At 38.0% G+C, this 72,089-nt stretch overlaps 6 protein-coding genes, 1 long non-coding RNA gene and 1 pseudogene across 8 annotated transcripts; 5 read left to right on the top strand and 3 right to left on the bottom strand.

Moving 5' to 3' along the window:
- The first annotated feature begins 19,816 nt into the window (after positions 1 to 19,816).
- LOC144648330 (uncharacterized) lies at positions 19,817 to 22,143 on the top strand. The gene is made up of 3 exons (XM_078507925.1): positions 19,817 to 20,024; positions 20,115 to 20,178; positions 21,053 to 22,143. The coding sequence occupies exons 1-3, from the start codon at positions 19,817 to 19,819 to the stop codon at positions 21,810 to 21,812; spliced, it is 1,032 nt and encodes a 343-aa protein (XP_078364051.1). The 3' UTR covers positions 21,813 to 22,143.
- Positions 22,144 to 22,145: 2 nt separating this feature from the next.
- On the bottom strand, positions 22,146 to 33,594 carry LOC144652286 (uncharacterized). The gene is made up of 3 exons (XM_078512325.1): positions 33,067 to 33,594; positions 25,219 to 25,541; positions 22,146 to 24,735 (listed from the first exon to the last, which is right to left on the bottom strand). The coding sequence occupies exons 1-3, from the start codon at positions 33,405 to 33,407 to the stop codon at positions 24,323 to 24,325; spliced, it is 1,077 nt and encodes a 358-aa protein (XP_078368451.1). The 5' UTR covers positions 33,408 to 33,594; the 3' UTR covers positions 22,146 to 24,322.
- On the bottom strand, positions 26,001 to 29,676 carry LOC144652241 (uncharacterized). Its single transcript, XM_078512261.1, has one exon. It carries the CDS (start codon positions 29,660 to 29,662, stop codon positions 26,156 to 26,158), a length of 3,507 nt encoding a protein of 1,168 aa, XP_078368387.1. The 5' UTR covers positions 29,663 to 29,676; the 3' UTR covers positions 26,001 to 26,155.
- Positions 33,595 to 50,106: 16,512 nt separating the features above from the next.
- LOC144648331 (uncharacterized) lies at positions 50,107 to 51,063 on the top strand. The gene has a single exon (XM_078507926.1). It carries the CDS (start codon positions 50,107 to 50,109, stop codon positions 51,061 to 51,063), a length of 957 nt encoding a protein of 318 aa, XP_078364052.1.
- Positions 51,064 to 52,482: 1,419 nt separating this feature from the next.
- On the bottom strand, positions 52,483 to 55,134 carry LOC144652355 (uncharacterized). Its single transcript, XR_013570499.1, has 3 exons — positions 55,030 to 55,134; positions 54,494 to 54,665; positions 52,483 to 53,949 (listed from the first exon to the last, which is right to left on the bottom strand). It is a non-coding gene; the product is annotated as an uncharacterized LOC144652355 (long non-coding RNA).
- A 6,150-nt stretch (positions 55,135 to 61,284) lies between these two features.
- On the top strand, positions 61,285 to 61,800 carry LOC144651395 (uncharacterized). The gene has a single exon (XM_078511324.1). It carries the CDS (start codon positions 61,285 to 61,287, stop codon positions 61,798 to 61,800), a length of 516 nt encoding a protein of 171 aa, XP_078367450.1.
- A 1,144-nt stretch (positions 61,801 to 62,944) lies between these two features.
- Positions 62,945 to 64,424, top strand: LOC144648332 (uncharacterized; annotated as a pseudogene). Its single transcript, XR_013569680.1, has 5 exons — positions 62,945 to 63,020; positions 63,193 to 63,356; positions 63,468 to 63,547; positions 63,802 to 64,012; positions 64,149 to 64,424. The product of XR_013569680.1 is annotated as an uncharacterized LOC144648332 (transcript).
- Positions 64,425 to 65,576: 1,152 nt separating this feature from the next.
- On the top strand, positions 65,577 to 66,778 carry LOC144652167 (uncharacterized). The gene has a single exon (XM_078512181.1). It carries the CDS (start codon positions 65,717 to 65,719, stop codon positions 66,776 to 66,778), a length of 1,062 nt encoding a protein of 353 aa, XP_078368307.1. The 5' UTR covers positions 65,577 to 65,716.
- Positions 66,779 to 72,089: the final 5,311 nt, after the last annotated feature.

Raw genomic sequence — 72,089 nt, forward strand, 5'->3', positions numbered from 1 at the left:
AATAAATGATATACTGTTTCTGACTCATTTTTACAAAATGTACAAGTATCATTTGGAACATAACCGATTTTTGCTAACCACGTATTAGTGAATGTAATATCATTTAACAGTTTAAATTGAAAACTTCTAACAAAGGTTTCCGATAAAATAGACTTTAAATTAAGAAAAGCCTTTGACACAGTTGTATCATCTAATCCAAAATCTTCTTTAAGTTTATTAAAACCCCTCGATACCGTTGCCCTTTTTGAGAGTAGCAGTTCATAGAATTGCTTACTTTTACAAGTTACTGGGTCAAGTAGCTTTTCATTAAAATGAAATGTTAGTGAATCTATTTCACTTTCATTTCCATCTAAGGCTTTTAAGTGGGTGGGAATTGCACACCGAATCCCTGACCACGTTAAAAAATTTGTGTGTCTCAACCCTTCATTTTTTGCCCTATTATATGATTCCACGTTATCCTTATTAAATTGCATCTGATTGGTTAGAATGATTCCAGCTTTAACGTAATTGTCAAAATATATACTCTTACCATCTATTTTAATTAGCTTATTGTTCCAGATTATACGTTCAGATATAAGAGGCCTGGTAGAGGAATCATTTCTAAAGTCAGCCCACCATTGGAGAAATTCGCTATAGAAAGGGCATTGAAAGTTGTAATCGTTAACATCATAATTACATCTCAATAGAAAAGTGCCACCGTAACTGTCAAGAATTTGATTAATATAAGCTTTCCATGGTGCAGAGCCCTCAGAAAATATTCTACCAAGCCAGGCTAATCTTAAAGATTTAATTGAAGTTTCTACATCTATCAGCCTTAGCCCTCCAAATTTAATGTCATTAATTGTTGCTGCTCGTGCTATTTTGTCAGGCCCATTCCATAGGAAGTTATATATAATAGTGTTAATCTGCTTGATGAAATCTTGTGGAGTTGGGAGAACTGAGAATACATATATCATCTTCGAAAGCAAAAAGGATTTAATTATTGTAACTTTTCCAAGCAGTGAGAGACCTCTGCAACGCCATAACCGCGTGTGCAACTTAATATCTTTTAGTTTTTCATAAAAGTTTTTCTGCAATTGTTCAGTTTCGTTATATGTAAAAACTATTCCAAGTGCCTTCACTGTATTTACCCATTTAAGTCCCAAAGGTGCCGCTGTATTATTTCGACAGGAGCCAATCCACATAGCTTCAGTTTTGGTATAATTGACCTTTAAACCCGAACAAGTTTCAAATTGATCTAGCAAATGAAAGGTACGTTGTACACAATCGAGATTTGGCACAAACACAGTGAGGTCGTCAGCATATTGTACGAATTTAAATTCCTCTCGCCCTATTTTAAGTCCTTGAATTTCTGTTTTACTTCGAATCGCAGTAGCTAAAATTTCAGCTGCAATAATAAAGAGATATGGTGATAATGGGTCGCCCTGCCTGACTCCTCTCTGTACATCGAAGTAAGATGTGCACATCCCATTATTTATCACACAGCTAGATATATTTTTATAAAATGTTTCTACCCATCCTTTAAAACTAGGTCCAAAACCAAACACGTCTAAGCACTTTAACATGAATTCCCAATCGATGCTATCAAATGCCTTTTCGAAGTCAATAAAAAGTAATATACCTGGTATATTTTGCTTCTTTGTATAGTCCATAATATCTATAATTGATCTTGCTGCTTCGCCAATGAACCTACCCTTTACATAACCGGTCTGATTACAGTGAATTATTTCCGGTAGGACTTTAATAACTCTAGCTGCAATTACTTTAGATGCAATTTTCGCGTCTACATTAGTCAATGATATTGGTCTCCAGTTTTCAAGATAGTTTCTTTCTTTTCCTTTCTTTTCAATAAGTGTTATAACAGCTTGTTTCTGTGAGTGAGACATTTCCTTTTTGTAAAAAGCCTCATTAAATGAATCAACCATAAATTTGCCTAATAAAGGCCAGAATGCTTTATAAAATTCTATTGGAATCCCATCGTTTCCGGGCGTTTTACCCGTGTGAAAAGAGCCTAATATATTTTCGCATTCCTGAAGAGTTATTTCTCCCTCACAATTTGTGCTTAATTCCTCGGAGAGTCTTTTTAAATTTGGATTTTGAAAGAAGAAATTAGCTTCATCACCGTTTAGATTAACTTTTTGTTTACTATAGAGCTTTCTATAAAAGCATTTTTCAGCGTTGAGTATTTTGAAAGGATCAGTTGAGATGGACCCACTGACAAACAGTTTACGTATATGCTTCTTAATATTATTATGCTTTTCTAAATTTAAGAAATATTTAGTATTTTTCTCACCATGTTCGTGCCACCTTGCTCTGGAGCGAATGATAATTCCCTCTACTTTTTCGTCATATAATGCTTCTAACTCACTTTTAAGTTTTTCAGTTTCTAGTCTAGTTGTTTCGCAAGGGTTTTCCTGAAATTTTCTTAGCATGTCTTGATGCCTGGCGTTAAGTTCTTCCTCCCTTCTCTGTCGGTCTTTTGACAGCTGCTTTGAATAAATAATTGAGCTAGTTTTGATTTTAAATTTAAGCCAGTCCCATTTTGCACGCTTGTCTGACAGATCTCTTGCATCTTCCAGCCAATTGGGTAATTCTTTACTTATCATCTAAACATAATCAGGCCTGGCCAGCAGGGAAGTGTTTAGTTTCCAGAAACCTGGTCCCCGTTGACTATCTTTAATATCTTCTAGTTCTAATATTATGGACGAGTGGTCAGTTTTTATTGAAGCTTGAATATCAACATGCGTAACTAAGTCATTTAACTTGTCTGAAATTAACCAGTAGTCAAGTCTGCAAAAGATGAAAGGGTGGCTTTTGCTCCATGTGAAGCTACGAGTGTTCGGATTTTTAATACGCCATATATCATGAAGACTAAATTCATTTTGAATGTTTTCTATTGAATTGATCACATGTTGGCGTGGAATTAGTATTCCACCCTTTTTGTCTAAGGTTGGATTTAAAGGACAGTTGAAATCTCCACCTATGATGATATTGTCATCACTGTCAGGATCCATTTCTCGCAATGTTGCCGACAGATTTTGATAAAATCGAACTGCCTCTGCATCTTTATTTGGACCATAAAGATTTACTAATAAATAATTTTTGTCTTTTATTCTCACCTTAAGTACTATCGACCTGCCATTGGACTTTAGAAACTCATGTTGAATTACAATGTCCAGACCGCTCTTAATTAATACAGCAACACCTCTGGCGTTCGAGCTCCCGTGGGAGAAAATGATTTCAGAGCCCCATTCTTTTTTTCCATTTACACTCATCATTTTCTGTTGAATGCGTTTCTTGAAGAAAGATAAGATCTGCTTTTTGTTTTCTACACCAGGTGAAAATAGCCCTACGTTTTCGAAAGTTGCTGAGGCCCCTCACATTAAGAGATAGCAGTTTCAGACTATCGGGTTTGATCTTAGAATTTGCCATTTGTCATTTGCCTAGGAAATGTTTTTCCCCTGAGAGATGTCATTGTTAAAGTTTTCAAAAAATTAGCATGTCTGAGCAATTGATAAGTTCGCAATTGGCAAAATATGTGGACTTTTGCAGACACGAAACAAAAACAGTACAACAAACACACACACAAACATGAAAACGAAAGCGTACTCACCGCAGCTCTGCCTGCCAGGTATCCGGTACACTTTCGCCGAGATCTCTAGCCAATTTCGCCGATAGTTTAAGTTAAGCTAAGTTAACTAAAGGTTAAAGAAATTTTGAATAAATAATTGTCATCACGGTCTTGTAATAGAGTAATGTCTTGACAATGTCTTCTACACTTTCGGTAAATAGAATGACTTTAAGTTTCCTGTACTTTCTTCCTTGTACAAGATTTTGGCGGGAACACTCCAAGGTATAAATGCGAACTGTACTCCAGGCTTTGCTTTGATGTTTGGAAGAAAGTCTTTCCTCAACTTCGATCGTTCGTCGCGTACAGTTTTCGAGACATCATCCGATATGAAAATTCCTGCTTCTTTATACTTATTATCCTTTAACTTGCTTGCCGCTTGCTTGAGAAGAAATACCTTGTCGGTGTACCTGAGAAGGTACACTTGTATCGGTCTTGGCTTCGGCGTGTCGTTCTAATAATAATAATAATAATAATAATCATTTCTATAGCGCTATTTAGCTAGTCTTTCATAGCGCTTTACAATCACTATGCTAAAATATAAAAATAAAATATAAAAATACCTAACTAAATTAATCTATTGAGCTAAAATATCTATACATGCAGAGAGTGAAGTTTTAAAAGTTAAAAATTTAAAAACTAAAAATATCATGATTATTTAACTGGACTTAAAGTAAACGTGTATAAGAAATAAAAATTAAATGTCATAAGCTTCTTTAAAAAGATAAGTTTTTAGGTTCTTCTTAAAAATGTCTTCTGATGCTGATTTTCGGATGCTCAGTGGCAGGTTGTTCCACAGCCTTGGCGCAGCAGTGCTGAACGCCCGGTCTCCGTAGGTCTTGAGTTTAGCCATGAGCTCAGTTAGCAGTTCTTGGCCACTGGAACGTAGTGACCGAGAGAACGTTCTAAAACTTAGCATACTAGAAACATAGGATGGTGTTTTGTCGTTGAGTGCTTTGTAGACTATTAACAGTAGTTAATAGAAGGATTTTGTTTAATGCTGGTTCTGTGCGCCCTCATCACTTCAATTCTCCTTTCAAAATTCATGTGGTTTTGAAAGAGTTCAACCTCAATAAATTCTTCCATCGAGGTATAATCTTTCTCACTGCCTTCTTGAATGCCCCAGATGACCACGTTGTTTCTTTTGGAGCGGTTTTCTAGGTCGTCAATCTTCTCCTTCAGAACTTCAACCTCCGTCTTATCCGCTTTCAGCAGTAAATTAGACTTAGACTCCTGGATTTGCAGGTCTGTTTCCTGAAAGCTTTTTTTCAAGTCTTCCACGTCCTTGTTAATTGTGCTTTGCGCCTTCTCCAGCTTGTCAAGCTTGTTTAACATTTCGGTCTTTGCTGTAATAAGCACGTCCATCTTTGCAAGAATGTCGTCCAGTTTGACAGAGTCCGCCGTCATTTCCAATTTTCGCGTTCTAGACCTTGTTTTGTATACTCATAAATAGATTAATATAAAAAAAAGCTGCAACATCTGCGATTAATTGCGGGAAAATAACGAAAATGGCAGAGAGCTCGGAGGAAACGTCCTATCCACGTGGAGTCATGCGCACTCCTCTACTCTATTTGGGTTAATCCCACCACAGATCTCTTAGAAATCTTTGATTGTCGTATTTGGAGGCAATCCATTCTCCAACAGTTATTGCAACAGTTATTATGGCGAATTTCGTCCATTTACAGCTCTAAAAACTCTCATTGTGCATGTTGATCGACGATTTATGAACAGACTTGTTTCTTTCCTTTCCATCACTTTCACAGAATAAACGTGAAAGTGTACAGATGAACAAAGTGATGCATTCTCGGTAACGGTCTAATGTAAAAAAAAAAAACTCTTTTGTCGAGCCAGGCAAGAACATGGCCTCCTTATAATCTTCTAACAGGAGAACGTAATCTTCACTACTCTCATTACTCTCGCTTAGTTTCACGATGGAAGGTTCACTCTTAAGTAATCGCTCGTAAATATGTCTCTCCAAATATTCACTCGTAAATTTTCGCTCATTAACTGGTGCATCCCAAAGGTTGGGGAACTGTCGTTCCTCAAAAGGCTATAATCTTTATCCTGACTGTCCTCAATGCCTGGTGCTTTTCAAAATGGCGGATAAGATTTCAATGAGCCAGCGAGCACTCCCAGAAGTAATGAGCCAGTGATATATCTCAAGTCAAGTCAGCGATATATCCCTAACAATGTAACGTTGAACGACGACACAAACTGCATTTTATGACCGGTGGCGCTAGCCTCCAGCCTTTGGCTGGGCTGGGCCTCGGTAGATAGCACATAGGCCACTAAATTGTCCAGCATCAAGCCGCAACTGATCTTGAGAAATCGGCACACTCCATAAGTTGTAGTATATCTTAAAGCGTTTTGTACTGCATCAGGCATTTTTTCTTCCTGCGCATGCGGTGTCTTATCTTGCTCTTTAATTCTCTTCACCCTTTCGTTCATCTCTCGAACAGCTGAAAACAGCTTCATTTGTATTTCTGTATCTTTTTCTAGTATCTCTTTTTCCACTTTGGCTTTCAACTGCATCCTTTCAATATCTGCCTTTGCTTTCTCACATTTCTTCAACATTGTCCAAGCCATCAAAGTACTTGTCAACTCCTTTCTTGTTTTTCTACCCTGCAACGAGAGAATCTATTGCATACACCTATGCAGAGGTGCCGGCAATCTTCATATCCTGTGCCAACTGGTCAAAATTCTTTCCAATTTTTAATCCTTGTACCACTAGATGCTTTTTAATGTATGGCAGGTTCTTCCCATACATCTCCTGCAGCTCGTTTTTCTATGCCAGAAAAGGTTTTTAGCAATTAGTTGAGAGAAAAATTCAAAGGGTTTAGTGTATCAATTTGTCTACCATAATCGAATGCTACTTACACAGGTATCAGACTTAAGGCACTTGGTTCCTGATCCTTCATTTCCGCTTTTGGTCCCACCTTATTCGCTCGATTTTTTCCTGTAATGAAATAGACATATGGTTATTACATTCTTATATCGAAATCTAATACTTATGAAAGTTATTGTAAAGTGAGTTTCAGCAGCTTGCCTTTTATCCATTTCGTGCATCCAACAGCTTTTAAAACGAACAGTACAACAGTTCATTAGTCTTTGATCGCTTTGAAATGAACAGTGACAAAAGCAACCGGCCAGAAACTCTACATACAATCCTTCCATCATGAGGTGACAATGTTTTGTGCACATCACAATTAGACCACTGATTTCAATCACATTCGCAGTGAGACCACATTGTAATTTGTAATCAACGAACTCAAGGAGTGGGCTGAAGGTGATTGAAAACGAGCAATTGTGAGAATGCTGAACTGCCCGTCGTAAGACACATTGATGTTTCTCGAAGATTGGAAGTACCCTTTCGCTTTGAATATCCCTTGCTCCGATATTCCCTCACAGCTTTCGATATTTAACGTACCGAGATGTCTTGCCACACTAACAAATTTGAGGAAATCGTTGGAGGAGATAGCAGTCCTATTCAAGTTTATCCACATTATTTGGAGGAAGAATCGCAGCAGCACTTTGCATTTCTTTCTACATGCCTTACCTCTTTAAATCATTACCAAACAGCACTGGGAAGGTAACAAGGAACACCCTTCCAATTTTCTTTGAGCTTTGATGTTTATAGAAACCAATTTCTTTCAAGTGTCCGACTTTTGTCAATTCATCAAATTTACCTTTTTGTGGCACACTGCTCATTCGTTTTGGCAAAAAGATTAATAGGTCGTTTAAATATAAACTTTTTGTTTAAATCTTTTTGGCCCCGTTCAGGTACGTCAATTGAATCACCTTCCTGGCCAGCATGGGACATTAGTCTCGTTTGTGAAATGAACAGGACCACTCTTTAGACACACACGGCGATGTTGACCATTTCTTAACTTCCCTAGTAAAGTTTCACTGTCATTGTAAACCAGAGTCACACATGTACAAGAAGACTTTGACGTGAAATGTTTTTCTACTGCCTCCCTTGTTTGTGTTTACTAAGGTGTAATTGAAAAAAATGAATGTTTAATTAATTTTGGGTAGAATTACTTGGTAAAGTGAAATAAAGTGTTGGTCATGACTTTGTATATTTGGTGGCTCCTAGAAGAGCCACTTTAGTTTATTACCCGTAGAGTGCAATGCCAAACTCATGGAGTTCGACCTACAGGATATTTCTGCTGCTGTGCAGTGCTGTTTTCACTCCATGGAAGGCCATTCAGGTATAGAAGTTTTTGTGATCCATATCGTAATAGAACCAGGAGTTGGATTTGGTGTCAGCGTTGTTTAAAATGAAGTCAATCTGTCAGGCCCTCTTCTCGGCGATAGCATTGCCGGCCCAAGACTGGGATAACATGATCCTATTTTTGAATAAATATGGCGAACAGTAGTCCCCCACAAAAAAAGCACTAGTTTAAATGTGTCAGTGTCACTGACTGGCTTTTTTCAAAACGCCAACCTCAAATCTTCGGGCCACCATTCTAATGGGAAAAACACATCCCCATTAATTGAACGGAACAGCTGTAGCCTCCGCTGAACAACCTCCAGTTTCGAAAGATAACGTAACGTACAGTAAAAACCCGCGTATAAGAACCTAACATTTAAGAACCTGTTAGGCTAAAATTTCATTTTTACGCACCCTTCACATAAGAACCATTTTAGGCTAAAATTCTAAAACAGGTTCTTATTTTCAAAAAAGTAAAAAAATAATGTTCTCAAAAATATAGAATTAAAAAATCTTCTCATAACACAGTCTGTACACATTATAGTTACAGCATAGTTACATAAAACTTGTCCTCCTTGAATATAATTATTATATTATTATTATTTCTTGAACAAAAGTTAAGAACCTAATTAAGAACCTAGTTAGCCTAATTTTACACTAAATACCATTTATATAAGAACCTGTTTAGGCTAACTTGAAAAAACCTAGGTTCTTATACGTGGGTTTTTACTGTACTGCTGTAGTCATCTTATGTTGCCATCTTGGTAGAAATACTTGAACACCGTGAAGCACAATCTTAAAATGTCAATGCGAATAGGTTGCTATGGATACAAATATTATAAACATTTCATCGCTATTTGATTGGCTATAACGAAAAAAACAATAAGACAATACCAATAGCCTTTAGTTATAAGTCGATCATTTTAATTTAAATAGGGCCAATTAAGTTCAAAATACCTGTAAGCAATGTACTCCCAATGAGTATAAACAGCATCTGCCATTTTTTCTCGATTTTCACCCTTTTCACTTGATCAGTGGACTGATCTATGGCTGATGTCAGTTTCTGACAGACTTCATAGAACGCAGTAAAGCTTTCACAGTTCTCAGGATGCTCCTACTGTCATGTTGCATAATTTAGGCACAATAGCTTGCAGGTGGAATGCATCTCAGCTGTCTTTGAAAACTGCCTCTTTAGGAAAGTTTGGTAACCTCGCAAGATCTTTCTGATACTACATTCCTTGCTTCAGATATCGATTGTTGCCTAACTTAAGACAGTTTGAGCTCAACTGAAAAAACAAGCTAAGGGTCTGGACTGAGGGAGAGTGGTAAAGAGGGTAGCATTTCCAAGATTCTTTCCAGCTTCTGCAATTATTTAGGTGACTCTGTCATCTTTTAAAACCAGAATGTTAAAGTTAAAGCTACGTTTGCTGTGGTTTAGAAAATGTGTATTTTTGCTCAACCTTAATTTTACACAAGTAATTTCGAAAGGAAATTTTCCACTCATAGTTTTTGGTAACTTAAATAAGGAAGCCACTCAAATTTTATATTTTTATCTATCCACAAGATATAATAATAATTAATTATTTAACATTTTTACAGGTACACTGTCAAAAACTTGATGAGTAATTTCTTAGATATTGATTTTGTTTTAATATCGATTTGTAACTTTTTTGTTATTGTCCAAGTCCGGGAGATGAGATTTTGCTACTGCAATCTGAATGCCTCCTTGTACTGGTGACATGGAATACAGCGAGTTTATCCGCTGATGCTAGAATGGAGGTTGCTTTGTGGCAAACACTGTCTTGTCAGGTTTAACCACTTGTCAGCTTTAACCACCATTTTCTAGCTCCCTCATTTGCTTTCGGACTGGAGGACCATCAGGTCTTATTCTTCAAGAAAATTTACTATATACTCTCTCAGGAGTATCATTTCCTTGATCTCTTCATTGGACACTTTGTTTTTCCAGTAAATCTCACTAAGAGAAGATGCCTTAAGAATGGCCGACTGAAAGGAGCAAGATCTTTCCGTCAGCGACCCGTTTGGCTAATCGCTCATATTTGGCCCAAAGATACCCTTTGGTAAGACATTTGTAAAAATCATATTTAAAAGTTCCAGCGATTTTTTTATTTTTCAAAAAATTACGAAAATTGGAAAACGGGGTCAAAGTGCGGTTTTTCTTTCAATCAAATGCCCAAAATAAGTTGCGAGAATGAAGTCCCGGCAAAGTCTCAAAAAAACTTCAATTGCCGTCACACTTCACAAAAAAGCGGAACAGACATTACTTTACATTCTTCAACTGTTAAAATTTAGAAATACATGATAATATGATTTTGCAAGCCATTTTATAAATCGATTGGCTGGGGTGACATCTAGACAGCTAACTATAGTCAGGACGACGTTAACTATAGTTAGCTATTTCGGTAATGTGAGCGCTTCTCTGTTCACCCTAACTATAGTTAGAAAATTGATCCAAAACAATACAGACTATCTATAGTAATACCCAAGCAGGGTTCATGGGTTAGTTTTAAGTTTACAAATGAAAAACCAATCAGAAAGCAACACTCCTTTTCACACGTGCAAGAAGAACATAAATATGCAAAACAAAGCGTGAAGAGAAGGAAAAAATGAAAAATATTTACGATTTTTTACATTGTCACATGTCAAAAATATTTTTCCGTACACAGCAAATGATCCTTTCGTAATCATGTATTTACCTTCACTGGATTACCCACAGGTCTGATACCTGTTTTCAACCAGTTTGCTAGTAAATCTCTGATGGCCTCCCAGTCCATTTCTTTCATTGGATCAAGATTTTGAAGGAAGCCAAAAGATGAACTTGATAGTGCCCTCCTACAACGTTGGTGTGAGTGCTCGGGAGGATCTACATCTCCCTGTTGATTATTTGCATTGCCATCCCGAACAGATCCTCCGGCAAAAGTGCTATTTTGAAATAGTTGTTAAGGACTGACGTTCCTCGTCGCTGAAATGGAAAATTCCAAAAATTAAGTTGTGATTGACCAAGTGAAAAGTCATAGACTAAAAATCAACTGAAAGGATAGAAAGCTTTCTACTATAAAGCTAAAGGATAAGCATATGTAGTCGGCTTCAACACTTGAATCAGTGCCAGTTTTACTGGATGTTAAACCCTTAAAAGCCTAATAAATTCTGTCTCATAGTGAAAATTTCTTGAATATCCACTAGACGATGAACCACAACGTAATCCTTTGCTAATATTGCACAGAGGAGTGTTTTGTACACAGAAATTCGACATGGATCGTGAACGCCATCTTGACTCCCCAGGCCTCTCACGATGCTGGGATAATGACACGTTGCTTTGCAGAAAAAGTGGCGCCATATTCAAATTACGAGACCCTTGAAATTCATTTTGACATTGCGTTTTTCGGTCGAGCGTGATCGCCATCGACCGTTAACTTTATACGACCATTTTAATTTTTCAAATTCCATATAAGGTTCATTAGTGATTATTTCATTTTTGTAATATAGGTTAGATCGAATCCAATCGCTTATCTCCTTGAAACTCAGCGAAGTAAAACCAAAATCACAAAGAACCTCTTAACAATGTAAAGAGGAAAACAATATATCCAAAAGAAAGAAAAAACTCGAGTTCGCACATTGGGAGAAGTCTAAATATACAGATAGCTTGAAGAAAGAAAGAGAATGGGAAATTCAAGACTTGTAAGGCGACTCATTTCTTTTCTTCGAAGTTTGGTCTCTGCAGAAGAACTACAGACTTAAAAGATGGGTAAATAAAAAAAATCAACGCAAAGACACCCTTAGAGCTTGGCTACACCGTAGTTCTTTTTTAAAGAAACCTTTCACTAAGTGTGGAATGTTACTTAAAAGTTTACTTTCCAAACTCTTTATTAGGATCGTCAGTGTCCAATTTTTAATAGATGGTTCTTCTTTCTTCGTAGCTTACTACTAGAAAGGCCGGTAAACCCGCAACGAATACTTTAGCGCCTGAAAAACACGATTTTTAGTCGGGCAAGAACAAAGTGGTTTTTTTTTTCGTTAAATCTTACTCTTTTCATTTGGATGCCATTAGGAGGGGCTGAAAGGTTAATGAACTACTTGCCTTAAACCGCAGCCTGAAAATGGAAGTCTTGAGCTAGCTCAATTGTTACCAAATATTTCAAAAATGTCTGACGAGCATCCAAAATGGCGGCGAAATATAGGCCATATTTCAACAGCATAAAAATACCCCTGGTACCTAATTTTTCGAAAATTTGAATTTACAGCCTCAAAGTATAATCATTAAACATTTACCATGCCAAGTTTCAAGGTCGAACTCGAAACGCTTCCTGCTGAGAAAATTAAAGATGTCAGGTGTATGTTCAGCTCAAATGACACAAGATTTACGGAGGTTGTCACTTTCAATTTGCCGATTAAATTCTAAACACCATCGATTTGTATTGTAGACCGTAAAAGAAATCTACTTGTATGTAAACAACATGTTTAGGGGTCTTAGAAGGCGGTACAAGTCATTTTAGCCGTAAATTTATAAATCTAGAGTCGTCATTTTGTAGTGGCTTAATGTTACTTTGGCAACAAACGCTGCATGTTGACATTACAAACGCAAGACTATCGAAGCGTTCAAATCTAGCACAATCTATAAAGCTTTTTTTAAACAGTTTGCAAATCATTTTGAGTGAAAATTTTTCTGAATCAACGGCACCTCTTGTAAGATTGAGTAGTCGACAAGACAGTTTGAACGAACTGGCATTACTTGCGACCACGGGTCATTACAACGCTTTTGTACATGGCATGTTTATAAATTGACCACTCATGATCAAGAGGTCAAAATGTCGAGGAGCTTGGCAATGTTCTACTTGAGAAGTGCTCAAGGAAGTGATCAAAATGGTATTTTTGTGGAGTAATGGCTAATTAACAAATTCCTTTTTAACTAATACATGTACATTGGAATGCAACAAGCGAAACAGTTCGACCCCAAATTATGCAATGTATTCATTTGGCGTTAAATATAGCATGATAAAAATAGTCACTAGTAACATACCATCTCTAAAAGCTGTACATCCACCTCACTGCCACACCACATTAGCCTTTTCGATCTCAAAGTTTCTGTTGTAAGCATCAAGGACAATGGTTGAATCATTTTCTGACAACATTCAGTTCGGTTCTCAATTCACCATGTTCACGTCAATGCAATAGTTTTGGTAAACTAAGGCTTTTCGTAAATTTGGTGTATTAATATTATTAAATATTCATCCCGCAAAAAGTAGACATTTATTTACAGTGACTTTGTCTTGAACGTGAGTCACAAATCGATAACACCACCTGGTTTCCCTGAGAAGCAGTGAGCACATTCTTCTTCCTTAGCCTTGCTTTTTGCATGCAGGATCGTAACCAGGTATCAGGTACCATCGCTGGTATATTCGTCTTTTTCTTGCTGGCATTCAACAAAAGCAGCCGGTCTTTTTGCAGCAAGCCGTGAACAAAAAACTTGCAACAACGTTTTTTTTACATAGAATGAGATCAACTTCATCATCAGAACAGGTAAATTTATACCCACAATTCCGGCCAAAAGGGTTGAGACACCGCTAATTTTCACTAATTTTGGTACAACAGCTCATGTTTGTCAATCTCCCCTTCCCTATTTCAATGTTGTCAATGTTGTCGTTTTATGAAAACTAAGCCTGGTGAATTGCAAACCCCATAAAACAACATTGAGTGGAGGGAGAGGGGGATAACATGTTTTTCACAAGCTTGCCAGGCAAGACATTCGCGAAAAATCTGTGAAATGCGTTTGTCTCAACTGGTTTCGTCCGGGATTGCAGACTGGTCATGTCCTTATCACATGACAGTAGTGGTTACAGTAGTGGAACGATTTCAGTGTCGCGCTTTCGTTCTTTAGTACCATAATCACAAGCTTCACCAAAAAGGGCCTTAAAAAAACAACAACCTTCCATTTCCAGTGAAAAAAACTTGACTTTTCACTCATGTCCTGCCTTAATGTATCAGTCAATTCCAAAACCACCCATGTCCCCCGGGCCATTGAAAATTTTTGGTCAAATTCCCTACTATATTATATTGACAGCTTACAGTGGCTAGGGCTTCAAAAAGGTTCAAATACCCCCACGTTTTCCAGTTTTTAAATAGGAAAGAAAGAAAATTCCCATGTTACTTTTGCTTCATGTTACTTGAAAACGCTTTTTCTAGCTTATCTATAACGGAAGCATAAGAATAAAATCTCCACACTTAGTTACATTTCAATAAAGGCAAAAGGCTATCAAAGCAAAAGCAGAGGTGGAATCGTGAAATGACAGGAGTTCTGTCAGGATTGAATAGATTATAAAACCAAAACGAAACCCTCTGGCAGGAGACCGCTAACTGATGTTTTTTCGATGGTCCAATGCTGGCAATTTTCAAAAATGTCTGATTCTTAGAGACCGGCATTCTTAAGTTCATCCCAAGCATGGCCTCTTAAAAATGGTAGTGTACCATATTTCTCGATTAAATGTGGGATCCCAATTAAACACCGGCCGCATTTACATGCACGTTAAAACTGCTAATATTTAAATAAACGCCGGGGACATTTGATCGAGGTTTCAGGGTTTGTTTGAGGTCCAGGTGTTGCCGTTTATGAACTTAAAACTTTATATCTGAAACATTTACTTGTTCCCATGTTGTTCATGTAGTGTTTTGGTTCTGTTTGTTACAAATCTTGATTGCAAAGTGCTGTACGCAATACTGTATCTCTTGGTAATAATCATCCTTGGCGACCCAGGGGCAGTTTGTTGAGGCGGGACAAAGGGAAAAATTGTTCCGCCTTGACAAACTGGTCCTAGGTATCGAAGGATGGGTAATAATAAATTGACTTGAAAAATGACAGAAAGTTTCACTTTGTTAATAAATGCCGGGACTTGGATAAACGCCGGTGTCACAGCCGATTTGGACCCCCCCCCCCCCCCGATTTGGACCCCCCGGTCCAAATCCACTAGCCGATATGGATCCCTCTTCGCCGATTTGGACCCCCTAAACAATTGTTATTTAAGCTTTGTCTACTTCTTACTCAGTAAATTTTTCCATTTGCAAGCATATTTTTCAACGTTCCCTCGAATGACAACACAAAATTTGTAATTAAGACAATGAAAACAAATGCATATCTTGTTATAATTCTGCCATTTTTATTATAGTAAATAAAATAACTTTATATAATAGCGATGCAATTTTGCGTTCTACGCAGGCCTGTACATTATTACGGAAAATTACTATAATTCATTGCAAAGCTTATTGTAAACTAAAGACCTGACTAAAGACAGTGTCTAACTACGGATCCTGTTATAATCTTACGGTATTACTAACTTAAAGTCTTAGAAAATCAAGAACTTCGTAATATTCTTATTTTTAAATTATGCCTTAATATAGACAAAATAATTGCAATCAGCAATAGTAGCAATTATAACCTAACAGTAACTCAAAGTCTAAGAAGCACGGCATCACCCTCTTTGAATTTCAGTGGCTGGTGCTTTGCATCGTACGACGTCTTTTGCCGCTCTTGTGCTTTGTTGATGTGCATTGCCTTAGCCTTCACTTGGTCGTGAACCTGCATCATAATGCGGACTTTCTCATCAAAGTCAGAGGGTGCATCTTCAGCGGGGCCAGAGGATGAGTCGCCATCAGTGCTGCTAGGCTTTGACTTAATTGCCATCTCGATTGGTAAGACAGGTGCACGGCCAAACATCAACTCGAACGGCGTGAATTTTGTGGAGTCGTTTTTGCTGGTTCGATAGGCGAACAGAATGGACTTGATGTGCACGTCCCAGTCATCTTGGTTTTCGTTTACGAACTTAACTAGGGCTCTCGTTAGCGTCTGGTTCATTCTTTCGTCAAGGCCATTTGACTGCGGGTGGTGGGCCGAGCTGATCCTATGGTCAGTGCCACACAACTTAAACAGCTCCTCGTTAACCCAGTTAACGAATTCCCGACCCTGATCAGACATCACAAATTTCTGCTACTCCGTATCTGGTTATCAGGTCGTACAGAAAATTCGCCACACCTACAGTGTACAGGGCCAATGAAATATTTCTTTTTAAAAATTAGCCTAAGAGCCCGACTCGTTTTCAATGAGGGATTATTATTTCTTCACTAAATTTTCTCCGATTTATTTTTGCGCTCTATGCGAACCTCTTTTTTAACCACTGTTTACATGCTTGCGCATGCAGTTACTGAATAGCCGACAAACTTGCTCTATCGGCACTGTTACAAAAAAAACTTTTTAAAGAAGTCGGAACCTCTTTTAAAAAAAGTTGTGAAATGTAAACAAAAAAGACAATGTAATTAAAGTCTTTGAGTGAGTTATTGTCCAGTAACTATTGATTACTCCATAATGATAATTCGTTCTCTAAGTGGAGTAAACTAGACAAAAAACGCGGTGTTAGCAACTTTATTTAACCTGTTTTGGGTGCCTTGGGTATTGTCAAACTATCAAGAACACAACAGTAAATGTGTTTTTACGCTTTCGGTATGATAATAATTATAATACCGCGAACAAGTATTTTCTCCTACTTTCACAACTAATTTAAACAGAAGTAATAAAACTTGCGTTCGCACTTTTTGTGAGAATCTTTCTATTTCAAGTTTACAACTTTTAACAAAGCTTATACTACAAAAAACACTTCTTACGCTGTTAAAGTCGAGAAAACTGCTCTTTCTTTTGTCGGCAAAGCGAAAAACTGTTTTAAAAGTCGGAAGCTATTTAGAAGAAATCTATTGTGTAAAGTAAAAACAAAAAGAAAACAATGTAATTAGAGTCCAGTAGTAATCTTATTGTCCTGTATCTTTTCAGGTTTTGGTAAATTCACTCAACTGAACATTTATTCTAACTAATAACAGTAAGGGACTAATTAGCCGAACATGTCTTATTATAAGTTCAGACGTAGACAACAAACTAACAACGTTGTCTATTTCCTCTTTTCAATGTCCATGAAATATTCGTATGGACATTTAATCATCTTTTCTTTTATTCGTTTACGACTGCAGGAGTACGAAAGTAAAGTATGATCACTTCTGAAGGGGGGTCCAAATTCCCTAGCCAATATGGACTCCCGGGTAGCAGATTTGGACCGGGGGGTCCAAATCCAGAGGGGTCAAAATCGGCTAGAACACCGGCTTCAAATAAATGCCGGGTGCACCAGGCCAATTTTTAAATGAGCACTGGGGGCATTTAATTGAGAAAATAAGGTAGGTCTGCTTAGGCCAGACGTTATTGCAATATTGGTAGCATGAAGTTACTTGAAGTTCTTGTTCCTTGCCTAACCTGGATGTCGGGATAATATATTGTAGTATTTCATTCTATTAAAACACTGTTTCTCAATGCATGTCTAGATAAATGAGTCACTTGAATGCAGTGCAAATCCCTGAACCACAGACCACCCTATGTGTTTGCAGTAGAATATTTGTTGAGTTACGAGATCCTCGAAAGAAAAAGAATACAATTCAACACATCCCGTTGTATTTGTGCGGATAAGAGTTTAGTCCTACCACTATTCTTAAAGAAATTAACCGATTCTGAAGTGTAAAATTAGCTGTCTCAACATGGTCTGTACTAAACTCGGCAACCAAAGAAATTTGAGACATACAGTTGTCAATTTTAAAAATTTGCTGACCCTACTTTCAAATAAAACCTACCCGCAAGCAAACCAGAGTATAACTAACTCAAATTAAACTGGAGGGTATAAAGTCTGTAACCACTGCATGGAATCGGGAGATTAGTAAGATGATGCGTTTTCTTCTTCTTTGAAGGAAAAAGTCACATTTCCCTACATAGTAAGTGTTCCTTGGAAGTAACGAAAGTCTACATACATACATATTTCTTACCATTTGTGAACCAAGTTGTTTTTGAGGAAAAGTGAACTTAAAAAGTGAACAATCAATGCAAATCGATGCGACATGCCATTTGTGATAAAATCCGCTGGATTCAAACACCTCAGATTAGTTGGCACTAACATGGTTTGTTTTGGTTACCGTAATCATTGTTAAGGAAGGTGAAATAATGTACCTTAGTCACCATTGCCAAAATATAGTGGTTTGATAGTAGCATGAGCAGGTTTTGTCTGTGGTAAAGCTATCATTAAAAAATTTTAAACGTCAATTACAAATTACTAAAAGGAAAAGAGATAATTCGGATGGCTAAAGTAGATTGAACAGTTTTTATCTGAAATGCCATGCCACTTGTTTGTGAACTTCTTTCGGATTTCTAAAGAAATTGGAAATTCCTATAAAGTTATGTTCCACATAATTAACTTGATAATAAACACAAAAAAAGATATCATACCAGTTGGAAGGGCTATGTTTATCCAGATAAAGACTGGCTCGATCCAGAAGCCAGTCACTTCCGTCGCAGCGTGACCCAGGCAGAATAAAATCAGGGATAAGAATCCTAACAGAACTGTTGTGTTAGTTTGCTTCATTCTGCGACCAAAGAAATGGCACATCTAAGATAAAAATGTTAAGTTAGGGTGCGTTTCTTTTTACACAGTCAGGGTCATTCTAATTTGTGTAGCAGTGAAGTTCTTTGAACAATTTACGACTTCCTATAAAATTTTGTGTACATTATATCATAAAATAGCACTGTAATCTTACCTTGATTGCTCGCCATGTCATCTACACGAAAACACAAGTTGGCGGGAATATGGTGGACTTTTCGCAAGAAAACCATTGGGCCAATGTATTTTTTTCGGATCCATGTCCCAAAGAAACGCACGGATCATGAATCCTAAAAATCCGGATTCAGATATGATCTGATGTATCCACTCGAAGTGTGGATTCTTCAGATCATTGATCCGAGATTAATCCATTTTCGGATACAGGTAAAGAAACGCAAAATCCGGATTTGGATTTTTCCCAAATAACGCACCCTTAGTTTGACATGGTTCTCGATTTAAAACAGTACTGTCGTAATTGCCCCGATGTTTTTCGGATAGAATCACTTAAAAAGGCTCTCGCTCTTGTAAGGGAAAGAGTTTGACTATAAGATTAAAAGACAACAAAGTTGCAACTTACTTCACAGAGTCTTGATGGCAATAATGACCAATCGAGGTCGTACTTATGACATTCCTTCAGATCGCTGTCAAGGACATCCATGCTGTTGGCCATGTTTCCAACTCAACAACCTGCATCAACTATTCAAATGATAGCACTAAGTAAAAGCTGTAGCAGTTTTAAAACAGACAAATTATGCAACAGCGTTTTCATAAAAATGGATGAATTTGAATGATAAGTTGATCGGGGATTCTAAAATGCGTTGTTTCCACGCAAAGTTTCAAACTCTAACATATAATCAGACGCAAGTTTACATGACTTGTTAAATGATAAGTTGATCAGGGGTACTAGCGAGTAGTTTTGACGTCAAAATACATGAAACATTGTCCTAGTGGACTAAGTGAAGTAGCAAAGAATACATGCTCAAGCAAACGAAATAAACTAGATTCCAAAGCAATATGAGTAATCTTGTAAAGCTTTGAATGGGAGCAGAATAACTGGTCTTTTCTTTTTGTTGTTGTGAACAATCATTAGAGACAGGTGATGATGTTGACTATTTCTTAACTTCCCTAGTAAAGTTTCACTGTCATTGTAAACCAGAGTCGCAGATATACAAGAAGACTTTGACATGAAATGTTTTCTACTACCTCGCTTGTTTGTGTTTACTAGGTGTAATTGAAAAAAAATGTTCAATTAATTTTGGGTAGAATTACTAGGTAAAGTGAAATAAAGTGTTGGTCATGACTTTGTATATTTGGTGGCTCCTAGAAGAGCCACTTAAGTTTATTACCTGTAGAGTGCAATGCCGAACTTATGGAGTTCGACCACCAGAATTTTTCCGCTGCTGTGCAGTGCTATTTTTACTCCATGGAAGACCGTTCAGGTATAGAAGTTTTTTGTGATTCATATCATAATAGAACCAGGAGTTGGATTTGGTGTCAACGTTGTTTAAAATGAAGTCAATCTGCCAGGCCCTCTTTTCGGCGGTGGCATTAGAGACCTTAAGCATCGAGAACGTTGGACGTCACGGACGTTCAGCGGAAGTGATTTTTCAGCTGTCGTCAGATGTTGCTATGGATACACCGTCCGTCCCCGATGATGCGTCACGTCGACAACGTGAAAACGCATGGTTTGCCGTCTTGGAGAAAACGCAGAAAAAAAGTGGGTTTGAGATCGAAACTGTATTGCTTTCAATATAATTTGAGGTGTTTCCTGCGAAAAAATTCATTACATTTTCCACTGGACTTGTAGTCATGTCAAGCTTGCAAGTTCCCGAAGGAGAAAACGCCGGTCAAAACAGGCCCTTGAGCATGAGGTTAGTTGTAATTTAGTTCGAGGAGATCAGAGTTAATACAAGTTAGGCCTGATGTAACTAAGCTTTTATTTTTAGAAAAAAAAGACATTATTAGCATTATGTTAAAGTTTACTATGCCGGAATAAACAAATAGCGATATTTGTACGTTGGTTTTCAACAACAAGCTGTCTGCGCTTTCTGTTTTGTTTACCTTTTTCGGCTGAGGTTACGTCCGGCACTAACTTTCATCCATACGAATGCACTCATTTTTTTTTTTTTTTAATAACCTTTTTTATAGGAATATCGAGACTGAGATTGGCGAAAGTTTAAGAATATGAGTAGAATATACCCAAACTGGTTTGCGTGTCCATAGGAAATAAAATTCAATGCAATAGAAGCACACAAAAGCAAATACATTTTATGTTTTTAATGAATTAACGTAGCTTTTCCGTGGTAAATATATATCCCATGCTATTTGTTTAACGACTGGTAATATCTATGTTATTTTACTGACATACTATCCCCTATAATCCAAATTTATTGAAAATATTTAAGCCTAAAATCGCCGGGCAGAAGAGGATATTCAGCCTAGGAATAAAAAAAAATAAACATTTTTACAAAAATAGAGTGTAGGCTCGAAACTGCAAACTTTGAAAACTACATTCATGAATGTAATGGAATTCAATCTGGTGGCTAAAAATAAAGTAAGTCAATGAACAAGTTTTCGTTATTTGCTTGGACTTATTTACATACAGTATAGAGAAGTTGGACGCTTCAAAATAAATTGATGAACTAGAGCTGTTATTGATGTAAGCCAGTAAGCTTACGAAATTTTTGTATGGGCTTCTTTTAATTTGCATAGGTTAACTGAAATTTCATGTGTTTTTTAAAACAGTGGCAAAATGGAATGGAATGAAGAAAAGGACATTACCCTCTGCCACGAAGTGCTACAGCTGGAGCCTTACAAGGCAAAGGAAAAGACTGTGGGCAGGGCACAGGCATGGGAGAAAATTGCCAACATCCTCAACAAAAGGGCAGGATTTAAAGTTAGCAAGAGGTCTGTAAGAGAACATTACGTGGTTCTCGTTGAAAAATTTAAAAAGAAAACTTCACAGGAGTTAAAAGCCAGTGGTATCAGTCCTGAACCAACTGAGTTAGACAGGCTACTTGAAGAAATTATAGAGAGAGCTGAGGCCTGTATGCAGTCAAGAGATGAGGAGGATGACAAGGCCAGAGAGAAAATAAGGAAAGAACAGGAGCAAGCTAAAGATATCAGGCTCAAAGCAATGGAGTCCCTAAGTGAAACAAAGAAACGGTTAGACGTGGATGGTGAAAATCAACCCAAGCAAAAAAAGAGGCGGTCGAATGGCACTGAAATGGTGTCCTACTTGAGAGAACGGGCTACTGAAGAGAACAAGCTAAAGGAGAAAGATATTGAATTAAAATCAGTGCAATTGGAGAAAGAGGCTGAGAGGCAGCAATTACTTGACAAGCAGCATAACAACCTGATGGAAGTGCTGTTACAACAGCAGCAGCAGCAACAACAGTTCCAGCAGCAACAACAGCAGCAGTTTCTGCAAATGCAAGCCTACATGGCTCAGCAACAGCAACAGCAGTACAAAATGTTAATGGCAATATTAGAAAAGAGAAATTGAAAAACCTAAAATATGAGCACTCTTTTATCAAACAAAATTTTTTGAAGTAGGCACCCCAGCCTCTCCCCTGACCTGGGCTGGATTTAAACACAACTACTTGCTCTACTTTGTGAACTTAAAATTTTGTGCCATGATTGCAGTGGGGCCCACAACAAAAGCAACAAGTAAGTTTTTATTGTTCCAAAGAATCACCATTTATTTCAGTTGGATTATGTTTAATGCTTCTTTAATTTAGCGTGATAAAATTGGCTTCCAACATATCCTTTTATTTGGGAACTTATTGAAAGTTGCATTTTATTTAAATGCATTTTTGTCATTAAATAACTTTATATAATATTTTGAAAACAAATTTATTCATACATACATTACAGTTACATATATCCTCAACAGGTACTATTAATAAGATATTAAAGCCATGTACTGTAAGTTATAATTTACATTACTTAATATAACAAGCCACAAAATTGTCTTATTTGAGCACATTGCTTTGAAACAAACTTTTGATTAAAAAATGTGAGCTTTGACATAGTGTGAACCAATAATTATTGATATGATAATTTTTACTGTATTTGCTTTTGAGCCTTTTTTATGATGAGCCCCTAAACTTGGGAGATTGCGTGACCACAGTCCCACAGTTATTGACGTTAAATGATATATATTTTTTTGCCAAATTTCTTGATGGTCAAATCAATTGACTGCATGGTTCCAAGGCACATTTCTGAGAAGTGCTTCTCAATTATTCAGTCTCAATTTCTTTTTGAATGATAGCATTTGTATAGGAATATTTATTTATATGTACATAATTACAATGCTTTTGTTCCAAAATACTAATTCATATGTTCATAATTACAATGCTTTTGTTCATAAACACTTATTGATATGTACATTATTACAATGCTTTTGTTCAAAAATACTTTTTCATATGTACATAATTGCAATGCTTTTGTTCATAAGTATTTATTCCTATGTACATTTAATTCCACATGCTTAAATATGTACCACATTTTAGTCATTATCACAAATTCAATTTTGCATCATTAAAAGCTGTCATTATAAGTTTTTTAATGTTACACCAAAAATGTAAATTATATTGCAATGAGTTATGATTCAAATGTGCATTTAAAGTAACAAAATGAAAACATTTAATTTGTAAATTGCATTAAATATGGTTAAATAAAAACCTTGAACTTTTATACTATGATTTGGACTTACTGGGAGTTGTAATCACAGACATAAAAACAAAAGAACTGGAACTGGGATTTTTTAACATTGGAAAAAAAAACAATAGGCTGGGAAATTGGGGTTGGGCAAAATTTGTGCTGGGAAAATTGGATTTATAACCAACCAACCCCCCCCCCCCACCCCCTTTCAGGACTCCATAAAAGCTGGGAAGGGATTTCATGTTTTGAAGTATACAACTTTAAGATTATTTCTTGCTTGCACTGTCATGTCATAAAAAATAAATTAGAAACCATTCAAGGAAAGAAGCCAAGAAAATGAAATGTCATATAGACTAACACTGGCAAAACCTCTCCAAGTCTCATGCCATTTCTGAGTTATTCTCCAAAATGTTTCACTCAACTTTATAGATTTTTGAATGGAGATGCCATATTGGTGTACAACTTTAGAACATGAACATGCATATGGCTGCTGCAAATCAGCCAAACCATCTGAAATTCACTTGTGATGAAAGCGCTTGAAATCTCTAACTCGCTAATGTGAACTTGAAACATATCTCCTCTAAGACTTTAAATGTTCAAAGTGCTTTTGAAACCATAAGTCAGAGGAGACCTTCTTCAACCTGTACAGCTTTGTTGTGACCACTTTCTTCGTGAAAACACAAGGTAAACATTTGGTAATTCAAAATGCTCTATTTTCAAAGAAAATGTAATTAAGGTATTTACAGCCAAAACAGCTCAAGCGTTCCTATCAAGGGTGAATTAATGAATTCATTAACAGAAATTTGATTTCATTTTTTGTTTCAATATTCTATTCTTGAAATGAACATTCCAAAGCTCAAAATGGGGTCGAAACAAAAATGTTAGCCTCACGTAAGCCTCGCGCATGCTCAACACTGAAAGATTTGACGCGATTCTTGCAGAGCCCTGTCAAGTAAATCGGTGGAAAAGAAAGGGCTCTGCTCGCAGGGTGTAATACCACTTCTCATAAAGCCAGACAACAATCCAATCAACATTCAAGATATGAATCAATCACCGTTTGAACAATTGAAATATTCACATCAAATAAACAAAGAATGAAATCAAATTTCCATGAATGAATTCATTAATTCACCCTTGATAGGAACGCTTGAGCTGTTTTTGCTGTAAATTAGTTCTCTTACAGTGCATTCCAGTTGTTCAAAGCGTGGGCAGTGCTATCCACCGCATAAATCACTATCCAGTGGATAAGTGTTGGTAAAACAATTCAACTACACTTTCAACTGGATAGTGATTTATCCGGTTGATGGTGCTTAATCCACCCTTTGAACAACCGAGGCCAGGTGATTTACATTACATAAAATATTCCTCAAGAGAAGGTGTCTCCAAATTGAAGAATGTGGCAGTTGTATTTCCATACAAGCAGGTCAATGCATTCCTTAATAATGTCCCCACCACATATTGTTGTCCAACGGCACTTAAACCAATTTTGAGGTTTTTCTTAAAGTCAAGAAATTTGAATGAACCAATAATGTCCCCAAAAATCCATTCGACAGATGAGCGCACAGCACTCATAGACTTATTGAACTGTTCCATGGGAGCTGTGAGGGGAACTTGCCGAAATGGCTGCTGCAAGTGTATCCGGAGTGGATACGCCGGGTCTCCATACACGCACATAGCTTCACCAGTGGGACTAAAAGCATCCCTTTCCATCTCTTCCAACAAATGCGAATCTTTAAGCATTGCTGCATCATGTTTTTTGCCTTCTGTTTAAGTTTAAAACAAAAAAGGGAAATCATTCAATTAAGTTATACATGTGTGTTGTGATTTAAATATGTGCTTTCATTTTTATTTTTATTTTTCCATTTGTTGCAGATTAGAATAATGATGATGGCAAACATAAAGAAAATAAGGATTAATGAAAATTTATTATGACAATGAAATTTATGTGCGAAACGTAAACTAATTTATACTAATGGTGGAGGTGCGAAATTGAATAAATAAAGATTAAAATAACTGAAATTACAAAACAAAACTAAACCAATAAATAAATAAACTACATGGGCTTTATAAACAGTGATCACAAAAAAAAATTATACCTAGAAAATGTAGTCACCCTCTGTAGTCAATTGAATAAAAATTACAATAAACAACAAGACTTTTTTAATTCACAGCAGACAAAACATCACAAAATAAATTGTTCTGTGCAATTTTAAAAAAGTAAAAAGTCTTAAGTTTTTATTGCTTACCAACGGGGCCATACAGGTGAGCAACCAGTCCATTGGGTAATGTTACTGACTGGAACTTGAGGGCGTGTACACGCTTGTGGCCATTATACACCATCTTTTGATTTTCCCCTGGCCTGCAAATTGGCCGCACGGTACCATCAACAAATCCAAAACAATTTGAAAGCGCTGCCCCCCTACCAGCTACAGCATCTGCATAGACTTGCAGGTTATCACTGTTTAGGAGTTGGTGATTCCACTCAGTAAGTTTAGTATGATGGTTGTCGTATATCCATTTCTCGAAGCAATTCGCAATCATGCATATTTCTGGGACAGCACGTCCAAACCTGTAAAGGTAAATAAAAAACAATCAAACACGAATTTTTATCTCGCAGTCTCATAAATGTCATCTGTTATTAGCTCAAAGCTCACAATTTAATTGCCCAAAGAAGCAACAGGTCCATTTTTGATTTTTCTATGTTATAATATATCAGCAACAAATAACTGTCACCTAATTAACGAGAAGAACTGCAACATTAAATGCTTTAGGTTCTACGTATTAACTGTGACCAGGTTCACAAAAACGTGACATTGCATTTTTAGTATAATTTTGGAATTACAGTTTAGTAGAAACTATTTCCTTTCTTTACTGAATAAACCCACATAATCTAACCACACAGGATTTACATCATGAATTTCCTATATGTCACACCACACCTTGTATTAGAATCATAAGAATATCCTTCTATTGTTTGTTTCCTTATAAAAGAAGTGCAGTTAGTTAGTTTAATTCAGTAGTTCAAAGTGTTTTGTTAAACTCAACGTCTTTATTCACGGCTTCTGGTGTACAAACAATCTTTGTTTCACAGCTTCGATTCTGTGCATGGACTTACAACTTTGAGCACAGCGAACACGATGCGAGTCACGTGACGCTCGCTGTAGGGTACCCACGGGGGTACAATTACAAGTCAAGTTTTTCGGGTTTCCTACAAAGTCTACCCCTGCGGGTGTAGCGGGCTGTAACATTCTCCCCACCTTGTCCTCTATCGGAGAGGACAACACTGCGATTTGGCTTACTAACAGGAACAGTACTAGTTTCACTATGAACAATGTTTGTTTCATTCTTCTCCCCACCATGCAAACGAACTTCTTCAGGAATCACTTGTGGGGCTGTTGATTCTACTTCTAACTTGTGTAGACGCTGTACCGGTCTGCGTAGAACACTCTTCTCAGTTCGTACTGTTGCCGTTCGCACAAGTTTATCCCGTCCAGGGTGAACTTCTTGAACTATAGCCAACGGCCATTTTCCACGAGACACATTATCATCTGAGATCAGCACAATATCTCCTACTTTTATGGGGGCTTCTTCTTTATGCCACTTGTTTCTCACGGTCAACTGATGCAGGTACTCTTGCTTCCAGCGCTTCCAATAGTGGTTAAATAATCTCTGCACGTAAAGATACCTCTCCATAATTTTCTTACTGGACATCTCAAGGCTGTCTTCATTAACATCAGGTAGTTGGTTAAGTGATCTGCCAATGGCGAGATGGGCAGGTGTAATTGGCGATGGATCTCTGTGATCATCACTCACTGCAGTCAGAGGTCTTGAGTTGATGACACCTTCTATTTTAATAAGCAGTGTGTTCAGTTCAGTGAAGGTAAGACGTGCTCTTCCTAGGACCTTACGAAGTGGTTCTTTGACTGCTCTACAAAATCGTTCCCACCAACCACCTCTCCATGGCGAGCGCTCAGTGATAAATTTCCACTTGATCCCCTTTGATGTTAACTCAGACTTGATACGATCTAGATCCATTGCATCCCACATAGATTGGGTTTGTGTCTTGTGGTTGGCATACAACTTCTTGATTTCATTACTTGCTGCTACAAATGTTTTTGCGTTGTCTGACCACACTGTATCGCACAGACCTCTGCGATTTGTCATGCGACTAAAGGCTTGTAGGAACTCATCTGTTGTCAGGCTGTTTGTTAGCTCTAGGTGAACCATGCGAGACGATGCACAGGTAAATACACAAATGTATGCTTTCTTCACACTTGATCCCTCTTTCACGTAAAGGGGCCCAGCGAAGTCAGTACCAATGTGTGTAAACGGTAGTGAGGGTGTAACTCTCTCCTCAGGAAGCAGTCCCATCTTCTGATCACAAGGGCCAACACGCTGCTTTTGACAAGTTACACATTTTCTGATTATTCGCTTGACTTCACGTCTTCCTTGGGTTAGCCAAATTCTCTGTCTCAAGGTTGACAATATGGTTTCTGGACCAGCATGGAACATCTGTTTGTGGACATCTACTATCATCTTTGCGACTTCAGAATGTCCATGTGGCAGGATTACTTGATGCTTTGTTTCTTCAGGAATGTCAGCGAAATGCAATCGTCCACCTACTCTTACTACTTGATCAGCTCTGTCATAGTAAGGGTCTAGCTTTAACAGGCGGCTGCTTTTGGGCAGTGCTTCTCCAGCTTTCAGCTGCTCGTAGTCTTCTTTATATACATCTTGTTGTATCCACATACAGCACTTCAACTCTGCCTGTTGAATTTCTTCAGCTGACAGCTCAGTCACGGGAGACTTGCATTTTGCTTTGAACACCTTTACAGCTCTTAACACGTAAGCAGTTACTCGGATCAACTTCATCCATGTTCCATAGCGAGACATATCGATTAATGGCTTCACTGTGACTGATGTGAAAGCATGGGTTACTCTTTTTTCCTCCTCACAGGCTTTTGGTGGACTATCTTCACTTTGATGTTGGATGGGTTGATACTCAAGAGGTAAGGACAGCCATTGTGGTCCATTCCACCAAAGTCCACTTGACATCAGCTTGTCACAATTCGATCCACGTGTCAACAGATCTGCAGGATTGTCCTCGCTAGCACAGTAGTGCCAACACTCGGGATCCCATGTCGACTGGATTTCTGATACTCGATTTGCTATAAATGGCTTCCATTGTGAGCTTCGTCCTCTAATCCAGTGAAGTGTCACCATACTATCTGTCCAGCATACAACACGGTGCATCTTGATTTGCAAAGTATCTACAACGAACTTCAATAATCTAGCATTGACCACTGCTGCTAGTAGTTCTAATCTCGGAAGTGACACTTCCTTGATAGGTGCAACTCTGGATTTCGACATCACTAGCTGAGAGGATGCTTGTCCCAGCTTGTCAATAACTCGAATGTACACTGCTGCTCCATAGGCCTTTGGGGAGGCATCTCCAAAACCATGTAGCTCGACGGTAGACTCCGAAGTGACACTTGTTCCAAACCATCTAGGTATGGCCACCTTCTTTAGCTGCAACAACTCTGACTTCCATGATGACCACTCCCTTTTAATGTCACTGTCCAATGGGTCATCCCACTCTAATCCTCTCCGCCAGAGCTCTTGGAAAAGGATCTTTGCTTTCACAGTGGCAGGCGAAATCAGTCCCATTGGGTCAAACACTTTGGATGCTAAACTTAAAAGACTTCTCTTTGTCATTGGATCATGGGATGAAACCATTTCGTTTGGTGCAATGAATCTGAAGCAATCAGATGTCAAGTCCCATGAAACACCAAGTGCTTTGAGTGGTTCACATGAATCAAACTTCACTAGTGGCGATGATGCTCTTTTCTCTGGGTCTATGCTATCCATTACGAGCTCTGAGTTGCTAGCCCATTTCGTCAAGTTAAATGCTGCTGTCATCATGATTTCTGACATCTCTTGTTGAAGCTTCATTGCAGAGTTGTCTGTGTCGGCTCCTGTTAAGCAATCATCTACATACATGTTATGTAGAATTTCCCACACAGCATTAGGGAATGTCTCTGCATACTTATTGGCATGAGCATGCACTGTTGCGATGGCAAGAAATGGACTAGAGTTCACTCCAAATGTCAATCTTCGCATTCTGTAAACTTTAGGTACTTCATCTGTCCTTAGATCCCTCCACAAGTACCGGTGAACGTCTTGATCCTTTGGTGCAAGTTTAATCTGAAGATACATCTTCTCTACATCTGCTATCATGCCAACTCTGTGCGTACGAAAACGAATCAGGACAGATGCAAGGTTTGGTTGTAGTGCAGGACCAGGAAGGACACACTCATTGAGAGATGCACTGTCTTGCTCTCGGGCAGAAGCATCAAATACGATTCTACACTTTGTGGTCTTTCTGTCAGCACGGAAAACAGCATGGTGCGGTAAGTATCGGACAGTTCCATCTTCACTGCTCAAGTCAGTTACTTCCTCTGCAAAGCCTTTCTCTACATACTGGTTGATTGCAGTGGTGTATGCTTCAGCTTTCTCAGGGTCTCGTTTTAGCTTCCTTTCGATACTTTCAAGTCGTTTCACAGCGTGCGCATAATTGTTCTCAAGTTTTGGACGATCTTTCTTCCATGGCAATCGAACTTCGTAGTTTCTTCCATCAAAGTTAAGTCCATCATTGAAGTCAGTGACTGCATACTCTTCTTCTTGTGACATAGTTGGATTCACAGTTTCAGTTATGCCAATTGCTTCTAGTTCCCAAAATCTTTTCAGACTTGTGGTGATCTCTTTATTCTCTACTATTGTTAGCATGGATGAGGTGTGCTCTGAAGAACTGTCTACAGGTCCTGTAAGTATCCATCCAAGGTGAGATTCTACAGCTACCAATGATTCAGGGGTTTCTCCTTTCTTACAAATTCCAGTTACGAAAGAGTAGTAGTGATCTGCACCGATAAGAACATCTACTTGAACTGAATTGCGTGGGTAGGAGTCTGCAAAAGTCAAACCTTGCAGGTGAGGATTGTTCTTAAGATTCAACTTGACAGGTCCCAAGGGATTACAAATCTTGGGTATAGTAAGAGCTTCCATTTCCACAGTTCCTGTTGGATGTCCCTGAATTGGCGAAAGAGCAAATCGCACTCTTTGAAATCTCTTGGTTTCACTTGTGTCTCCTCCCAGGGTTGCAACTTTTAATAATTCTGAGGGGCCTTGCAGACCAATGGATTCTGCAATGTTCTTTCGGATGTACGACCGTTGACTGCCAGAGTCAAGTAGAACACGAACTGTAACTTCTTGGCCATTCACTGATAGCTTAGCTAACGCTGTCTGAAGAAGTGTCTCCTTCATAGATGAAGAGGGTTTTGAAGCAGCCAATCCAGTCAATGTGGTATTGTTAGGATTCTCAGTTCTTGCGACGAAAGGCTGACTATGCAGTAACTTGTGATGACGTTGACCGCAATTTACAACAGAACACTTGGGGTGACGACAGATTTTAGAGAAATGCTTGCTGTTGGTAGGCTTTAGACAATTGAAACACAACTTGTTTTCTTGAACTAATTTCCATCTTTCATCTACTGGTTTGCCATTAAACACTGGGCAGTTAAGTGACCCATGATTTGCTTTGCAAAATCTACAACTTGGAATTGTTGGTGGTTTTGCCTCACTGAACAAAGCAGATGCAGTTGACACTTGTTCTCGGTCACTCGCTGGAATGAACGGTGGCTTTCTTGCTTTGTCTCTTTCCTTATTTGGACTACGACCTTTTGGGCTAAGATTTGGTTCTAGGTTCCTCTCTCCTGCCTCTTTGGATACAACTTGTCGATTGAGGAACTTAAAGAACAATTCAAGACCAATCTCATCTTCAGGGGTGTCTGCAAGCTCCAATTCCCACTTTTCTAGTAACTCTGATGGCAACTTGGTCTCAAACATTGGCAACAAAATACAACCATGACTCACTGGGTTTTCTCCCAGAGCTTCTAAAGCCCTAGTTCGGTTCTTTAAAGTGTCATAAAGATCTCGAAGGGATGCTGCAGTTACAACAGATTTTGCATTCATCTTGATGACTGATTTGACAAGGGATGAGGTTACCACACGTTTTCTTCCATGCCTATGCTTGAGACATTCTACTGCCGGTTGATAGTTCGCCCCAGTAACTTCAAACCCTTCAATTGATTGCAAAGCAATGCCAGTCAGCACTGAACGCAGGTAAGTGAATTTCTGGACATTGGGCAAATCATCATTGTCATGCACTGCAGCTTCAAACTGATCCCAGAAGTTTTGAAATTTCAACACATCACCATTAAACTTGGGCAACTCAATTCTAGGCAGTTTAAGATTAGATGATTGGTGACTGTCCTTTTGTACACTCCCTTTTGAGGACTGTTCATTTGAATTGGACTCCTTATTTAAGTATTCATGGGCAGCATCAACAGCTCGATCTATCATATCCAAGAATTCCCTCCAACAGCTTAGCTCATCGTCAATTTCCTCGTCTGAGAGTAGTGAAATTATACGATCTCTCAACTAAAGATATGCCATGCGAAACTCTGTCAATCTCTCGATTCTAATCTGTATCTTGACCTTATTGCCTTCACTTTCGCTCAGATTTGAAATATCACGAATTAAGGCCTCAATATCCCCCTGCAATACTTTCGCTTTACGTCGAATCGAAGTAATTTCCTTCGACTGTTCCTTGCTAACGGATGGAGGAAGTTCTTTGCTAAGTTTAGCGAAATTCAAATCTTCGTGTGATTCTGACAGCTCTGATTTCACAGCAGTCTTTGACTCATAATATGCGTTTACTAACCTCTGAATCAAGACCTTTTTCTTTCCAGCTGTCGATAATCCCTTTTCTTTGAGTAATCCACGTAGTTGCTCCACTGATTTTCGAGATAGCTCGTCTTCGATATCACTGTCACTTCCACTGGCGGCCATCTTGTCGCCCACGTGGTTTCGAGTGTTGACTGCACGAAGTCTCACAGAAGTCAGTCAATCCACAGCAAAATGTTCTTGCGATCTTCTAAATCCACAGCTCGAAGGACCATTATGTTTTGTTAAACTCAACGTCTTTATTCACGGCTTCTGGTGTACAAACAATCTTTGTTTCACAGCTTCGATTCTGTGCATGGACTTACAACTTTGAGCACAGCGAACACGATGCGAGTCACGTGACGCTCGCTGTAGGGTACCCACGGGGGTACAATTACAAGTCAAGTTTTTCGGGTTTCCTACAAAGTCTACCCCTGCGGGTGTAGCGGGCTGTAACACAAAGTGTTCAAGACCTGCACTTACAAGCTGAAGACCCTTTGGTCAAGTACAATACTATTCCTTGTGACCTAAGTCAGTGATTCATTTCACTCAGGATTTTGGTATGTCACATTTGACCTTGTCATTATGTTTACAGTTTAGATTTAAGTTCAATACTACAGTCAACATGTACTTATCTTAAGCCAATTGTCTAGTCTTTGCTTGAATCCTCTGTTGATTCATATCCAAATTGTATCCAGAACATTGTATATGTAGTTTCCAAAACATTGTATTTACATGAAACTCATTTTGTTACACAATACTGCAAGAGTTCATTGTTGAAATTAGATATTTCACTGTTAGTCTAGCTTTGTTTAATGCAGCTATGATGACAGATGTTGTCCTGTCACAAAGTAACAAGTTTACAGTTTTTCTCAGTTTTGTGTCTAAGAATCATTTAAATCGCCATCAAGATTAGTTTATTTCTGGATAAGAGGATTAATACTTTACTTAGTGTCATGCAATGTTTATTGTTTTGTCATGCAATACTTTGTAGGAATTTAGTGAATGATCATTTGCAAGACTCTAGTTGTACTATTATTTCTGTATTATATTTTGATTATTTTATTGTAATATTTTTAGTGATTTGCTATTGTAATTTATTCTTTTCAGTTTGCAATCACCCTTTTTTCTGTATTCCTGCATAAATATATTTTATTGTGGCTATAAGTCTAACTATTAAAAAGGTTTCGGGCTCGGACTTTAAAGAGGGAAAGTCTGGTCCTCGGATTTGATAGAAACGCTGAAGTCTTGGTCTCCACTTTTTAAATAAATGTCTCGCAATATATCTCGAATTTACAATGCAATACCCCTACCTGTGTATCATGTCACTTAAACGGCACGGGTACGCGAACCGTCGCAAGACCATGCACAACCCTTCAATCCGGTCTGCTCTCGTTCTCTGATGACATGACAAACCCTCGGGCAGTCCAAGAGCATCTGCAAGACGTGGAATGTCCATTTTTCTAACTCGAAATTCGTGGAAACACTCGATTTCGTCCATCGCATCCAGGTGAAATCGATCGTAATCACTGTGCGGGAATGTTGGATTTTTCGAGAAACTAGCGTCGTACAACAAAATAAATTCTTCTTCAGAAATAAAATGATGACTTAACGATAGCAGCAGCATCTCTCGAGTTTTCTTTAAGCTGCACATGATCAAAAGACACTGAAACAACTGGAAATAACAACCGTGTTTACATTTTACGGTCGACTGACGTCTGCAACATTTGCTTAACGTAATTAGTCGTGATTACGTGACGGACGTTGTGACGTACTCGACCCAGGGCCTGTAGCTCGCGGCCGAACGTCCGTGACGTCCAACGTTCTCGATGCTTAAGGTCTCTATTGCTGGCCCAAGACTGGCGCAACATGATCCTTTTTTTTGAATAATTATGGCGAACAGTCATTCCCCCCCAAAAAAGAGCACTACTTTAAACATGTCAGTGTCACTGACCCGCTTTTTCCGAAACGCCAACCTCAAAACTTCGGGCCACCATTCTAATGGGAAAAATGCATCCCCATTACGGAACAGCTGTAGCCTCTGCTGAACAACCTCCAGTTTCGAAAGATAACGTAGCGTACTTCTGTAGTCATCCAATGTTGCCATCTTGGTAGAAATACATTAAACACCACGAAGCACAATCTTAAAATGTCAATGTGAATAGGTTACTATGGATACAAATGATATAAACATTTCATCGTTATTTGATTGGCTATAACGAAAAACGCCAACCTCAAATCTTCAGGCCACCATTCTAATGGGAAAAACGCATCCCCATTACGGAACAGCTGTAGTCTCTGCTGCACAATCTTAAAATGTCAATGTGAATAGGTTACTATGGATACAAATGATATAAACATTTCATCGTTATTTGATTGGCTATAACGAAAAACGCCAACCTCAAAACTTCAGGCCACCATTCTAATGGGAAAAACGCATCCCCATTAATTGAACGGAACAGCATGTTCATCCTCATGGCTCCTATTCTGGCGTTAACAGATGCTTTTACATGACAAAAAAAATAAATTAAGACGTTTCAAAATGATAAACCTTTTTCACATTTGACATGCTTCTTGATTCCATACACAAACAATATATATAAGCAGAATAATATGGTTTGCCAAACGATGACTTCCAGTAGGAGGATCAAAGAAGATACTGTGCTTTCAATGTAAATTTTAGTTGAGTGTACAGTAAAGCGTTGTCGTCTTTTCGGCCTTCTTCAGAGTGGAACACTACTATTTACAAGTTAAAAAATAAAAAGTTAAAAATGCTAAAAGGTTTACAGATTCGCATGTATATGTACTGGATTAAAAAATAATAATTACATAATACTATACAAACTTTAATAATAGATTACATAACAAGTTAATGATGACTTCCAAGAACGTGCAGGTGATAAAATTACAACAATATATTTGCAGATGCCTTAATTTCTAGGTGTACATTTGTATAATAGTGGCCAAATAAGGACGGACGCAATGTTTGAACTAAATTCGTGTCTTTTATTGAGACCATGAGGGTAGAGTGTGAATAGCTGCAAGGTCCAATAGGCCTTTCTTGGAAGTAACAACTTGTCAATGTAAGCAGTGTGCCCCTGGCTAGTAATTTACTCAATGACAATAAAGCTGATTTCAGAAATTCCATGTACACATGTCTTTTTGTTAGTAAGCATGGAGGATTTATGATTGCGAAAACGTACTTTAAATTCTGCTGTAGTTGATTCTACATACTGCAATTTGCATTTATTGCACAAGGCCAAGTAAACAACGTTTCTAGAAGTGCAAGACAATTTTTGATTTATCTTGTAAACTCGGCCTATGGAAAAGCTTTTAAATTAGAATCTTGAATAAATTTTTTTTGCAAAGATCACATCCAGTAGAACATTTGAAACACCCTCCCATTACCATCTCTGCCTGGTTTGCCCCATTGTTGCAGCAGAATTTAAATGGTGCTAAATACATATACATACATTATATAAATAACTCTGTTAAATGTTCACCAATGAAGCCATGACAGTGCTCTACTTGCAGTGAAGGGACTACTCAGATTTTGAATGCATTGGATGTTTAATACAGAACTGTTTTGTAGGCCACCGAAATGATGACCCACTCATAGTTAAACTTCTTTTCACACTGAAACGTCAGGGTCTACATCAACAATATGATCGTGTTATGGAAACGGTTTAAAACATTTAAAATTTCACAAAGTACAGTGCGCACGCATTTATTGTCTACACACTTATTTTGAAACTAAGCCGCACTTAGTCCTTGCCCTAAATTTACTAACATCTTGGTATGGTGTTGCTGCCTCATTGAAGACTTGTTCGTCGGACGATATTTCTGAAAGTCTTCTGTTCATGGATCCAGGAATGTTTTTTTTATTATGCTAAATGGAGGGTTCGATTTGCTGTGTACATATAGGGGCGTGTTCGTTGGCTTTGAGTAGGGTTTGAATTTTTCACTATTTAGGTCAAGAGTAACTTCGAGAACATGGACAACTGTTTTTTGTATATATACATATACAGAACAGATAAACACAAATGAAGTTTTGACACACTTTTTCATGATCACCTATATTTGGACCAGTTTACCAGCCTTCATCAGGGTGAATAGCTGAAAATTGCATTACACCCCATTCCAAGTAATGCTACAAATTTAAACTTATATCTAGAGCACGCGCTTAATAAACTAACAATGGCGACAAGTTTGAGTTAAGCATTTTGTGCGTTTAAATTAAACCAGCGCGATAGCATTAAACTCCTTTACATAAATAGTTAATGATAAAGGGCTTGGTAAACTACATTTTGTGCCAGGCATTTTCCGTCCAGTGGGCATTGATCTTTTTTCTACAGTTGTATTTTTTGTCGCATGTGCGTGTTTGTGACTGATGGTAATCTGATAGTACCGCTTTGTTGTGCGACGAGATAATACTCTTCATGTTAGGCATACATGAGCAGCTTAGCTTCAGTGTGTGTTTGTTGAAGAACTTGTGTAGACGGTGTCCGTTTGGGAAATATCTGTCAATCATGTTTAGGAACTTCCCTCCCAGTTAGTTTTTACGTTGGTGTTCCATGGGGGGTTGTACAATATGATTTTTCTTTGGAATTTCTGTTGTGCTTTGGCTGTGGGTTGTATGCAAGCTGATAAGATGAGATGCTGGTTGGTTGTTTGTTGATGTTTTCTGGGATGTTCTTCAGTAGAGCGGGTGGGTGATTGCTTTGTTGGTGGACGTAGAGGATTTTGTTGTTTGCTTTCATGAAGGATTTGTATGTCAAGGCCGCCTGTGTGGTTCTTTGTGGAAAGCACCGCTCCCGGTTCGTCTTTATTCACTATGAAGAATGCTCACCAGAAGCTGTACAACAATAAGGGAGCATTGCCTTCTTCATTAGGCCTTGGTTTTCTCTGCCTCTTTTACCCAAATTACAACGGTAATTTGGCGTTCAAGGTGGCTCTGACAGACATTAAGGGGTTTTTTCATCATTTTTTGCCGACAGATAAAATTTAGACAAGCATCTGTTCATCTCCTGTATTTCCATTTGCTCGAACTGTGTATTTAATTTACTTTGCTGTGCAAACCATTCTGTAAACAAAATGTTGTAACACTTCGTGTTTAAAATTCTTGTCGCAAACTTTGGAGTTTGATATAAATAAATTTAACTACACAAAAGAAGCTGTCTTACCTTGAAAGAGCTTAAATCCGTATTTTGTTGCGTTTTCGTATTTTTTGGAACTGCATTTTCTTGTAACTTTCTAATTTCCTCTTCTGTTACTTCTACAAATTCGGCTACACCCGCCGTTTTGCTCAGTGCAAAACAACAGGATTTATATTCACTGCACTATTTGGTGAATATAGTGTCATAGTCCGAGTCGCTAGACCAATCAGCTTGCACAAAACTCTCTGTTCAACTCTGAAATTATACTTATTAGGGTTATATTACACAAACTCTATTCAAAATATATGAGAAAACATCAGGTACAGTTCAACGCCCTGACACATACATGTAGGGTGCAGACGAGGTGCTGTGAATGACAAAAGTAAAAATATTGCACAGCATAAAGTACAACAAGAAAGGTATTTTATTAGAGTCACCATCTAACGATAACTTGGAAGTTTCTTCAATACAGACCATAAACTGCAAAAGGATTTGATACAGAGCAGGGCTCGACACTAACTTTTTACGCGACTTTCCATTTTGGAAAGAAGACTTCAAATTTTACTTAACATCTCAAAATTTTACTTTCCAAAATGGATGACAGTTCAAAGTTGCTTACCATGTTTAATTAATATTAAAAAAATCTTACTATGTGTCTCATGGCATTGTTTTAGTCGTTAAAAGTTGGACGTCTCATCCTCGTTCCACTATCCCACCAAAACTGCACTCCAGGTTGAGGGTTAAACTCAGCCACACTAGTCCCTTCAATACGAATCCTCATGAGACAGTCTAATACTTCAACTGACAAGCATGATTTCCAGTCTGACTTTATTTTCCCCATTACTGAAAAACCTTGCTCACAAAATGCTGTTGACAGCGGTAGAATCAGTGTAATTTCAACCAACATAAGGACATTGGAAAGCAACGCGTACATCTGAAGTGCTTTCTCCCGTTTGTCCTTCGTCAACTTTTTCTTTTTCGCCTTCTTTTTCTCCAACATCACCACTACGTTGAGAAAAACCAAACTAAAACAGACTCATTTCCCTGGAAAGATTTTGTTACCTACATACCTTCGCAACAGAAGAGGAATCCAAAATGGCGTACTTCAATATTGCACCATAACACGTGTGTTTATAGTACCCAGACCTCCCCGGGAGTTCTCTTGATCCAATATGGCGAAGAATGCGAAAATAGCGTAAAATTTGTCTTTTTAAGGCGAGTTGTCATTGTCATTTGGCTATTTTTTATCATTATCATAATTTTTACACGCTTTTTTCCATTTAAGCCTTTTAAGCATAAAATTTGCTTTCCAGTAAAGCCTAAAATTTACTTTCCAGATCAGGTAAGTATTTTGGTTCATTTTCGTTTTTTTACTTTCCAAATAGAAAATTTACTTTCCAGTGGAAATCGGGAGAGTGTTAGTGTCAAGCCCTGCAGAGTAGCCATCTAAGGGTCAAGACTAACGTGAAAGTTACTTTAGTACAGAGCATAAACTGCAACATGAAAAGTCTTTAAATACAGAGTAACCATCTAAGGGTTAAGGGTACCTTGAAAGATACTTCAATAAAGGGTGACCATAACTGGTCTACAAAACAGGCTTGTAATAGAACTTTTGAAAAGAACTAATACGAGACCAATCTGCCATTTCCACCTCTCTGTTCACTGCTGTCGGTTGTTTTTGGACCTAGCCCTGGCTAATTCGGAGGTCTGTTGCAATCTGACGTTGGCTTGCACCTGTATGTGCTAAGTCTAATAGCCTCTCTCTTATAACATCAGGGTACACCTGTCCACAGTCATAACAACCGCCTTGTCGGTTTATGCGAAGTTGAACGTTTCCTGGAGAAAAAAAAAGACAAAATTGCAAGTCAAGTTATTTACTTTAAGATCTCTTAAGGCATCGCACAAGACATAGTGGGATACGAACATACAGTACTCACCTTTTTGTGAACGTAAAGACTAAAATTTCTACTTACCATTTGCCTACGTGTCTTTATATTGATGGATTGAAATCACTCTAATAAACAAAGTAACATGTACATTACCTGGATACCCCTTACCAGTATCTTCATATTTTAAAAATTACATGTTAAATAGAGATGTTTTGCATAAGCACATTCCATATGATAATAACCTATTGTTAGTGACTAAGTTGTAATTCAGCCGCTCCGGCATCTACAATGAGTTATGTTATAAATGTATGTATCTCTATCTCTACTAAGCGTGCTACTTTTAGATGAAACTGTGAAAGTCTTCATTCACAAAACAGGCTATTTAAAATCGTTTTGACATAATAAACAATATTGAAACTGAAGATTTCTAAACTAATGCTAATATTTAAATCCACGCTCTGAACACAATATCAGCAACCAACTTCTGGCCAGTTTTAAATTTTGATTTTTTCGATGTATTCGATACCATTTTACTTGATCACTTAGGCTACTTTCTGTCATACAAATATTTTGAGCTGCATGCTGTGCACATTTTTAGTCACTTAGTTCTTCTAAAGTGCACAGCTCTACCACTGCAAAGTCAGTCGCTGTCCATATCATCAAATTTTTCTAAGAGAGAATTAGTTTTATCCATCATGCGCATGGCTTTGTTGCACATTTGTGCGTGCACCTGATTGGCTTCCTTTGCTTACTTCCCACGGGGTTTCTTTCCCTTTGTGCTTGTTTCTTTGGCGCTTCCTGAGGTTCTGAGGCGGGGAATCGTTTCTGCTAGCTTTAGCAGGATCTCTGAAGAATCTAATGCTGGGTGGCAAATTCTTGCAGCGATGTGTAAATATCACGTCACGAGTCCCAGAAACGAAATAAACCACGATATAGCCATTAAATGGAGCCAAAATACCAACAAACCACACAAAGGACATAAGTTAAGTTTATTTCTGCCATCACTTTTTAATTCAAGACGGGTAAATTGCTTTGAACGACTGATTTCGGCCTACAGTTGATATTTCACAATGATTGATAGTGTAACACAATGCAGCTTTGTAAATCATGTTCATCCAATATAATGATCATCATTATAGCTTGCTTGGTAGAGTATGTTGCAGACTATTTCACAGGAAAGGAACAGCGGACTTGAACTTGCACCTTCCAAGATGTAGAAAAGCTTTTCAACAGCAAAAGCATACTCAAATAAATTTTTGGTTGTGTCACACAATGAATTCAATATGGCGGCTTAAAGTGCCAGCCTAGCGACCGACTTTAGGCCGCACATAGCCAGAATGTAGCGCCTATCTCTTGGATTGTGAATAAATCTATGTTATCTTTCAAATCCTTGAATGTTTTGATATGTTTAATTTTCGATCCAAACTCCAGTCTACACCTAAAATAAAATGAAATTAAATTTTTAATATCAATCTGTTTTTAGCTTCGCTTGTTAACATGTAACAACAGGCAAGCATTTTACTCCATAAAGATCTTGTTCAGTTTATAGTATAGTTTCGTTATTCTCGCCGCTTGAGGGCTCTGTTTAGCCTCTCTAGCCACACTGGCTGTATGTACTTTTGATGCCGGCCTGTGCGAAAAGATCGAAGGCACTGCAACTGTTTTCAGCTTTCGTTTTGTCCCCCTACTAATTTATTTTGAAGTACAACGCTTCCATCGAAACAGCTAAGATGGAAATGTTCGGAGCACAGATGTGGAAATCTCGTTAAGTTGTCTGTTGGATGGCCAATAGTGATGATCTACTTCTTTCACATTTCCTGATCCGTTGGAATCCGATGAAAAGAAAGTGACTTTTCTTTCGTACTGTCCTGTATCCTTTTGTTTTTAGATTGGTTATTGTAACCATATGTGCAGGAATGTGGCATTTCAAGTTCCTCCAACGATGGTAAATAGGCTAGATTTTATTTGTTTACCTTTTTTACACACTTTTGAACTATGTTAAGTGAAGGCGCCATGAGTGAGTGAGAGACTTTATTTAATGAGCGTGACCCGTGACAGTAACTTAAGTTACTAATAAACTTGGGGCCCTCAGCTTAAAATAATTACAATGCTAAAAATATATTATTTACAATAAAATGCTTAAATACGATATTATTTACAATAAAATACTTTATTAAGATAAAGAATACAATAAAAATACAATAAAATACTTAAAATACAATAAAACACTTAGTTTCGTTTTGGAAAGTCAACAATGCACTGACGTCATAATCTCCCAGCAGACTTTGCGCTTAAGAAAAATGCGCCGGGAGGAAATTTGGAAGCACAAAAATTGAAAAATCAAAAGCCCAAAATTCAAATAAAAAAAAAACGATTCTGCGTCTTTTAACCACCAAAAGGGTTTTAGACAATGGTGCAATTATTATGTAATGCTGAGGACATTTCCAGGTGCACTGGGTGGAACATGGCCAGTGTTGAGGACATTACCAGGTGCACTGGATGGAACATGGCCAGTGCTGAGGACATTACCAGGTGCACTGGATGGGACATGACCAGTGCTGAGGACATTACCAGGTGCACTGGATGGAATGCGGCCAGTGCTGAGGATATTACCAGGTGCACTGGATGGAAAATGGCCATCAGGAATTACCAGTGCACTGATGGAACCACTGAGGACATTAATATATGAAATCAAGAACCATGCACTGATGCAGCAGCGACCGAGGCAACCTGAGAGGGGGGAGGAAGGGGAGGCGAGGGGGGGAGGAACAGGGATGGGTGGAACGCGGCCAGTGCTGAGGACATTACCAGGTGCACTGGATGGAACATGGCCAGTGCTGAGGACATTACCATGTGCACTGGATGGAACATGGCCAGTGCTGAGGACATTACCAGGTGCACTGGATGGAACATGGCCAGTGCTGAGGACATTACCAGGTGCACTGGGTGGAACGCGGCCAGTGCTGAGGACATTACCAGGTGCACTGGGTGGAACGCGGCCAGTGCTGAGGACATTACCAGGTGCACTGGATGGAACATGGCCAGTGCTGAGGACATTACCAGGTGCACTGGGTGGAACGCGGCCATTTTCCTCCTTCTGATATTGACTGTGTGAAATGGTACACTCTTTAATGTTTTTAATTTAATAACACATTACCCTTGATAGATGAAATACTCTTAAACTTAATCAGCACTTTTTTCTTACTTTTTTTTTTAACCTTTTTCTTACATGTTTACCTTATAAATTTAACTTTATATTACGACGAGTAGCATGAACTTAAAACCAAAAAACTGCACTTACTACAGACTACCCAGTATCAAAGACTATCCATAAATAAAGTTTCCCTACCTGTGACTGGAGCATTGTTCTTATCTCATTTTCCTCTAACAGAAATTTCAAGAAAGCAAGTTAAACACAAGTCAGTTTAGGAAAGAGTAATTTCAAGTGCAGAAAATGATTTATAAGGATTTTGTTAATTAGAGAACTTATTAAACGTCTACTCCTGGTAGCATGCTGTAATCAAACCACACGCACGACTTCAAAATACGCACTTTAACCAGCGATTTGCTGAAATAACAAACAAACAGACAAACTAAACTTACATCGAAAGAAACAAACGGAAAACTAAAACAGAAAGCGAAAAAATAATGGAAAAAATACGAAACTTACAAGATTTGTGCAAACACTTCGGCGACTTTAACATACTGACAACGAAAACTTAAAAAACACCGCAGAAAACGCTAAGCGAAACAATAGAAATGGCCGATAAAAAATGCACACGAAAATATAACAAGTAACGTCACCTAAAAATAACTAACAAAGCTAATTACAAGAAAATATGCGCGACAAAAACGGAAACAAAGGACTCGACAAATAAAAACGAATAATAAGGGGCTCCGTGGCTACACATGCATTTAGGTAAAGGCATGAGAATAATAATAAAATACTTACTCTTTTTACTAAATGTAGCATTTCGTGCCTTTGCAAGGGATCAGTGTGCCTCACCACTTCTTCTCTCCTTTGGATAGTGAAGTGAAGAGACACACTGTCCTGTGCCTCTGCCCAGTCATACACTTCCTGTCATAAACAAAGAGAATATATATAAATATGACATTTCATTTAAATGAAATATTTTGGCTAACCTAATGCAGTAATCAAGGTGCATTTCGTGAAAATAAACAGGGGCTGCAGCCAGGATAAAACATCTTATAAAACAATTTGGCTTCAATGTTTAAGAATTGTGACCTTTAAACTGTTAATACTATGTGGTGGAAAGATCTCTTTGATTAACTGCAAATTTCAAAGCTTTCAAATAATTAGAAATCCAATGATTTTGGTAACACTTGTTTGGGTTACTTAAAGACTGTTAGTGCAAATGTTTTGAACAATGTGTCGTTCGAAGTGATGAGACATAAGTAGCAACGCCACAGCTTTACGGGAAACGGTGACTTTAATTTCTGTACTGGATCGTGATTGTCTTCGTACGCAATTCACAATATAATGTAGTCAAACTATAAATAAGAACAAAAATATAACTTAATTTGTGCCGAATAGCTCTCAAAAATCCTAACCTCGACAGTATAACGTTATTGTAATAATGTAATACACTACTTACAATTCTATTTGCCACTCCCGTTAATGTTCCTTGAAAAATGTCCTTGAACTTTTACTCTTGTACTTGATCTACCGGTTAACTCAATGTTTGTAAGCTTACCGCCGCCAAAGGGCGTATTTAAATGTTCTCTTTGCCTCTAGGGACTCGGCCCATTACACTCTCTTATAAATTATAATAATCTCACATATGTGCAAACAGCAAATGTACCTGAAATGTGGCACTAGGCCTAAATTTCCTTCCAATTTTTAATCCATTTTCCAGGAGTAGAATTATTTTTATGTATGCATCATCAGGTGGTGGCGGTGACGTCACTCTTGCTTTCCTTGCCTCTCTTATCTAACAAGCAGACAATCAAGTATTTTTTTAAAAAAAGATTCAATTATTTGCAAATATAGAATATGTTTTTCAAATCCTTTTTAGCAATTTCTTTTTCTTTTTTCTTGTTTTAAAAAAAACTTAATCAACTATTTTCATGTATGCACTTTATGTACTGGTATTAGGTTTGATGGTATGAATGAATGCTTATTGTGTTTGTACCTTGATCTCTTCTTCATTGCTTTTATTTTCTTCTCTTTCCCTTCGCTTCTGTTTCCCTTTTTCTTTTGAGGTTTTGCATCTCTCCTGAGTGCAAGCCATAAAATACTACATGAAGATGATAAAGAAAGAACCACTTTTTCATATTAAAAGCTTATTACAAAGGCTGTTTGTCTTCTTGGTAAACAGAAATCTGTTAACATTTTTGTTTCAAACACAGAGGTACTATTCAAAAATCCAACACACATGTACAGTGTATATTAAGTAAATTGTGGCACGGCCGTTCAAGTTATAGACCTAACAGGCTCTATTTGTACTAGTTTTCTCCACACCACATATATATTTTTGTAACATAACATTTTAGTTGGGGAGGTGGCTATTAAAGAGTAAAACTTCACTCACCAATGCAAGAAATACACGTTGGAGACTGTTTAATGTTTATTTATATTCGATGACACCTCCACAAAATTGAAACAAAAATAATGTGGTGGACAGATAACTCCAAAAATGTACAAACAATACTATATTACTATTTATAAATTGCCTTTGTTTTTTTGTATAACATCTATTATGAGGGGCTAATTTGTATTAGAAAAAAAATAAAGAAGAAAAGAGCCTTTGTCGTTGATGGTGGTATTGCCACATAACACTTTTGTGCTCAATACTTGGTTATGTTAAACAGTTCAATGCAACATTAACAACATATGCCCTTGATTCCAGGTAAGCAGATAATTTGCTGTGTTGATCATTCCGTTAAGGGTGCAACACAAGTCAATGAGGAATGTGCTCTCTGTACATCAAAGTAATAACATTTCGAACATGTGTACCTTCTGCAGTGTTGAATGCATACAAACGGTCTGGCTCAGTGTGTGGTTGCACTGACCTATCTGGCAACATCATCATCTTCTACTGTTATGCCATGTTTATCACAAAATTTATGCAACACGAAACAGGAATATATAACAGTGGGCACAAATGAGAGTCCCAAGTCTATACGTTTATTTAAGATCTACCACCTAGCTTTAAGCCGTCCGAAGGCACACTCGATAGGATTTGTACCACTTCTTAGCGTAGTGTTAAAAATGACTTCTTCAGTTGATCTTGGATTTGGGTACTCCTATAAACAATAAGGCAGCAGTATGGCGACCCTTTACGGACTAAATTACGAATGACCATAAATCAATATTATGTTGCATACATCGATGTTGTGTGAACTAAAAGATGTTTAATACAACTAAAAGATGTTCGATTTAACTAAAGTATGTTTGATATAACTGAAAGATGTTTGTTTCAACTTAAAGATGTTTGATAAAACTAAAAGATATTCGATCTGACCAGAGGATGTTTATTACATCCAGAAGATGTTCGATTCACGTAAAAGATGTTTGTTACAAATAAAAGATGAGAAAGCGGAAATGAAGTCACCACCAGAGATGGGGCACGTGAACATGTGATGTCACTAAATTTCCCGCGCGCGCAAAGTACCCAGAGCAAGATGGCGAGTAGTAACAGGATTTATGCTAGCTCTGGCTCTGAAATTCAACAATTTATTCGAACTGTTTTGAATGCTGTAACCAATTTACAACCACGGGGCGGCCAAAGTAACGAAGATAGCTCAACGCAACAATTTCCAAGCATTCAACACGAAATTAGCTCCCAATTCAATTTGCCGAGAGGTCGAGAAGAAAATGCCAACTTCAATCCTTGTCAAAATTACAGCAGCATTCTAAGACTAGTTCAAGGCGTGGGAAACCGCCGTAGAAGGGGAAACTTTCAGCCGATAACAAGCACTTCTACTGTTCAAGAGCCCGACTATTCTTATAAAGATGTATGTTTGATTCCGAGTACCGATATCAACCAGGTGCCCAGAGGAGGCGTAAAGGCTTCACTTGTCGAAAGTGGTTTGTATGTTGACGCCTTTGAAGTAGACAAGGCTTGGAGTGAAGTAACACTATCCAGTGAGTTGGCTTCCCTATTTGAACACGCTCTAAAACGCCCGGGCCAAAACGCTATACAGTAAATAGTATTTTCATTGTTATTATTAAAATAAGCTTTAAGCAAATTCTGAAACATGATAAGTGAATGTTTCAGTTTGACAAGAAAACTTTTTCTGTGTTCCTAATGGCTTATCAGAATAACAAATCTTTTCCTACATTTAATTCAGTGCATTTCTTTTGTTGTAGACTATTACTATTATACTGTCAGTATGACAAATGTTTTCCCTACATTTCAGTCATTGTTTTTGATATGGACTATTACTATTTTACTACCAGTATAACCAATTTTGGCCTTCATTTAAGTGCATTGCTTTAGGAGGCTTGAAAGAGACTTTCCCACTTTTAGTAACTTATTACTGTATAAGTTAGGTTAGGTTAGCAAAGTTTCGAGATATTTAGGAGCGTAGAGCCAAGAAAATCGATTAACGGTTTAAAAAAACATGGTTTCAGGAGTTAACAAATTTTTAAAAGTAATGATCGACACGGGTGCTATATAGAAGAATAATAATAAACAAAATAGTACAAGATGTTTCTCAAATGAACTTATCTCTTTCCTAAAGGAATGGTTCGGGTAGAGATCGGAATAAGTCATATACACTTAACAATAAAAACTTAAAATTTCGGTTAGTATTCAAAAGAGATAAACCACCGTTAGTTTACGCACAAGGCTTTTAGCAGTTTAGATTTATGTTTCATCAGAGTTAATTTCGCGCTTTTCCTTCACGCGACTTGGACGGGATAGTTAAAAATTATTCACCAACGTGGAGGGGGCTATGTAAGTTAGGGATATTTACCAAGCTGCTAAGTCGCAAAGTGCCCGTTGAGGCGTAAAAGTCATTACTCTCCTTTCTAAAGCTTGCTAGAGTTAATGGATTTCATAGTTCAGACGGCAGTCCATTCTAAAGATAGCCCCGGAAAAATCAAGACCGCAATCAAGATAATGTTGATAATTAGCTTTTGTTTAAGGTACTTGTGGTATGTTCTCAAAGTTGTTGCGAATACTATAGAGAGACTTAATACAGCTGAGAACACATCTTGCATGTTCAATTTATGGGCGTCTGTTTGTTTAGAGCTTTGAAGATGGAAACTGCCTTTTGTTTTATTCAGTTAACTGAGAAGCATCTCAAGGAAAGGATAGCTTGTTTTCGTAATTTCGGTGGTGGAAGCGGAATCGTTGGACTTTGGATATTCTTGTTGGATCAATTTAGGTTTCTGGGAAACTGCTCACCTACCCCTCCCCAAACCTAACATTAACCCTTACTTATCGCTTTGGGCAAAATGTTAGGTTTGGGGAGGGGTAGGTGAGCAGTTTCCCAGAAACCTAAATTGATCCTTCTTGTTTTACTTCAATGATTCATGATTCACTGTGTAAAATTTATTCGATATCGTATTTATTGGATTAAGCGCCCTGGGCTCCTCTTTTAATGAGGGTGGGGGTGGGCGCTTATTCGAGGCTGGGCGCTTATTAACTTTTCCTACCTACCGGGTGGGCGCTTATTCTAGGTGGGCGCTTATTCGAGGTTGGGCGCTTAATCGAATAAATACGGTATTTATGATTCATTGCAAACATTTTTTTTTCGAAATTCTAACAATTTTTTGTCATAAATATCGTGTTTGGAAACAATTTATTTTGTCTTTCTAGGCCCTACAAACAATTTTTTTCAATATTTTTCATCCCCCTACCCACTCCAAAAAAATAATGGTCCGTCCCTAAAAAGATATTTCATTTTGAATTTTGATTTCACTGCTGAGAAGTGGGGCGCTTGAATGAAGGGGAAGAGAGACCATTTAATGGAGAGTTCAATATGGCGAGAAAAAAATTCTTTAAAATGAAAAATAGACATGGTCAAAAAGGGGTGTGTGGGAGAGGAATGTTTCCCTTTAATAAGCCCCCTCCCCCATGACATAAGCCCCCCTTCTGCCAGAAGACAGTACTGAACAAGGCTAAATGTTGCTTTATTTTCCATAGACTGATTTTGATCACTAAAGCAATATTTTTTTGACAATGTATTTCTTATTTCTCTTAATTGTTCAGTTCATTTTCAGTCCACCCACAATAAAAAGAATTGGTAGCATAGGAAAAAATATTGAACCCGCACTAAAAAAGCTAATATTTCACGCCTTAATTTCCTATCTTTGCAAATAACTCGATTTCAATTTTTTAAAGTCCACAGCAAACCTATTCAGTGGAAAAAACAGCTCTTGTATAACGGTTTCACATCTAGTGACCCTCAAAACAATATTATTATTGACTGTAAGAAACTCATAATTGTTTAAAACAGGTATTGCGCGTCTGAATCTTACGTTTTTCAAGCGACCGCATTGAGACACGATGTGGATTTTGTACGTTAATGCTTCATGTGCTAAACCGTTCGCTTATGTGACTTGACTTTTTACCTAAACTCTGTGCTTATTTCTTACGTAAACTATAAATATCAGCTACTTATAATATAGTGAAGAATAGTATTCTACATGACACGAGCGTGGGACAAAGAAAAAATCGGAGTCCCCGACGGGAATCGAACCCATGGCCTCCCAGAATACCGGTTGGGCGCTCTAACCAACTGAGCTACGTGAGACTCGCTGTGAGCTAGGCCATTTACTAGGTTGATATGTGACACGCGTCCTGCATACTGCTAGGATCAGCAATGTCGAAATCATCAAATTTGTAGTAAATAATAAAGATGGTAGATTTATAAATAATAAAGATGGTAGATTTTTTTTATCACCGAGCTTAAAATCTACCATCTTTATTATTTACTACTTATAATATAGTAAATAATAAAGATCGGTAAATTTTAAGCTCGGTAATAAATGCGTGTCACATATCAACCTAGTAAAAATGGCCCAGCTCACAACGAGTCTCTCGTAGCTCAGTTGTTAGAGCGCCCAACCGGTATTGTGATATGTTTACATCTTATCTTTATTACTTATAATATGTGTATCGAAAAGTGTTTAGTGAATGTCTTCATTTTGTACATGAAAACAGATTTAATAATAATAATAATAATAATAATAATAATAATTTATTTAATCTCTTTTGCAGTTAAAAGAAACTGAATTATCGAGTGACACTTACATGAAATGAAAAGTCTACTATTTACAATAAAAAATCTATCAAAAAAGGACCAATTACAAAAAGTATCGAAATGTGAAAAAGCTTTCAGCTCTCTTTGTCCTACATGTTATGGCATTATTATACAGGTAAAACTTTGGCGCTTTCTGCCTTACATTATACTAAGACTCTATCAGTGCTGGTCTCGGTAGCAGATGGTGAATAGGATGTTCATCTGACTTCATTTGATTCATGTATTTACCACATAAGTCTTCTCTTCTAGTGTCCATTCTTAATAATTGAGCAAGCTGTAAGGCATGAGCATATGATTTGGCTTCAGGATAAATGATGTGAAGCGCCCTTTTTTGTATCCGCTCTATTGCATCAGAGAGGTAGCCAGGGATACCCTGGCTACCTATAGAGCAGTAGTTCGAGAAGCCTATAGACTCTACCCTATAGAGCAGTAGTTTGAGAAAACGCGGAAACTACCAAGTTAAAGATCGTCTATGATGCCTCCGCCAAAGAAAATCCCAGCCAGCCATCTTTAAACGACTGCCTTCATCCAGGACCACCCTTGCAGAACCTATTATGGAACGTTTTAATCAGAGCTCATTTCTACCCTGTATTGCTAGCAGGAGATCTGCAGAAGGCTTTCTTACAAGTACGCATTAACAAAGAAGAAAGGGTTGCCTTGCGATTTCATTGGAAACTACGTGATCAATCAGCCATCGAAACTTACAGATTCACCAGAGCTGTTTAGCCTCACCTCTTCACCCTTTCTGTTGGGTGGAGTTATACAGCAACATCTAGACGTGTGGGAGCAACGAGAACCGGAGTTGGTTGCCCAAATCAGAAAGAGCCTGAACGTTGACGATTTGATATCTGGTGCATCCATAGTGCCGCAAGCTCAACAGCAAAAGGAAGGATCGATTAAAATCTTTGGTGATGCCAAATTTGTTCTTCACAAGTGAAACTCAAATGCACCTGAGCTAGAGAGAGACGGTGACCCTGGTGACAGCGAGGATCTGAGCTTTGCTAAACAACAGTTGGGACCACCAACAACACTAACAAAGCTGCTAGGACTGCCTTGGGACAAGATTGCCGACATGTTAAGTGTTTGTTTCCCACAGCAACCGGTTGAACCAACCAGAAGAGGAATCTTGTCGCAGCTGGCCAAAATCTACGACCCTCTGGGGCTGGTATCACCCACAACGCTCTGTGGAAAGCTCATATTCCGAGATGTCTGCGAGAGAAAGTTACCCTGGGACGTGCCCATCCCGATAGATTTGGATAAGAGGTGGCGGAAGTGGCTTTGTAACCTGCCAGAAACCTTGAGTGTGAAGCGAGCAGTTGCACCGTTTAGAGAGGCAATTCAGTTTATCCAACTCCACGCCTTTGGAGATGCAAGCTCACAAGGAGTCTGTGCCGCAGTCTACGCAGTTGTTGGCCAAGAGTCAGGGACGACCCAGGGTCTCATCACCTCCAAGTCTCGCCTATCAAAACAGAACCTAACCATACCAAGATTGGAGCTTGTTGCAGGCCACATGGCGGCGAACCTGGCAGTTAATGTTCGAGATGCATTGCAGAATTGTAATCCAGTTATCCACTGCTGGTTGGACAGCACTGTCGCCCTTTACTGGATAAACGGATGTGGAGAGTATCGCCAGTTCGTTGCAAATCGAGTGCAAAAGATTCAGCAACACCAAGGAATTGTCTGGCACCATGCTCCCACAGACCAAAACCCTGCTGACCTAGGAAGCAGAGGCGGAAGTGTGATCAGCGCACCACTTTGGATGAACGGGCCACCATGGTTACCCTATCCGGATCAGTGGCCCCCCAATATTGAAATCAAGGCCTCATCCGAGTCTCAAGCAGAAGACAAGGTGAAAAAGGAAATCCTTGCCATAACCCTACCTGAGAGAGATGTGTTCAGCGAGCTGTTGGAAAAATATAGCCTGTTGAAAACTCTGCGCATTTGCGCATGGATCGCCAGATTCCTCACCAACTGCAGAAACCCGAAGCCAAGAGGACTAAAGGGACCACTGACGTTGTGCTCGATGTAGAAATTGCAATAAATGGCCGCCCTCTGAGTTACCTAGAGGAAGATGTTGAAATGCCAGTGCTCACTCCAAGCTCTATGCTGCACCTTTGGCCGACCCAGCTCCCTGAGCTAAGCGCACATCACATACAAGAATCGGATCTGAGAAAGAGAGCTAAGTACCTCCTCCGTTGCAAGGAAGCGATGTGGTCCAGGTGGTCAAAAGAATATGTGCGGAGTCTGAGAGAGCGGCAAAGCAAGAGCGGAGGAGAACAGACTCCCCACCCTTCAGTTGGAGACGTTGTTATTATTCAAGACGAGTCTGGAAATCGAAACTCGTGGAAACTAGGAATTATGGATATGTTGATTGTAGGACGTGACGGAATAGTATGTGGGGCCAAGATGCGAGCTGGAAAAGGAGTAATGGAACAAGCCGTACAGCACCTTTACCCACTGGAATTGTCTGTCAACTGCACCCCCAAAGCAACCCTGGATCCAACAACACCAGCTTTCAAGCCAAAACGAGTTGCAGCTGAAACAGCGAATCTGCGAATCTGCGAATCCATGAGATTGCACAAGCGGAGCAATCCAGGGACATTTAAAGAACAATAATCAAGGACATTTTAACTTTTTGCTTGTTTATTAATCGAGGACATTTTAACATTTTGCTTGTTTATTAATCGAGGACATTTTAACTATTTGCTTGATCATTGATCGAGGACATTTTACCTTCGCTTGTTTAAGTTATAGCGGACATGATTAACGAAAGTCCAGTCTCGAAAGAGAACATATATTCCTTAGAAAGAAATATATGGGAGGAGTGTGTGTCGAAGACTAGGACTAGTGATTGCGTGACTTTACTTGAGTGGATGTTTTATTTAGGAATCCCACGTGGGGTATCAGATTATGTAATGTCAATGAGTGTTTTGTAGGACGAACCGATAAAGATATGTGTCAGAATGTGTCACAGCCGGAAATTCATAATTAGCCCGTCTGCACGTAATGCTTGTATAAGAAGAAAACAGTTAGTGTGTTCGAGTTTATCTGTTGATCTGTTGAGTTGAGTTGAGTCTTTGACCAGCTACGCCTTTTAAACCTGAGAATTCCGTGATTGTGAAAGTGACCGCGACTTCAAGCCAATAAACGACGTAAACCTGTGAGTATCATTTTTTTGAACTGAATTGTTTGCCTTTTTGTGAGATTCGTGGGGAATCCCGCTACCCTGCCTTGCTAGCGTTTCCCACACAAAAGGCATGGAGAGGAGACGAAAAAATCTTTGGCCAGCTTTGTAATCTCGCAATCGGCGAATCACAACTGCCTGCTGTATCATATCAAGCGCAACTAGTTCATTTTACTCGCAGGAGTCATATAGCTTGGAGACTATTACTTTCGGCGAGCTTGACCTTTCTACGGGTTGTGGGGACATGCCTCGAACCCGAATGCGAGTTTTTAATAACAAGCGTTCGCACGAGAGCGGGATTACGCGTTTTTGTCAGTGTAGGTGGGATGCATAAATCAAATGGATGGTTTGTGTCTCGCATGCCAAGCAAGTTTCAAGTCACAGTTAGAAAATCTAAACAGACATTAGTAGGTTAGTATACATACCGGTACATTAATAATTTTTCTGTTAAATGGAGAGAGAGATTGTGGACCTAAGTTTCTCGTCGATTCACCTTGTAAGTGGTCTGTTTTAGTGTAGTTCATAGACCCAATGCAAATCTGGCCACCATTAAATTTGGCCCCCAGAAGAAACATTAATTTTGTCAACAGAATTAAATAACTTTGTCTTAAAGATCAAGTAAAAGAAAATCAATGTAATTAATTTTAAAAATTCCATCTAGGGAATGTTACTGGGCCATTTATATGATCAAAAACATGGAAACGAGGCTAGGCAGGTAAAAGTGGCTTTACCTGAACAAATCTCTAAATTCAAATCAGTCCAAATTAAATCAGTAACAACTTCAAAGCCTTTAAGCCTAAATCGCTGAAATGTCTGATCAGGGTAGCACATCATTTTATTAATTTTCTAGTGTCATTACCAGTGCTTTAAGAAACTTTCAAAAACAGATTGCTAAATACACTGGCAGCCAATATTGCGTGAGGTCTTAAATTTGAGTAGTCCATGGTTGTCCTGGGACGTGGGGTCAGTCACCACTAGAAAGGTGTGATACTCAGGCTAGAAGCTACAAGTATACAGCTATTCTTGTGACAATTTAACCAATTCGGTTAACTATTGAACTTCTGCTTCATCTCAATCTAAAAACTTTGATTTGCTTTTACTTGCAGAATTCGCCTTTACAAGTCACAGAGCAGAGGGAGTGATTTTAAGAAAATCTCTAAAAATATTCCCAACGCTGAAAAACTCCTACATAAAACCCGGGATAGCTCTTCGCAGCGTGTTTACCTAGTTCTGACTAGCGAGGAAAGAGGTACAGACATTCAAGCTTTAATGTGTATATCAGGGTTTGAACAAAATTATTTTTCAGTGTGCTGTTACTGGTACTTTCTGGCATGGGCCCTTGCCCATCCATCAAGTGAGAACTTAATTAACAGTGAAAGTTATTCGATGGAAAATTATTAGACTCTTTACTGACATTTTTGCGAAACTTTCCTGTTTATGGTTTATGTTATAGAAACACAAAAATAAAATTGGTGGATGTCCATGCTCATTTAGGAGCAACAGCATTTGTTTACACCCAATAAACCCCTAACAAAGCACAGTGATTTTTTTATTTCATTGCCTTTCATTTCAAGTACAGGTTTAGTTCAGGAAAAACAGGCTTTAAATCAGTTGGAACATCAAATACTAACATATTGTTAGGTTTTCATAATGCATTATCCTTATAATCTCTAATATAGCTTACTCTATTCACAGATTCTCAAGATAGATCATCAAGGTCAGGTTCTCTACCTAGAGATGGAGGAAAATAACAGATGTTGATAACTTCCACCACATCATTAAATCACATTTAGGCAATACCCAATAAATTTGTTGTTTCCAATTACTGGTCTCTTGGGTTGGTTGGTCTGGCAAAACAAGGAATGAACACTTAAAGGAGTCTGAACCATATAGACTCTGGGTTCAAGAGAAGGCTGGGCTGCTAAGTACGAAGGCCTGGCTACCAAGTCAACTTGAAAATGAGGTCTTTTTGTTCATGATTTAAAGGACATCAAATAAAACAAGATCACAGGCTTGTAAGTTAAAGTACTTTATGACTGTTTGACTGATGCATCTGGACTCACATAAGCGCCCACACTGCAGGTAAGATGAGTTTATAAGCTTGTACCCAGCCTCAAGTAAGCACCCATACCCACCACCAACCCCCCCCCCCCCCCATAAAATAAAACAGTCAATTAAATTTCATACGTTTATATCTATGGTATGAAATCGTCTAAAAATCTGTAACAAAATTTTATGATTTAATTTCATGTAGATACAGCAGCATCTGCCTCACCTGCTGCCACTGGGTTGCTACAAGACGTTTTGGACTCTTCTGAGGCAAACCATGTTCCTCGAAATAATCGTAAGTAAATCTCAATCAGCGTTAATATAATCAGGTGGGCTGGGAAATGGAAGCCTTCCATGGCCAGAATAAAGCCACAGTTTTGAAGATGGATTGACACCAACTGGAAAAGACAAAATATTATCATTTATTGAGTGCAAAACAGGATGTTTTTTAAAACTGATGTATGTCACCAGGGAAACAGATAACCAACAATCATATTTGTTCAGTTAAGTGCCCAAAAAATGAATAGGCCCTTACTCTTGTAGGTTAGACAAGTTAATATCTGCCAATCCCAACCACCCCCCCCCCCACACACACACACACACACACCTCCATGTTATAATTTACATATTTTTTACAAGGTGAAACCAGACAGTTCCTAACTGCCCTAGCTGAAACGAGCTATGGTGACAACAGTGGTAAGAATATTTAATTTCTACATTTTATATTTAAATTTTATTAAAAATACAAGGACAACTTCTCACCTTACACGTCACATGATCTATACCCCCTAAATTTCCATGACTTTCTATTTCCTGGTACTATCACCAAAATGTCATGACTTTTCGGTCTTAAAAGGAGGAAATCAAGTCTGATTGAACTCTCACAAAAAAATGTACTAGACTATAAACTTCCCAGGCCTTGAAATTTATATTAAATGCATTATATCCTACAGAAAATGAATTGTTGCAAGACCCCTTTGCTCTCTTGGAAAACGAGGACAATGTCGGTTTAGGTCAAAGCAGTCAAGGTAAGAAAACATATGATGTTTATTAAAAGAATATATAGTGTAGGCTTGTCTTCAGCTAAGCCACATTTACGCAACAAGCATGGACATCAACTATGACTTATTACTTAATACTATTAAACTAATTCAACATTATTTACGTACAGTTGATTGAAATCAGTATAACGAGAGGTAAAATGATCTCATCCCAATAACTTTAAACAGCATTGGAACATGTTTTTCCTACAGACACCAACTTATTACCATTACAAAATGATGTGGATGTGGTTATTCCTGACCAAAGTTCACCTGGTAAGTCAACACCAACTGCAAGCCCATGCAAAATGGTTCAAAGTGTATTCATCGAAATACACTTCTTTGTATGTCATCAACCTTTCATCGAACTTGAAACAATTTTTTGTTTGTTTGGGGGGGGGGGGAGCGACAAATGAAACAATTTTGTAAATCTTACATTCAATTTCCAGTTTCTTCTGTTACATTTCGTTTCAGCGTCAAGACAAAGAAACCGACCAAACCCTTGTCCTCCGAGGACTGAGACAACAACGCAGCCAGGTACGCCATCAGGCACTTGTTAATCCTTGACATATTGTAAAGTAAATAATGCATATAGAAATTTAACTGTTATTTATATCTGGTACATGGTATGGCATTCACTTGAAAACAAAATATAAAAGACATAAATACTTCATTGACCAATCCCCTAAAGCCGCCTTTCAACACAAATGCGGGCAAATAATTATAAATGCTTGCATAATGGTTTGTTTTTCAATAGTCAAAATTAACACACCAACTCCCAAATACATGAACAAAAAAAAACCTTTAAAGAATTAACCCAAATACACTACTTTGTATGTCAAATTCTCTTCATCAAACTTGCAAGGAATGTTTTTGGTTGCAGGCAAACAGTCCTAAAATGAAATGATTATTTTAATCATCCATTTTTTTTAGGGGAAGGGGGATAGATCAAAGTATTCCAGTTAACCAAATTTGATACTAGTTTATGGACTTTGACTTCCATCATAAAATGCAAACCAATTAGACCATGGTGTGGCATTCACTGGCACAACTGCCAATTATCTGAACAAACAAAGAAAAGCAGGCATTGACTTTGATATCCTATGCAATAAAACAAGCATCGACTTAAATCTTCCAGACAATAATTATTACCAGCAGACTTTCACTATTTTTTTATGTTTATAGGTGGCTTTTTTTAACTGGTGGCATTTTTTTTAAAAAAATGAGAATTTGTTTTAGAGACAATGGGTCGGATTTAATTTCAATTTGGATAGATAATAATTTATAACATTTAACATTTCCCATCCAGGTTTCACTGCTCCATCTTTTTTTGGTGAGGGATTAGAGGTAAATGTGTAACTTTGCATTGTGTTGTTGTTGTTGTTGCTGTTTTTTTTTTTTTCAAAAAAATAATCTCCCTTATTTTTTTCATATTTTCAATAGTACTTTTATCAGATATGAATGGTGTTATTGGCTCAAATGAAGAGTTCAGAGGGCTTAAGTCTATTTGAATTCTCTGCTAGCTGTCGACCAATCATGAAAAAAAAAAAAAAAAAAAAAACAAGCCAATTAGATCTTGACTAGAATTTTTTTTAATGTTGTCACAGTTGAAAATGTTAAATGTAATGTCTGGTATGTGTGTGATTAATCTCAGTTGTTTATTTTTGAAATAATCCAATCAATACAATCATGACAAACAGAACCATTTCCAAATGGGCCAAGTAAATTACCTTAATTTTAAATTCACTTAATAATGTAAAATATAATATAATTTCATTTTCTTAGTGGGCACAGTACAAACAGACTTGTCCCTCTTTGGACTAGAAGGTAGGTTAATCAAATTAAATACATTTACATGTAATATAGCTGCAAACTGTCACATTATTTTAGTATTTTTTTGTCTAGCTTCAAACGATTAATGACAAACATATTAATTATTTGGGTAGATACAACTTCGTTTTTTTAATAAAAAAAAACAAATGATCATAAATTGAAAGTTTTAATATCATGTAGGAGATTTTGGAAAATTGTGTGCACCTCTGGAAAAATCCTGTCTTAATACCAGTGCAGATGTTCAAAAAGAAGTAGTATTGGAAAACAAGAGTAATAATAGAAACTAAATTATTGCTGCCTATTTTGTCCCGCAAAAGAAACTTCCAATACTCAAAGCAGAACTGAAGAAGTGATACGCTGCTTAGTATCACTCACAAATGAAAACACCAGGCTGCCTCCATTTGTAAATCATACATTTGAAAAGGTAGGACATGGCTATATATGTATTGTAAAGAGACAATATTATTTAATCAAAAAGAAAATGTTGTTATATATAGAGAAATGACTAGCTAAGGTTAGATTACATCTGCAGTCAACTCCCGCCTTGAGGACACCTCACTACTACTGAGACCTTGTCAATACGGACAGGAGATAAAGTCCCGGCGAATAAGAATTGCAGCTGAAAACAAGTCCTGCTACTTCAGACTCCATCTAGTGGCTGACCGAAGGTGTCCGTTTTTGTGTGAGTTGACTGTATTATTCTGCATATATACCATGTATCTTATAGGTCATATAGATTGTATGCATTTGTGCATAGAAATTAAAGTAAATTTAGCCATAAACCTAAAAATACTCTAAAAATATTTAATATTTTACCAAAAGAAATTTAGCCGTTAATTAACGGATAAAATTCTTCCATTATAATAATTAAAATAAACCCCAATTTAGCCATAAATTAACGGCTAAAGTTCTACCATATAATAATTATTTTAAGTAAACCCAATTTAGCCGTAAATTAACGGCTAAAGTTCTACCATATAATAACTGAAGTAAACCCAATTTAGCCGTAATTAATGGCTAAATTTGTAGAAAATAAGCAGTTGTTTCCCATATCTACTCAACATGGTCGCCTTTAACACTCACTTTCAAAGCAGTAGCCAGAGTTCTCTGCAGCAAACAAGACGGAGAAACCTATGCCACGGCCATATCGGAGGTATTTGCATATGTGAGCAACCTACACCCTTTCATTTAAAAATGGTTCAGGCCTACGGCAAACAATGGTTGATTTTGACCAGGCGGAGTGCAATGGATTCGAGAAAGCAATCGGCAGTGCATTAGCGAAGACCATTATAAGAGGTTGCAGTGTTCATTGGAAGACATATAAAATCGCGTGAACAAGTTAAGGTGGATTTCCACTGACACGTATTTTTTTTTACGTGTGTTTACGTGCGTGAAACAATTTAGAGACAATGTATGAACGACTTGGGTAAACGTGTACGCAAGTCGTTCATACATTGTCTCTAAATTTTTTCACGCACGTTAACGTACGTAAAAAATTACGCGTCAGTGGAAATCCACCTTTAGTGACAAAAACAAAAGATGAATTTGACATCTTCAAAACCCTTGCATATCACGTCCACGAGCTGGAGGATCAGGAGGATGTTTATTTGGTATTTAATGTACTTCGTGCAAAAGCTCCCCCATCTTGAGCATTGCATCTATTACCTGACAAGCTAGGGATCAAGGCCAGCACGTTAAACACTAGCCACTGGGAGAGGGCAGCACACTGGTCTAGTTGGTGGACAAGGGACAGAACCCTCCGAATGCTTTGCAAAGCTTTTACACTCCGAGACTCCGACGAATGGGATTCAACTCCTAACACCAACAATCCAGCAGAATCTTTGAATAGGCAATCGATTCCAGATGGTGGCAGCAATCTATCGGTACTTCTTAAAAACATCTACTTAGAAGATAGATTACATTCGAAAAAAATGGTTGCAAAGGAAGGAAATATAATCATCGCATATGAATCAGAGTCATAAAGCTGATTCAAACAAGTGAAAAAGAAAGCGATCAAGTCTTGCAAAATTCAGTGATGGATCAACATTCATAGGCCAAACACCACCAGACAAACGAAGAAGGCTACATCTCTCCAAAGGAGAGATGTAGTGATTAGGCACACTGATCCTCTCGATTACCATGAAGTATTGGACTTGAGAGAAGGAGTAAGTGTTTTAAGTCTCTTTTTATATGGCTGTGCCTTTACAATAACACTGGCCGTGTTAATTGCCAGAAATTTAAAAATTATAGAACCTTAAGAACTTTTAAAAGGATTCTTACTCACAATAGGTTAAATCCACACTTACACTTCTTACAATTTCTATAGGATGCAAATGAGATACAGACAAGACAAGGGAGAATTTTGTCACAAGTATTCAATACTGGGTAGTCTGCAGTAAGTGTAGTTGATTAGTCATGAGTTCATGTTATTTATTGAAATATTGAAGTTAAATTTGTAAGGTGTAAATAACAGAAAAGGGGTCATGTTATATACGGTAGTTTAAGATAGTAGCTCTTATTTTAAGACCAAATTGTAGAGTCAACTTTCAGAAAATTGAACTTAGTAACACAGACACTTAGTATTGATATATAACTTGGTATGTAGCATTAACTCCCTATAAGACGGACACCACTCAGTTGCAGCCTGTCCTGGCATTGTCAATCCGAGACAGAGGTAATATATTATCTTCTAATGTTAGATTTTTATCGTGCAATAAGACACCTCAGTAACCTGGAAAAACTACAATGTACACACAAGGGCTGGCCGCATCGTATATGGACTACCATGGGACACCAGTGCTGAAGATGTCCTAACACGTACACGATAGGACAGTTTGGAAGAAGCATATAAGAAACGAGTCGGAGTTCGTTTTCAAATGTATAAATACACCGCCCCAGAATTCACGGATCTATTTGTACAGAAGAACTTGAGCCACGAAAGCAAAAAAAAATGGAGACATCATTCTCCCAAGACCAGAAACAAACATGACTAGGAACTCCATAAAGTACGAGGAGCAATAGCGTGGAACAGTCTACCCAGCAAGAAATCGACCGATCATTTAAACGAATTCAAGCAACTATTAACCAAATTTGCTTAACTAAAATGAATTTCGATTCCACGGCAGCCCTCATAAAACAAAAAGTTAACAGTTACGAATACTATTAATAAGTTAAACTCTGAAATTCAATGAAGCATGCATATAATGTAAATATATACATAGGTAAACAAAGTTTATAGTTTAGATATTTTAAGGATGTATATAAATTTTATTCTGTAATTAACTAATTTAAGTACCCGACCCCACCAGCTCTGCTGATTAATTTATCGTGTCATTTTATTAGAGGAGCAAGCAGCGCCCATGGGAAGCAATGATCCTGAAGACATGGAATCCGGCATTTTTCAGCTGAGTGAGCAAGTCTCCATCAACAGGGCATTAATTGTCAAAAAAGAGAAATCTGCAAGAGACCCGGGATCAATGGCCTTGCGTTTGGCAGCAATTTTATTCACCGAAGACGAGCTGGCTAACTCTAACATAATCATAGGGCAGAATGCATGGACATCATTAATTATTCATAATCAGCGAAGCGGCAAATTTAAATGCAAGCACGCCCACAATTAGAGAAGAAAGGGCAAAAATCGGCCCAGTAGCGTTGATAAAACTCGTTTCTCTTATTTTAAAAAGTAAATATATTCCAATGCACGAGCGGATTTTTGAAGATGAATGTTGTATCTACATTTTAAGGCTAAAACGAAGAAGATTGAGCAAGCATAAGGCATGTTCTTTTGCACTTGAAAATACAGTAAAATTGGCCTTTTTTCGTATGGAAGCCGTTTTTGAAAGCGAATTCAAAATGCACGCACGGAATATAAAACTTTTAGAATCCGGTTAAAGTTTTAAGGTTGGTGAACGGGAACCACTGTTCTTTTCGGTTTGAAAAACTACTAGTTGGATTTGCGTTTGAAAATGGCGCGTTTCAACCGAGTAGGCTATTGTTTTAAGCCTTCCATTGAATAACAATAGTTACCAAGAGAAAAAAAATATCTATTGAAAGCAGGCACTCAAGTGGAAAATGTTTCACACTTTGCGCAAATGTTAAAACTGAACCAAGTGCACCAGCTGACTCATTCGAATCGCTGACCGCAATGGAGACCTTTGAAATCGTTAGTGATCGGGAGCTCTTTCCAGAGCTCTTGGACAACCCGATCAATCCGCTACTAATCAATATGGTTCCTCCATTCGTTGCCGAGAACAACCCGATGTTTTACCTCCAAATAAACGGCGAAGCAGTGTTAAAATGGCGAGATGTTTACGGACGTCCACGGACAGTGTTCGACCTGCTTCAATGGACCATCTTGCCGCTTGGATATAGGTTGAAACCGTCTGCTAAAGAAAGAGTAGGGAATGCACTTCGCGAGAGTGTTAGGCGGTTTCTGAAAAAAATCGGAAACACTAAAGACGGCAAAAAAAGAAAAAGTTTAAAAGCAGAGACCTGGATAAAGCTCGCTATAAGACCAGAGGAGATCGAGCAGACTCCCTTCGACGTTATGGTTGAGAACGTGGAAGAAAAAGCGGCTTCCTTGTACAAAGAGATGAGGAAAAATCTTGAACACACTGGCAAAGACTTTGCAGATGTGGAAAAAAAAAACAAAGACATTTAACCCAAATTAAGTAAGTCGAACTTTAATCTTGCAACCAATGTCAACGGTTACCACGTAAACAATTCAGTAACCAAGGAAAGTTTTTTGACAATTATTAGCTAATACATCGAACTGCTTGAATGGATTCAGTTTAAAATATCATATTGTTTACAATTTTTTCTCCTTTTTGGCAGAAATAAAGCTCAAGACGCGCTGTGGTTTGGGAAAACATACGGCCTTATCCCCCAGTCATTAGTGGTCGAAGACAGAAATGGAATGGTCCATGAAATAAACCTCACCCAAACAGGTAAACTAACTTTGCAGTTTAGTATCATGGTATCAGAAAAACTACAAAATGATACAGCAAACGTAGGGTATAACTGTTTTCTTTTCTCTTGCTTGACAGATAATGCTGAAAAAGAAACAACAATAATTAGCGAGGAAAACTCTGAAAGCCAAGGCAACCAACAAGAACAGGCAGATAGTTGCAAAGGTAAGTTAAACTAAGATGACAGGAGCAATTATACAACTTCCAAGTATTTCTAAAAACAACATTCCTTTAATTTATGTTTTGAATCAAGTAAGTTAAACTGAGATCACAAGAGCAATCATACAACTTTCAATGAAAATAACATTCCTTTAATTTATGTTTTGAATCAAGTAAGTTAAACTGAGATCACAAGAGCAATCATACAACTTTCAAATATTTCTTTCTTTACTATAGCAAAGAAACTCCAGTCCTATGACAGACTTTCAGAGGAAGACAAGCTTTAAATAAAGTCCATTCTCTATATAATGGACAAATTTTCTGTGTCCCAGGAAGCCTACCACGAGCTGACACAACATGACAGGTCACTTCCTAGATCATACCTGGTGAAGGGTTGTCAACAATCACTGGATGATGTGTGGAATGTCACCAGGACTCCAGGAGAATGTCCCAGGGCAGAGCTCCCATTGAAGGAACTGCTGGAGATTGAATTACGAAAACAGGATGGTATAAGTACATGTTTCACATGATTCCATAAACTAATAGAAATGTTTTTTCCCTTCCAGAAAATACAGTTCACTAACAAAATACTATTTGTTGTTATTGTAATTGCAGCTGAGTAAATCATCGGCAGATGAGACAACCGTAAAAGTCAAGATTTCAGGGGATGGGGCAAGAATGCCACACAGCAGTTCACTGTTTGTGTGCTCTTTCTCGCTACTTGAGGAGGGCCAACAGATGCTGTCAAGTGCAGGTATGTTTTTTTTACTAACATAAGTTGATTAGGCTCATTGACATCATTTTTTCCCTTTAATGAGTGTTTTATGCAATTTAACTTTTAGTATTCAAAAAAGATATAGTAAATGTAGCCAAGCAACAGTTTGTGGCCTCACAAGTTTTTCAATTTTCTTCTCTCTTATTCAAAGGTAACCACACCATCGCGCAAGTCAAAGGCCATGAAGAATATGGAACCCTGAAAGAGGGTTTGAAGAATGTGTGTCATTCTGTGAACCAGTTGGTGGAGAAAGGCTACATAGAGGTTGATGGCAAGAAAGTAAATTTACACTTTCATCTTGGAGGTGATTACAAAGTGAGTAAATAGTACAGACTGAATTAAAAGTATCATTCAATGCAATTTATCATGAAAGTTTAAGGTAACTTTTGTTTAAATTATAAATTGTTTCTTTTTCTTTACAATTAGTTCCTGCTTCTTGCCTTGGGTATGAAAGGTGCCACTTCAAACAACTCGTGCATCTGGTGTTTAATACACAAGAACAACAGGTAATCGCACATAATTTTTGCTTTAGCTCGACTAGTTTTCACTTTCTCAAAGATGAGGATTATTTAGATTACCGTATTTATTTGATATAGTGCCGCGGGCGCTTATTAAATTTTTGGACCCTGAGGGTGGGCGCTTATTAACTTTATATACCTATAAGGCGGGTGCTTATTCGAATATCGGGTATGATCACAAATTTCCTAATCTAAGTTTCCCAACGACTAACTGTGTCTTATATTATTATTATTATTCATAGGTGTGACATGTCAGTTCCCCATGGCCATTACAACTCAAACCAAATGAAAAGGAAGTTTGGGCCAAACTGGACAAGAGCCCCTGGATGCCAGAACCAGCCACTATTTAACATCCCCTTAGAGGATATTGTCCTTGATGAACTACACCTAATGTTGCGGGTGACTGATCGACTAGAAAAGGGCCTCATTTTAGAGGTCATTGACTGGGATCAGGTAAGTGATTATATAAGTAAGATATACCTGATCGAAGAAACATTTACCCAAAAGAATCGTAATGCTTACATTCACAATTCTATGTTTTAATAAGAAGACTATAATAGCCACAACCACCCTCCACTGACTTTTGCAGGCAGAGAATTACGGCAAGCCAGCCTCACAGCACAGACAAGCACATTAAGACGCTTTCCTAGACACAGCAAGGTCACTGGGTGTCTCCTTAAATGTGTGGAAGTCCGCAGAGACGAAAAAATACGAGTGGACATCCCTCCTGGGTCGGAAGAAGAGAATTCTGCTAAGAAAGCTACCTGAACAATTTGGGAAGATCCTTCCAACGGGAAGAGTACCGCAGGTTCAAAGATTATGGAATGTAAGTTTAAATATAAGGCAAGCAAGAATTTTACACTGAGCTGATGTAAAAATTTACAACAAATTCTACACTTAGTTAGCATAGAGCAGTTTTCAATTGAGTGTCATAAAACTAAAACCAAAGCAATTACTCTGGCCAATCACAAAGGAGAATAACAATCCAGTGAACCAATTAAAACTCGAATCAAATACATGTAGCTGGCACGGAGCGTGGGAAAACGTGTGTGAGCGAGTCACAATTGGTTTTGGTTTTAATTGATTGGCCAAGAAAATGGCACGAGATTTTTAAACCAATCACTAAGCGCAGTAAACACAAAACCAAAGCAAACGCAATTCAATTTCGACACTCAAGTGAAAACCGCTCTATACTCAACAAATTACTTTTGGTTTCAGGGTTTCAGCGAGGTACTTGACTTGATTAACAAAGAAAAACATACTGATCAGGACATAAAAGATCTTCAAGAAAAGGTGGGAATCAAATATGCTGGTTTTAGTTATAAGACCCTTTTAGTTTTACATTTAAGAATAAATATCAACGCTAAAAGTACATGACGTTTCGGCGACGACATGTCACCATTATCAAATGCAAATTTTACATGGTACAGAACGATATTTATAGAAAAGAAAGTGTGAAACTAAATTACAATAAATGAGGCGTGGAAAACAGAAAAATGTGCATAACTAAGTAAACAGTTTTGCTGGAATGGAGTCCTTTTGAGTGTTCAGGGATGGTTTCTTTTTCCTAATTAGGATCATCTCGTAAATTAGGCACTCAAACTTTCCGCGGCATTTCTTAAGGATGGCAAATTGGCTGTGAAGGTCGATCGGCTTTTGATTGTGTTGTTCTTGAAGATGTTTACCAATTATGGAGTATCTGTGCTCCTCGATGCGCAGGTGAAGGTGGCGACTCGTGTAGCCAATATAATTCGCATCACATGAATTACATTTATATTCATATACTACATTTTGTTGGTTTACTAGAGAGGGCTTCGTTTCCGTGAACTTCAATTCTTCAGAGATTTTCTTGCTTGTGAAAACTGACTTGAAGAAAAGCATCTCGAAGCGGTCGTAAGAAGAATTCTTCCCAAAGAAATAGCGAATTCCGTCTGCAAGAAAGGCTCCAGATTAGCCCATCTGTATGGCCTTCCAAAGACCCACAAAGAACGTCTTGCCATGCGACCTATCTTATCTGCAACAGATACGTACAACTATCCTCTGGCTAAGTGGCTGGATGAGAAATTGAAACCCTTGTCAATCAATGAATACACGATCTCCGACATCTTTCAATTTTCTGATGAGATCCAACATCTACAAATCGGCGAAAACGATTTCATGGTGTCGTACGACGTCACAGCACTCTTCACTAACGTACCGCTAGAAAAAACTATCAAGATTTTGGCAAAGAAAGCCTTCAATGGGAACTGGTTTAATAACACGCATAATCTTAACATCAGTGAAGGTGACCTTATCGAGCTGCTTACAATTGCTACAAAAGATCAACTTTTTCAATTTAACGGCGATTTGTACGAACAAATAGACGGCGTTGCCATGGGATCACCATTGGGACCATTAATGGCAAACACCTTTATGTGCTCCATTGAAGAGAAATTAGCACGCGAAAACAAACTTCCCAAATTCTACAAGAGATACGTCGATGATACTTTCGCACTAGTACCTGACCTTCCCGCCGCAACTGATCTCCTCACAATCTTGAATGACGCGCACCCAGCAATCCAATTCACAATGGAAACGGCAGTCAACAACATGTTACCCTTTGTAGGCATGGCAATCATTAAGACCGATAACCGCCTTAACACATCTGTCTACAGGAAAAAGACCAATAAAGGACTTCTGCTCCACTACCAGAGTCACGTCGACAATCGCTATAAACGATCACTTTTAAGAACTATGTTTGATCGCGCCAAACGCCTGTCTTCTACACCGGATCTCTTCGCACAAGAATGTAGGGAACTAAAGACCACATTCCTAAAACTGAAATATCCCGGGAAATTAATTGACACTGTCCTTAACAGATTTCATTCCTCTCAAGACCAGAACGAAAGCTGTATTGCACCAGCGGACAGCCCGGTACGCATCACCTTGCCATTCAAAGATCAAAAATCAGCTGACTACGTACGTAGAGAACTGTGTGACCTAGGAAAGAAAATAGATCGTGAAATAACACCAGCTTTCACGAGCAAGAAAATCTCTGAAGAATTGAAGTTCACGGAAACGAAGCCCTCTCTAGTAAACCAACAAAGTGTAGTATATGAATATAAATGTAATTCGTGCGATGCGAATTATATTGGCTACACGAGTCGCCACCTTCACCTGCGCATCGAGGAGCACAGATACTCTGTAATTGGTAAACATCTTCAAGCTCTGAAGAATTGAAGTTCACGGAAACGAAGCCCTCTCTAGTAAACCAACAAAGTGTAGTATATGAATATAAATGTAATTCGTGCAATGCGAATTATATTGGCTACACGAGTCGCCACCTTTACCTGCGCATCGAGGAGCACAGATACTCCGTAATTGGTAAACATCTTCAAGAACAACACAATCAAAAGCCGATCGACCTTCACAGCTAATTTGCCATCCTTAAGAAATGCCGCGGAAAGTTTAAGTGCCTAATTTACGAGATGATCCTAATTAGGAAAAAGAAACCATCCCTGAACACTCAAAAGGACTCCATTCCAGCGAAACTGTTTACTTAGTTATGCACATTTTTCTGTTTTCCACGCCTCATTTATTGTAATTTAGTTTCACACTTTCTTTTCTATAAATATCGTTCTGTTCCAGGTAAAATTTGCATTTGATAATGGTGACATGTCGTCGCCGAAACGTCATGTACTTTTAGCGTTGATATTTATTCTTAAATGTATTTCAAAATCTTCTGTTATCAGACTTTTAGTTTTAATGTTTTTTATAGATAATTTATTCTGCTCTAGTCTGTAGAATGTTTCTCATGAGAATGTTGTCCGTGAGAAAACCTTTGCAACTTAGTGGAAAATTTACACTCTGCAATCATCTTACCATATCGTATTTTTCAACAGGCAAAAGACTAGGCATCGTGATGGTTAATATGTCTGGCAGTGGAGCAGGCTACCTGCATGAAACCATTATAACGCCATACATGCATGCCTTGGTGTTCCATATGCCAACAATGATTGAGATGCATGGATCATTAAAGTACTAAGGTATAAGTATTAAGGTATTGTGTCTCAACAACCTCTGAAATGGGCTATGCTTACACTTAATAAAACAACAAGTTGTTTATAATCACAAATTTCTTCTCACCAGGTGTAGAAAAGAAGAATGACGACTTCTGCCGCTACTTCCACCGGAAGATCAACAGGTGGGATGCCTGCAACAGCCTTCTGCTTATAGAAAAGCGCCAGGAAATGTTACAAGATTATGAACGGCAGCCACGAAAATACTTCAAAAAAGATAAGGCCTTCTGGTTGCATGGTGGAAAACAAGAAGTCGCAAGGAAATACCCACAGATTTCAGTGGACAAAACACATGCTCCTCAAGAACCTGAGACAGGCCCTCAGCACACGGAAACTGGAAAAAAGTATTGAATCAATCAGCAGGAGAACTGAGAAAGCTTAAGATTGCAGAACTTGTAATCCTATTGACTGAAATGGTGGGTTACCAACCAGAACTTCCTAAAAAGCCACGGAAGCCTGAACTGCTTTCTAAAATTTTGGACATTGCTGTTCCAAGAGGAGAATAATAACTGAAGTTTCATAGCAAATTGGCATTTATTTTATATCAAAACTCAAGTATGTGTTATCATAGATTTAATATTGTAATGAAAGAAAAGAAAGGAAAGGAGAAGCCACGAGCCAAGCGGCCCACACTGCCGGAGCTTATCCCGGTTTCCGTAGCATTAAGCGGCTAGGAATATTACTACTCCCCCCTGAATGGGATGCTAGTCCATTGCAGGGTTCCCCCCCAGCATTATGTTGCCGGTACCCATTTATACACCTGGGTGGAGAGAGGCACTATGAAAGTTAAGTGTCTTGCCCAAGAACACAACACAAGTGACCCCGGCCGGGGCTCGAACTCGGACCGCTCGATCCGGAGTCCGGCGCACTAACCATTAGGCCACTGCGCCTCCCTATTGTAATGAAAGGGACCATTTATTTCTATATTTTAAACATTTTTATATCCATAAAGTATGTCACATTAAATAAAGTACTTATTAACTGACAAACTTTGAGTGGTTTTGTTTCTAAAGCCCTGGTAAAATGTTAAGCAGAATCTTTATCATTTGGGGTCCAACAGAGTCCAAAAGTACTATAAATACTTACTCTGTTGGATTTTAAATGATTAAGTTTTTCAATTAGAAAATTAAGACAGCTTAAACCTGGAGCAATTCTCTACAACATGGCAGAATCTTATGCCTGTCAGTAATAAATTTGATTCTTAATTCACTGCTTTAATAATTGGACTTTAATAAATCAACTGACTGGCTTGTTTCTCTAGAGTGATCCGAACTTATGGCATTTACTGAGCTAAAATGTTATCTAGATTCAAAAGTGCATTTCAAACCTAAAAAAAATTGCACGTGTGGAAATTATTCAACTTAAGCTTAGGGACTGGTCAATAAGTACCAGGGGGGTTGGGCCGGAGCAATTGGAAAAGTGATGGTTCAAAAATTTGTGACCCACCCCTTCCTCCTGGCTCAAAACTGATTGACCCACCCCTGGTAGGGGGTTAAAAATTACATGACCCACCCCCTTTGCTAAGGAACCAATTTTTTCTTTATTATCCGTTAAGGGTTGGAGGTTTTTGATTTGGCATAAGTTTTTAAAGTGCAATTCCCTACATACAACACCCTGATTTTCCCTGATGGACACTGCTGTTCCATGTACGTCTTTACCCTTTTCTTAACACAGCAAAGAAGAATGAATTTATCACTTCTTATACTAGTCTGTTGTAAGATTTCCACATATTTCTGTGTAAAGTCCATGGGAAAATTTAGACACAAACATGCGAAACCTGAAACAGTATGTTATATTATTTCATAAACAACTATTAAAGAGTTCATTTTTTTACACAGAAATGGATAACAGAAACTACAACCACTGTCCATCATTCATATTTGCAAAGTGTTTGAGTTTACTAGTATTAAAAGGCTTAAAGCCCAACGTAAATCTATGCAGGTTGAAGAGAGACAGGCAAACCTGATGTTATGATCACAAACCATCTAGGGGGGTCAGGGGGCATGCTCCCCCGGGAAATTTTTATATTTGAGCCTTCTGAAACCGCTAAAAATTTATTAAAAAATGCTCACACAGAAAAATTTATCAATTTTATATACTGATGAATACAGCTGTTCTTGGAACTATAACAGTTTAAAGTTAGTGTATAAATAAGATGATCCACCCCCTATGTGTAGATCAAAATTTCATAACCCACCCCTTTTCGAGGGCTCAAAAACTGATGACCCACCCCCTTTCTGCTCCCGCCCACCCCCCCCCCCCCTGTACTTTTTGACCAGTCCCTTAAATGTATTGCTATTTACTGACATTATTTTGTGACTTCAAACAGGCTGGTCAAAAATCCTTGCGCACAACCATGATTTTGCAAATTTCGATTAGAAAACAATCAACATTTATACCGAAACATACATTTTAGTAGGACACAAATGCAAAATATTAGTATCATTATTATTTAGTGGTAGACTTACCTCTAAAACTAGTTCAACAGCCTTGAAACTCCCATTCAAAGAATTGAAATCAGAACATTCAAACTGGGCAGCCATGGTAGCGGCCATGAGGCAATGACCGCTTGCCGAAGGTATGCAGTCGTTTGTAGATCCCAGTGCCCCACAGCTGAAGTTTCAGTCACACATCCGGTAATCCGCGCTCCATCAGTTCGCTCCACCAAGGTTTAAACGTTTTCACTTTTCTCCAGAATGTCTGAGCAGCAAAGGTCGCGATCGGTAAGAGGTTTTTTTCATAAGTGCCGTATTGGTGGTGTTACACCCCAGTCTGTATATTCTCCGTTTAAAGCTTTTCAAACTTTCATTGTAGCTTACATTCAATGATAACGATGTCCATGATTTCATGGAGGAAATGCAGTCATACCTGGAGGGGCATCTTGCCCTGTTAGACGCAGAAAGTAAATTTCTGCATAATATCGGGTAACGCAAATCGACATATTATACTGAAATTGAGGACAAAAGACGAAAAAAGAAAAAGCTACTGAACGTTCAGTTGAATTTTTTATACTAAAAGTTTACAAATTTGCGGAACTTGTGAATTCAAGTTCACTCATGATACGCAGTGATACGGAGCAAGCTCTTGAACTGACAATTTTATTTTTTGCTCTAATTTTCTGGCGAGGCCACCGGTGGATTATCTCGCTCGATGGTAGGTAGTTTTTTCTCTCTTTTAAAGCAAAAGGTTTAAGAAAATCTTCAGTTAGTTTAAGCCGTTGAATGTTAATGGTGTGATATGTATCACTTGTAGGGACAGAATGGTGTTACTGGCAGTCCGCTTTATAAGTGAGCAACCCACAATGAGAGATTTGGTACAAAATTCAGGTAAATATTTAGCTCATCCTATAAAGGAATATATCTCATACATGCAAACTCATTTGACTTTTGTATCTTTATTATGAAGAATTCTCTTTTTTTTCTCCGAGTAAAACACAGTCAAATCGATTGCTAGCTAAACTCTACTTGATACGGTTTATCTGACTGAGTGCGTATATCTCTTGTAGGAACGCAACAGACAAGACCAAAAAGAGGTCGTCGTGACGATGAAGATTCAGCCAGGGCACCAAAAAAGAGGAAAACAAACTTAAAGAATCAAGCGAAAACCTTGCGCGCGGCATGAGACGAAGGTGTGATTTTTTGTTTTCCCGTTGATTGTGAATAGTTTATAAAGAATGATAATAGGAGGTACACATCCTATCCTTAAGGAAAGAACCAGAAAGGTCTTACAGCATGTGACTATCCATCATGCTATGGTGTAAGTAGAACAGCTAGGAGTGTACTCCAATGTGTGGTTTGTGCAGGTGTCGAGAATGTCGCCCAGGCGGAAAGAGCATGACTCTCAAGGAAGAACAGGAATGCAAGATAATCAAGGACAAGTTGACTTACAAAGCTGACCAGAAGAAATGGGAGCAACAAGGATAGGAAAAAAAAAATATGCAACACACTTCCAGTCTTAAAAGATTCAATTCCACCAACATTTTATAAAGACAAGAATTTCCCATACTTGATGAAGAGTCATTTCAGCTTTGTATTTTCAGTGAACATGTACATATTACTAACATGAAATACTATTAGCACTAACAAAAGAAAGGAGTTAAAACAAAAATGATACTTTAAATAGAAAAACAATTACACTAATTTCAATTCCAAAACTTTCAAATTTTCAAAAAAGTTTAACCTTATCTATTTACTTTAGGTCGTATAACTATTTAAATCACCATTACATTATTTAATGCTGTCATCTTTTTATGTATTTCACAACCACAGGGAACTACTCTCTATTTAATGAGGCAGCGCACGTATAACGCTAAATACTAACAGTCAAGAGACAAGAAGCCGGCAAAAAATGGCAGTGCAGGCTGACGATAAGGATAAAGAGAGTCCTTTACAAAGAGCTGAAGAAAACCAAACCCAGAATTGATGTTGTTTATCAGACTCAACAACTCACTATAAAAATACGATGAAAAGAGA

This window comes from Oculina patagonica, chromosome 4 (assembly GCF_052425735.1).
Source record: "Oculina patagonica isolate OP01 chromosome 4, crgOcupat, whole genome shotgun sequence".
In the NCBI taxonomy this organism is placed as follows: domain Eukaryota; kingdom Metazoa; phylum Cnidaria; class Anthozoa; order Scleractinia; family Oculinidae; genus Oculina; species Oculina patagonica.

Excerpts from the sequence above, each read along its gene's own strand:
- LOC144652286 (XM_078512325.1), bottom strand. The coding sequence starts at position 33,407 with ATGTGCAGCTTAAAGAAAACTCGAGAGATGCTGCTGCTATCGTTAAGT. Across the intron at positions 25,542-33,066 it reads TTAAGTGACATGATACACAG|GTTTGGACGTGCTGTCCCAG; the intron begins GTAGGGGTATTG and ends TTACCTTTACAG. Across the intron at positions 24,736-25,218 it reads TCACCTGTATGGCCCCGTTG|AAGGCAAAAAACATGATGCA; the intron begins GTAAGCAATAAA and ends AAACTTAAACAG.
- LOC144652241 (XM_078512261.1), bottom strand. The coding sequence starts at position 29,662 with ATGTCACAAGAAGAAGAGTATGCAGTCACTGACTTCAATGATGGACTT.
- LOC144648330 (XM_078507925.1), top strand. The coding sequence starts at position 19,817 with ATGAAGTCAATCTGCCAGGCCCTCTTTTCGGCGGTGGCATTAGAGACC. Across the intron at positions 20,025-20,114 it reads GGAGAAAACGCAGAAAAAAA|TCATGTCAAGCTTGCAAGTT; the intron begins GTGGGTTTGAGA and ends CTGGACTTGTAG. Across the intron at positions 20,179-21,052 it reads AACAGGCCCTTGAGCATGAG|TGGCAAAATGGAATGGAATG; the intron begins GTTAGTTGTAAT and ends TTTTTAAAACAG.
- LOC144651395 (XM_078511324.1), top strand. The coding sequence starts at position 61,285 with ATGGAGACCTTTGAAATCGTTAGTGATCGGGAGCTCTTTCCAGAGCTC.
- LOC144648331 (XM_078507926.1), top strand. The coding sequence starts at position 50,107 with ATGTTAAGTGTTTGTTTCCCACAGCAACCGGTTGAACCAACCAGAAGA.
- LOC144652167 (XM_078512181.1), top strand. The coding sequence starts at position 65,717 with ATGGTGTCGTACGACGTCACAGCACTCTTCACTAACGTACCGCTAGAA.